Below are 72,089 nucleotides of genomic sequence, written 5' to 3' on the forward strand. Positions count from 1 at the left end.
AAGCAGGAGGGGTGGCTTCGCCATCACTAGCTCCACACACACAGCTGCAACCCCACCGAGCAGCTCCCCAGGGCTGAGCACGGGAGACCCTGAGGTGTACATCGCGAACCAAGTTGTCACCAGCACAAGTGAACACCCTTGCTTGGAGTCAAACATGACCTGACCTTCTTGGCCAGATCTCAGAACCTGGGTCCTGGAGGGCTCAGGGCTCCAGGCCTGCTGCCTCCCAGGCCCACTTGCACTCACCTGGCTCCCCCTCATGGGCACTGAGTCTTCTTCCTCCTCCCACCCACCCCCAGGGGCACCCATTCTTTGAGCCCCTGGAAGCAGCCACTTCTCACATCACTTTACTCCCCCCAGGTCTTCATTATTTGTGGGCTGAGTCTACCACCCACTCCTGGGCATGTTCTGATGGGAAATCTTCCTTCTGGGGTAGACGGCTGGCTGGGAGACACAGCTTTGCCCTCTCTGTGGGCTCCAACATTTTTCTTCCTGCAGTGGCTTTGGAGTTGTTTCCATGGTAACAGGGCTTGATGGACACTATTCACTTTACCTATTTACATAGTTAGAAATAAAACACTTCTACTCTTGCCTGGAAAATCCCATGGATGGAGGAGCCTGGTAGGCTGCAGTCCATGGGGGTCGCAAAGAGTCGGACACGACTGAGCGACTTCACTTTCACTTTCCACTTTTGTGCATTGGAGAAGGAAATGGCAACCCACTCCAGTGTTCTTGCCTGGAGAATCCCAGGAATGAGGGAGCCTGGTGGGCTGCCGTCTATGGGGTCGCACAGAGTGAGATAGGACGGAAGCAACTTAGCAGCAGCAGCAGCAGCTTAAAAAAAGGCTTTGCAAATATTTTGAAAATAAAGCTAGTTGAGATATACCTTGTTCCTGGCTTCTATATTGGTGTCGCAGGAAAGCAGCTTTGCTGCAAGTGATATATTCTGGCAAAAAACAGCGTAGTGGAGAGCGGTGTTCCCACAGACGTTCATGACATTTGGGTCAGCACCATGCTGCACACTCCTCTTCTTAACATTCTATGGCCTGTCAGTGATGTGCCAAGATACAGAGTGTAAATTCTAGGAATTCCAAGTAAACAGTCCACAAGCTTCCCCGGTTTGCTATATCTAAATGAGATGAATTCACTTTTAGTCTTAGTAGTTAAATCACATCCACCTCGTGTGGACACGGTTCGCTGCCCCATACCTTCATCAGTGCTGTCCTGTTTTCATTGTCACAGAGGTTAAGTAGGCATTTTCTTTCCAGGAGCAGAGTGACCACCGCTGAATGGCCATTGGCACAGGCCAAGTGGAGGACAGTCCAAAGAAAGCAAGAGGAGTTTTCAGGAAACTAGTGTTACTGTTTCAAAACAAATAATTGTTTCTGTGATTGAAAACATTCAATAGCATGCTATTCCTATCCCTCTAACACAAATATTTTGTTTCCTTCTGGAGAAAGAACATTATATATTAGCATTAGCTCTTTTAAACACAGTAATGAAAGAACAATTTACTTGAATAGAATGCCATGACCTTGAGATTCAGCTCAACTTGGCTTTGAATCTGACTTTCACTCTGTCACTTAGCTGTCGCTCAGCCTCTCTGTGCCTCAATTTTCTCATCAGCAAAATGGAGAAAGAGAAGTAGTTCTCTCACAGGACAGCACTGCGATGCTTAAATGAGATCCATGCAAGAGTTTAGAACCGTTCCTGGCACAGGTAACAGCTCAGTAACTGTTAGGTAATATAATCATACTATTGCTGCTGCTGCTGCTGCTGCTAAGTCGCCGCAGTCGTGTCCGACTCTGTGCGACCCCAGAGACGGCAGCCCTGTCCCTGGGATTCTCCAGGCAAGAGTACTAGAGTGGGGTGCCATTGCCTTCTCTGATTTAACAAGGACAACATCTCAGTGAAGTCAAAGGATATCATACCTCCTTTGCAGATACATTTTGAGGATTAGAGACAACACTGTGCTTCAATGATTCTAATACCTTCCTTTTCTGACATTTTAACGTCTCTGACATTGGAATGAAATTTATAATTCACGATGCCTGTACAACTATAATTGGTAGCATTTTTGTTTGCTCATTTCTCATTTTTCCCGTTGATCTAATTAGCATAAGGTCTTTTTTGCCTAAGGTTGCTTCTTTTTAGTTAAAATATCAGATCAGATCAGATCAGTCACTCAGTCGTGTCTGACTCTTTGCGATCCCATGAATCGCAGCACGCCAGGCCTCCCTGTCCAACACCAACTCCCGGAGTTCACTGAGACTCACGTCCATCGAGTCAGAGATGCCATCCAGCCATCTCATCCTCTGTCGTCCCCTTATCCTCCTGCCCCCAATCCCTCCCAGCATCAGAGTCTTTTCCAATGAGTCAACTCTTCGCATTAGGTGGCCAAAGTACTAGAGTTTCAGCTTTAGCATCATTCCTTCCAAAGAAATCCCAGAGCTGATGCCTTCAGAATGGACTGGTTGGATCTCCTTGCAGACCAAGGGACTCTCAAGAGTCTTCTCCAACGCCACAGTTCAAAAGCATCAATTCTTCGGTGCTCAGCATTCTTCACAGTCCAACTCTCACATCCATACATGACCACAGGAAAAACCATAGCCTTGATTAGACGAATCTTTGTTGGCAAAGTAATGTCTCTGCTTTTGAATATGCTATCTAGGTTGGTCATAATTTTCCTTCCAAGGACTATGCATCTTTTAATTTCATGGCTACAGTCACCATCTGCAGTGATTTGGGGGCCCAGAAAAATAAAGTCTGACACTGTTTCCACTGTTTCCCCATCTATTTCCCATGAAATGATGGGACCAGATGCCATGATCTTCATTTTCTGAATGTTGAGCTTTAAGCCAACTTTGTCACTCTCCACTTTCACTTTCATCAAGAGGCTTTTGAGTTCCTCTTCACTTTCTGCCATAAGGGTGGTGTCATCTGCATATCTGAGGTGATTGATATTTCTCCCAGCAATCTTGATTTCAGCTTGTGTTTCTTCCAGTCCAGCGTTTCTCATGATGTACTCTGCATATAAGTTAAATAAGCAGGGTGACAATATACAGCCTTGACGTACTCCTTTTCCTATTTGGAACCAGTCTGTTGTTCCATGTCCAGTTCTAACTGTTGCTTCCTGACCTGCATACAAATTTCTCAAGAGGCAGGTCAGGTGGTCTGGTATTTCCATCTCTTTCAGAATTTTCCACAGTTGATTGTGATCCACACAGTCAAAGGCTTTGGCATAGTCAATTAAGCACAAATAGATGTTTTTCATATTATTGTATATTACAGGTACACAACATAGTGATTCACAATTTTTATAGGTCATACTCCATTAAAAGTTATTATATGATATTTGCTATATCCCCATGTTGTACAATACATCCCAGTTCCTGGCAGGATTTTAGTTCCCCCACCAGGTATCAAACCCTGGGCCCACAGCAGTGAGTCTTAACCACTGGATGACCAAGGAACTCCCTAGACTCCCTTGACTTCTGAAAATTGTCAGAAAATATTAATCCTCAAAAAAAATTCTAAAAAAAAATTGAAAGTGATAAATCATTTTTTTTTCTGTGCCACATTCCTATTAGTGCCAAAAAGACAAGCCCTGTCTGCTAATCCGACTTGCCTATAGACAGCTTGATCTACAGAGAGTTTTAAATTTTTTGTGTTCTTAAAATGTTAAATCAACATCCAGATTTCTTTTCTTTTTTCTTTCATTTGGTGTCTGTGTGTGTGTGTCAAAATCCAGGAAACTACAGAATTCTTACTTTTGAAATCATTTTTAGAAAGGTCTTTGGGGTGGGAGGGAGGCTCACAAGGAAGGGGATATATGTATACTTACAACTGATTTATGATGTTATACAACAGAAAACTACACAACATGGTAAAGCAATTATTCTCCAATTTAAAAAAAAATTAAGGTTAAGAAATAGCAGAAATAGAAAAAACAGAAGGTTTTGTCAGCAGATAAAAAATGTATAAATAGGAATCTGAGTTTTTTTCTGGTACTTTTCTCACTGTGTATATTTGAAATGTTTGATCCATACTCTATCTGAAAGTTTTTGGTGAGATAAAAATCGAGTTACTTTTCTCTTTTACCAGCTTATTTCTCCACCATCTACACACAGTTTATCATTTCTAACAGAAAAGGTCATCATTTTCAAGTTCTAAAGTTTTACATACATGTGGGTGTTTGGCATTCTGTTCCATTCATTTATATATCTTTTCAGTTGTTAGTAAATGAACACTTTGTGGGCACTTATAGCACATTTTGATATCTGGAAGGGCAAATCTTCTACTATACAAAACTTTTAATTTCACCACAACAATTAAAGACAGCATATGTAACCCAAAATCTTTAAAACCATCAAATGTTGATTTGGTTTAAATATAGAAAGAACATACATCCTAAGAAAATGTCTTCCTATTCAAGGACACAGCCAGCTTCCTACTTCAAAACTGTCTTCTAAGGTCCTTCAGAAAAGAACACATATATCTAAGTGTACACTGATATAAATAGATATTGAATTGTATCTGAAGAATTTTTAATCCAGAAATTGATTTGGCATGGGAATTATTTTGCTCCCTATGCAGTTGTCTGTAATATATAACCTTACTGTATAAAAAATATATACATTAAAAATAAGATATTGACAACATCAGAAATCTGTCCACTGCCATAATCTACAATAGGCGATCCATGAAGAAGTGTTTTCATAAATCACATGAGAAAAAATGTGAGAGCCATAAGGTTCAGATGATTTCTTGAAGGCTATATAATTTGAGAGCTTTTACTCATGAGTACATCATGCTAACCCATGCAAATAAAAAGTAGGAGGAAGAAAGGAAAAACAGATGCTAACCATGTTTCATTACATTTCTGTGATTACCAACATTCAGTTAAATGACTTCAAAACTATCAGTAAAGCTCTATAAGGGGAATTATAAGTGGGTCCAAAACCAGCTAAGGCTTTTTGCTGCCTATAAAGTCTGCGGGGTGCTGGATCCCAGGAAGGTATCCAGGAGCCTTGGAGGAATGTCTGCCAGGCCCTTCCACCTCGCTTACCTGTTCATCTTGTCCCTGTCGTTCAGGCCATTTTTTCCAAATGCTGCACTTTGGCTATGTTGCCCACAATGGCAGCTTTCTGGATCTTTCTGAGGACTTTGTCTCAGATGCGTTACCTGGGCTGGAAGTTGATTCCATGACTGCTGTCTCTCACTGGGTTGATGGAGGAGCCAAAGGGCAACACATCCTTCTTACTCCCAAAGCCAAAAATCTTCTTCATTGTAGAGCCTATGGACTCCAAATACACCTCACCTCTCCCTCGGCTCGTCACAGTCCCCTAAACCCAACACAAGCACTACAGGTAAGCCAGAGCCATCCCGCCACAACCTCCCGGCTGGGAAGCTCAACGGTTTGAGATCTTTGATCCCAGAATGATCATTGCTAAGCAACACCTCTAAACACATTGCCCACAGAGGCCTGGTGTGCCAGCCCAGTGCTCATATGCAAGAACTATAAGTTCATTTCCTGAAAGAAACAAACAATATCAATAAACCCTTACCTAAACTCAGAAGGAAAGAGAGGAAACTGAAATACAAAAATGAAAGTGACATTATACCTATATAACTGTCAAAATAACTATAGTATCCAAAGCAACCTACAGATTCAGTGCAATTTCTATTAAACTACCAATGGCATTTTTCACACAACTAGAACAAAAAATTTTTACAGTGTGTATGGAAACAAAAGACCCCAAATAGACAAAGCAATCTTGAGAAAGAAAAGCAAAGAGCCAACAGAATCAGGTACCCTGACTGCAGACTACTCTGCAAGTTTCAGTAATCAAAACACAGTACTAGCACAAAAACAGAAATATATTGAATGATCAACAGAACAAGACAGAAAGTCCAGAGGGAAACCTACATACCTGTGGTCAATTATTCTAGGATAAAGGAGGCAAGACTGTACAAAGGAGAAAAGACAGGCCCTTCAATAAGTAGTTCTGAGAAAACTCAACAGCTACATGTATAAGAAGGAAATCAGAACACTCCCTAACATCATACACAAAAATAAACTCAAAATGGATTAAGCACCTAAATATAAGACAGGTCCTGTAAGACTCAGAGGAGAATATAGGCAGAACACACTCTGACATAAATTACAGCAGGATCTTTTTTCATCCACCTCTTAGAGTAATGAAAATAAAAACAGAAATAAGCAAATGGGATATAATCAAACGTAAAAGTTTTTGTGCAGTGCAGGAAATCATAAACAAGACAGACAACAACCCACAGAATGGGAGACAATATTTGCAAATGATGTAATTGACAAGGGATTAATCTCCAACATATTCAAACAGCTCAAAGAACTCAATATAAAAAAACAAACAACCTGATCAAAAAATGAGTATAAGATCTAAATACACATTTCTATAAGGAACACCTATAGACAACCAAAAAGCACATGAGGGATGCTCAGAAAGGATGCCCCACATCACTATTTACTATAGAAATTCAGAAATACTATAATAAGCTATCATTTCACACCAATCAGAATCAGATCAGATCAGTCACTCACTCGTGTCCGACTCTTTGCGACCCCATGAATCGCAGCATGACAGGCCTCCCTGTCCGTCACCAACTCCCGGAGATCACCCAGACTCACATCCATTGAGTCAGTGATGCCATCCAGCCATCTCATCCTCTGTCGTCCCCTTCTCCTCTTGCCCTCAATCTCTTCCAGCATCAGAGCCTTTTCCAATGAGTCAACTCTGCATGAGGTGGCCAAAATACTGGAGTTTCAGCTTTAGCATCATTCCTTCCAAAGAAATCCCAGGGCTGAGCTCCTTCAGAATGGACTGGTTGGATCTCCTTGCAGACCAACGGACTCTCAAGAGTCTTCTCCAACGCCATAGTTCAAAAGCATCAATTCTTCGGCGCTCAGCCTTCTTCACAGTCGAATTCTCACATCCATACATGACCACAGGAAAAACCATAGCCTTAACTAGCCGGACCTTTGTTAGCAAAGTAGTGTCTCTGCTTTTGAATATGCTATCTAGCTTGGTCATAACTTTCCTTCCAAGGAGTAAGCATCTTTTAATTTCATGGCTACAGTCACCATCTGCAGTGATTTTGGAGCCCAGAAAAATAAAGTCTGACACAGTTTCCACTGTTTCCCCATCTATTTCCCATGAAGTGATGGGACTGGATGCCATGATCTTCATTTTCTGAATGTTGAGCTTTAAGCCAACTTTTTCATTCTCCTCTTTCACTTTCATCAAGAGGCTTTTTAGTTCCTCTTCACTTTCTGCCATAAGGGTGGTGTCATCTGCATATCTGAGGTTATTGATATTTCTCCTGGCAATCTTGATTCCAGTTTGTGTTTCTTCCAGTCCAGCATTTCTCATGATGTACTCTGCATATAAGTTAAACAAGCAGGGTGACAATATACAGCCTTGATGTACTCCTTTTCCTATTTGGAACCAGTCTGTTGTTCCATGTCCAGTTCTAACTGTTGCTTCCTGACCTGCATACAAATTTCTCAAGAGGCAGATCAGGTGGTCTGGTATTCCCATCTCTTTCAGAATTTTCCACAGTTGATTATGATCCACACAGTCAAAGGCTTTGGCATAGTCAATAAAGCAGAAATAGATGTTTTTCTGAAACTCTCTTGCTTTTTCCATGATCGAGCAGATGTTGGCAATTTGATCTCTGGTTCCTCTGCCTTTTCTAAAACCAGCTTGAATATCAGGAAGTTTATGGTTCACATATTGCTGAAGGCTGGCTTGAAGAATTTTGAGCATTACTTTACTAGCATGTGAGATGAGTGCAGTTGTGCAGTAGTTTGAGCATTCTTTGGCATTGCCTTTCTTTGGGATTGGAATGAAATGACCTTTTCCAGTCCTGTGGCCACTGCTGAGTTTTCCAAATTTGCTGGCATATTGAGTGCAGCACTTTCACAACATCATCTTTCAGGATTTGGAAGAGCTCAAATGGAATTCTATCACCTCCACTAGCTTTGTTTGTAGTGATGCTTTCTAAGGCCTACTTGACTTTGCATTCCAGGATGTCTGGCTCTAGGTGAGTGATCACACCATCGTGATTATCTTGGTCGTGAAGATTTTTTTTGTACAGTTCTTCTGTGTATTCTTGCCATCTGTTCTTAATATCTTCTTCTTCTGTTAGGTCCATACCATTTCTGTCCTTAATTGAGCCCATCTTTGCATGAAATGCTCCTTTGGTATCTGTGATTTTCTTGAAGAGATCCCTAGTCTTTCCCATTCTGTTGTTTTCCTCTATTTCTTTGCATTGATCACTGAAGAAGGCTTTCTTATCTCTTCTTGCTATTCTTTGGAACTCTGCATTCAGATGTTTATATCTTTCTTTTTCTCCTTTGCTTTTCACAGGTATTTGTAAGGCCTTCCCAGACAGCCATTTTTCTTTTTTGCATTTCTTTTCCATGGGGATGGTCTTGATCCCTGCCTCCTGTACAATGTCACAAACCTCATTCCATAGTTCATCAGGCACTCTATCAGATCTAGGCCCTTAAATCTATTTCTCACTTCCACTGTATAATCATAAGGAATTTGATTTAGGTCATACCTGAATGGTCTGGTGGTTTTCCCTACTTTCTTCAACTTAAGTCTGAATTTGGCAATAAGGAGTTCATGGTCTGAGCCACAGTCAGCTCCTGGTCTTGTTTTTGCTGACTGTATAGAGCTTCTCCATCTTTGGCTGCAAGGAACATAATCAATCTGATTTCGATGTTGACCATCTGGTGATGTCCATGTGTAGAGTCTTCTCTTGTGTTGTTGGAAGAGGGTGTTTGTTATGACCAGTGCATTTTCTTGTCAAAATTCTATTAGTCTTTGCCCTGCTTCATTCTGTATTCCAAGGCCAAATTTGCCTGTTACTCCAGGTGTTTCTTGACTTCCTACTTTTGCATTCCAGTCCCCTATAATGAAAAGGACATCTTTTGGGGGTGTTAGTTCTGAAAGGTCTTGTAGGTCTTCATAGGAGCTTCAACTTCAGCTTCTTCAGCGTTACTGGTTGGGGCATAGACTTGGATTACTGTGATATTGAATGGTTTGCCTTGGAAACAAACAGAGATCATTCTGTCCTTTATGAGATTGCATCCAAGTACTGCATTTCAGACTCTTTTTTGACCATGATGGCTACTCCATTTCTTCTGAGGGATTCCTGCCCGCAGTAGTAGATAAATTGATCATCTGAATTAAATTCACCCATTCCAGTCCATTTGAGTTCGCTGATTCCTAGAATGTCGACATTCACTCTTGCCATCTCTTGTTTGACCACTTCCAATTTGCCTTGATTCTTAGACCTGACATTCTAGGTTCCTATGCAATATTGCTCTTTACAGCATCGGACCTTGCTTCTATCACCAGACACATCCACAGCTGGGTCTTCTTTTTGCTTTGGCTCCATCCCTTCATTCTTTCTGGAGTTATTTCTCCACTGATCTCCAGTAGCATATTGGGCACCTACTGACCTGGGGAGTTTCTCTTTCAGTATCCTATCATTTTGCCTTTTCATACTGTTCATGGGGTTCTCAATGCAAGAATATTGAAGTGGTTTTCCATTCCCTTCTCCAATCAGAATAGCCACCATCAAAAAATATACAAACAATAAATGCTGGAGAGAGTGTAGAGAAAATGGAATCCTTCTACACCACTTATGGAATGCAACTAGGTACACCCACTGTAGAAAACTCTATAAAGGTTGCTATAAAAACTAAATATAGAGTTGCCATATGATTCAGCAATCTCAGTCCTGGGCATATATCTGGAGAAAACCATAATTCAAAAAGGTACATGCACCCCAATGTTCACTGCAGAACCATTTACAATAGCAAAGACATTAAAGCAACCTAAGTGTCCATCAACAGAAGAATGGATAAAGAAGATGTGGTATACACACACACACACACAGAGACACAACGAAAATGGAATATTACTCGGCCATAAAAAGAAATAATAATGGCATTTGCAGCAACACAGATGGATCTCAAAATTACAATACTAGTGAGGTAACTCAGAGAAAAACAAGTATCACATTACTTACACGTGGAATTTAATAAAAATAAACTTATTTACACAACAGAAAACAACTCAAAATATATGAAAATCAAATTATGGTTATGAAAGGGGAAACATGAGGGGAAGGACAAATTAGGAGATTGGGGTTAACATATATACACTATTTTCTAGTAGTCATGTATGGATATGAGAGTTATACAATAAAGAAGGCTGACTGCCAAAGAATTAATGCTTTTGAACTGTGGTGTTGGGAGTAGACTCTCAAGAGTCTTTGGACTGCAAGGAGATTAAACCAGTCAATCCTAAAGGAAATCAATCCTGAATACTCATTGGAAGGACTGATGTTGAGGCTGAAGCTCCAATACTTCAGCCACTTGATGTGAAGAGCTGACTCATCAGAAAAGACTCTTATGCTGGGAAAGATGGAAGGCAGGAGGAGAAAGGGGACAACAGAGGACGAGAGGATTGGATAGCATCACCAACTCAATGGGCATGAACTTGAGCTAACCCCACAAGATAGTGGAGGACAGAGGAGGCTGGTGGGCTGCAGTCCATTGGTCGCAGAGTCAGACACGACTGAGTGACTAACACTTTCAATTTGAATATGGAAAACTTAACAGTGCTGGTTTTTAAATTGCTTAAGTTAGCTGCAGAGAAAATACTTAGTACCAAAAGTACTTGGATACTACTGTTTAAAAGTAGTATTAATACTACTTAAAAGTAGTATTTTTAAAATACCATATAAATTTTCATCATACACACAAAAGTATTTCCCTTTTATAAAGATTTTCTCATCATGTTTAATGAGAAACAACTAAAATGTCATGAAAACAGAAAAGAGGGGAAATTTTTACTATTTATCTTTCAGATCATATATTTTTTTTCTTCAAAATCTGTACACATTCTTGTGATGTTTTCAAAAGCAGGTCCTGAGACAGATTTGACCCATCTGTAGCTCCTAGAGGAGACAATCCATAGGACTCAGATTCAAATTCAGCAGCAGCTGGAAAGAAAAAGGATTATGTCCTTTATCTAAAATACTTGAGTTAACTCAGTATTAGTTAAAAAAAAAAAAAAAACAAAAGCCTAAGACATTTCTAGGTGCTCTGAAAAATGAAACATAGCTATAAATGACAGAAAACAAAATACAAGATTACAATTATATAATCAGCCCATGGTCCCATATGCGGCTGAGTATCAGAGCTTGTGGCTTTCTCATTCTTCATTCATTTACTCAATAACTATCTGCTAAGGTGCTGTGACAAACACTGGAATTACAAGATGAAAGTGACCCAGTCACCCTGAGAAATGATAATGTCATAAAATATAAAAACAGATGAACAGACAATTTCCATAGAGTCATAAATACTAAGACACGTATACAATATGGAACAAGGAACACTAAGAAGGGACAGCCTCCTTTTTGGTGGAGGTGTTATGGAAGTAGCTACCTGAATGACAGGAAAAAGTACAAGAGTCAGAGGGGAGAAGCACATACAAAGACCAGAGGTGAGGAAACGAATCTGTGGGATCCTACACAGTCTGGCTGGTTAGATGCACAGCTAAGCGGCAGAATAAGGTGGTAAAGAGATAAGATAAGGCCAACTACTTTGGAAGGACCCAAATTAATGCAGGTGTTTGGAGCTTTTCCTGAGGGCAAGAGATAAACTAGTGACAAAGTCAATGACACAGAAATTATAAAGTCGCCCACCAAGTGACAGGTATGCAAACATAACTGCTTGAGTCTGGGTGTTCTAGCCTTAACCACTACCAGACACTTGAGACACTGATGAACTCCATGCTTTCTGAAAATGGTGTCAGGGTGCAGATGGACAGTTCCACAGGGATGGCAGTAGTAGAGAAAGGATACAGCCAGAAATAAATAGAACTACATAGACCTTTTGAGATTTTTTTTAAACTATGGAACATGATGAATAAATGAGGAAGAAGAATATTTTTCACTATGACTGGTCATGCTTTCACATTTTTCATTAGCTATGTATAAGAAAAAAAATTAACATAGCATCTGTTATCCAAACAATGGAAAGAGATGCCATTTATTGTTTACAGTGTATTTCAGAAATCAATATCTAAATTTAATTCATACATTTTGGCAACATACCTTCTCTTAGTTCTCTAGTTATACTCCTGTCCAACTCCTGCCACATCTGAAATAAGTCAAATATTATTTATCTTTAAGTTAAGCAAGAGATATTATCATAGGAATGTTATACAGATTACTAAATGTGACATTTAAATAATATTTTTATGATTTGGGAGAATGGCATTGAACTACATATAATATCATATATGGAACGAGTCACCAGTCCAGGTTCGATGCACGATACTGGATGCTTGGGGCTGGTGCACTGGGAGGATGCAGAGGGATGGTATGGGGAGGGAGGAGGGAGGAGGGTTCAGGATGGGGAACACATGTATACCTGTGGCGGATTCATTTTGATATTTGGCAAAATCAATACAATATTGTAAAGTTTAAAAATAAAATAAAATTTAAAAATAAATAAATAATACTTTTAGAGACTAGACCTAACTTGAAGATTACTTAAGTAGAAAAATAATCACATAAATAAAAGAATGCATTCCTACTTATTCCGCTTATAAATAACAGAGAACATATATATGGAAGGTTAATCTGATAAAAAGTACAATAAATATCAGTCTATCAAGTATACATAATTTCAAAGAATTAGAGAATGACCCATGATCCTAGGAATGACCCACAAGATTACTATCTTCTCCCCTTAACAGCTCCTGCCCTAAATACATACTTCTGAGACCTTTATTTTGATTTCTAGGTGAGGATCCTGTTCAAATGGAGGAAGTAGTTTGAGATGAATATTATTAAGGAGAACACACCTGCAATTTTCTTTGAACTTTTCCATTTAACAAAAACACAGAAAGGTGAGAAAGTTATACACAATAAAACAATGAACCAGCAAGTTTGTATTCTAAAGGTGTTTAGTGAGAAGGATTAACACAGAACTGTTAGTTTCTGAACTATGTCCCATAGAAGGGAAAGGTCCCACAGGGGTCACTGCAGGGTTGAGGAACTGAGAAGTCACAAGTACAGGACCTCTGGCCATTCCTTTGGCTAAAAGGCTTTATACTTGTCTCTGTTTTATATAATATGGTTCCACACAAAAGTTTTTTTTTTTTTTTAAATAAAGGTTGTTTTCTTTGAAAAAATACAAACAAACTTTTTTTAAGGTATGAGAGTCATGATTTAGGCAAAGTTTGTAATTCTACAAAAGAAGTAAGAAAGGTAATGACTTTCTTACTGAGTCCAGAGTCCTATGCCAGCTACTTCCTCAGATTAAGAAAAAACACATGTATTTTTAACTATAATGCAGAGAAAATGAATATGTAAAACTTTATTACATAGTTCAATAATGCTTGTGGCATGACATGACATAGTAGCTTTCTAACTAAATCTGTTTTAAAGGCAAGAACAAGAATAAATTAATGTCAAACTTCTATAGGTAGCAGTCAGTTGATATAGTTAATTTATGAAGCATAAATTTTTTAAAAAACACACGACAGGGAACTTGAAGGAGAAAAGTTTCAAGGTGAGGACTTATACTCCTACCCTCCTTATGAGAGGTGAGGAGATTTACCTAACCGGTGAGTTTGGGAGAAGGGCTTGCTTGGTTCCTCTACTTTGAAAAGATGTATGTGCCCACAGCACCATGAACTTGGGTGTGCAGTAGGCAACCTGTGTCTGGGACAGGGGTCAAGCATTTGCTTCCTCCTCTTAGGCCTGTGTGGGGAAGTGTCTAACTTGGGATGAAGTGTTCGGAGGCCCACTGTGACTGCACAGCTAAAGCACATCCTCCAGTTCCATAGCTCTCAAGTACTAAGACCCAATGTAGATGCAGTGCTGTGAAAGAAACCTAAATTGTTCTCCTATGATGGCAAGAAGTCAAATGAGAAAACAGGTTGAGACTGCATTTAACAAGGGCTACTTTTCCGTGCATCACAAACATCAGGAAAACACCATTAAAACTATAAACCTGTGTGCACTGACTGAAATAGATATTTTAATCACAATGATTCAACAGTGAAAACTGGTTGCAATTTAAAGACTCCCCATCATTGCTATCTTAGATACAATTCATCCAGGTGATGTCAAGATAGAGATAAAGTGAGCTTCATTTATAATGTTTAAAATGTTTGAATTAACTACAAATCTAGAAATGCTCAGCAAGATTTTTTTTTAATTTTAAATAAAAATGCTATAGGTAAAAGAAGCAATTAAAGAAACTTATAAAAATGTCATTTTTGTAAGAAATGACATTAATGTAAGAAAATGACAAAAAAATGTTAAGCTAAAACTAGAAATTAATGTTTTGGTTTAGTATTGTAAGTTTATTTAATTCATAAAAAGGATTTATCTAGGATTCCTTTAAACAAAAAGCATCCATATGTGGTTAGTGTTTAGATGCCAGTGATTCACTTATGCTTAGAGACAGAAAAACTTTGTTGGGTACAGCAGAGCTTGGAAATGATTATGAACCATTGCCAACTGAAATCAATTAGAAAGGAAGTGAAATATCTGAAAGAATACTTTTGGATACTAGGCAATAAGATTTCATTTCTAAAGTAGAATTTAAACGCAGTTTTTCAAGAAATTTAATAATGTAGTAAGTATCTCTTAAAATCAAGAACTCTGGGACAAAAAAAAAAATCATAACATTTCTGTCTCCTTTATTAGCACAGCTAATTATGACTTTTACTTAGTGTGCATTAAGTCAAATAAACAACTCAGAAGTTCACGAAATTAAAAACAAGGATCATTCATATCAGAAATCTGAAACCCAGTGGAAAAAAGATAATAGAACTAACCTTGGTCAAGTGAGTCTCCATGCTGTTATTCAAAGGGTGTGGAATTGAGGTAGAAAACCCTGCGTTTGCTCTTGGAGTAAGATTTCCATTGAGCACTAAAGGATTACTGAAATTTCCAACACAAGGGGGCTCCAGGACTGGCCTCGTGCTAAGAGTGCCAAGTAAAGATTTGTTCTGCTCTTTCTCCACCTCAAGTTTGCTGCTGATAACTGCCAGTCTCTCATGAGTCCTGAGGAAGATGAAAAACACCAACTTAATGATCTGCATTTTTAAAGTTGCCATATAGTAAATGGAATTCCCAATAAACTGTTTGAACACTGAAAACACAGAGCAGACCTCCTGTAAACAATGATAGCTGTAATCCTGTTCTAAAGAAGTACACATGTGTCTAGGGCTTCTCAAGTAACAAGTCACAGTTGGGAGAGGAGAGAAAGGGCATCAGAGAGAGAGGGAGGTGGCCTCACACAGTGACACCTGCTGCCCTCTGGGACACACCTGCCTCCAGGAAACAGTTCAGGGATGAAGAAACACCCCATCCCACAAAGCCACTTTCAAGCATTTGCTTTCACCACGCTTGTATACACATTTCACTCATGACCTCAGAGAAATTAAGCTTTTGCCTCTGAGGAATCATCTAGAGTCACAATCTAGAGGGGAGGACAAGAAAGTCAATGCGTGATTGAAAAGAGCTAAAACAGCCCCAGGAACAATTACAAGTATCCCCTACTTTTCCAAAGTTCACTTTATGTTACTTCACTTCTAGGAAAGGCCTACGTCAGCATCTTTTTTGATAATCAAAAAAAAAAATTTTTTTAAGAGACTTTTTGATTTCATATAAAAAGGTTCAGTGTACGTTTTACAGTGAGAGGCATCGCGCTCCCCAAGCAGGGAGACTGGCCCCACTGAGCTCCTTCCCTGGAAGCCACACCCCACATCTCAGTGTCAAGTCACCACAACCCTGAACCCTGTCTGGGAGCACCTGTGCTTCACTTGTGCATATTCATTTTAGGCTTTAACTAGGAGAATATGACCTCGGGTACCTGCTTCTTTGCTGTATGCTGTTTTGGCTTATGAAAGGCTTCCTAGGAGTGCTCTGCTTTCAGACAGTGGGAAAACCTGGACTAGGCACTGGAGGTGCCATCTGCCCTTTCCATCGTCCACACCCCCGCTCAGTCAGGTCATACTGACTATTATGACAGTATGACAGTATGTCATACTGACATACTATTTCTAGCCACTCTGTGAATTATCCTGCCTTTCACTCCAGTGTTAATTGCCCCCAATTTCACATGCCTTTATGCAGTGTGCTGCTGCTGCTAAGTCACTCCAGTCGTTTCCGACTCTGTGTGGTAAAACTTAAAAGGACACAATATTAATAGTTTATATTAGGGCGCCCTCTAGCACTGACCATCTAGTTAGCTTTCCATTTCTACTAATCTCATGAACTGCGCTCTATAAAAATTAGGCTTTAGAGACAAATTAACAAACTAAATTTACTTTCTGTGATTCTGTGTTTTCACTTGTCTAGTTTACCTTCCAATGACTTTCTAACTTCTACTTCTACTAGGTAGAGTTGCTTATATTTTTCCAACTCTGCTTTATGAGAATCTTGCAAAGTTTTCATCTTGGAGAGTTCAGATTCCAAGTCTTTAATTCTGAGTTCCATCTGACTTCTTATGGAAGCATTATTCTTCTATTGTAACTGCTCTAAGTTATCCTGAGAGCTGCTTTTATCTAAGGCCAATTTAAAAAGATAACATTTTAAAAATAATCATTAACCTGAAAATGATATTTGCTCCCTTTAGTTTTGAGTCAGTGATTCAGAAAGCAATTTTAAAGGTTAAAAAAAAAAAGAGCAGAAGTTTAGAACAATTATCATCAATGTGAAGTGAATTAAATGTGAATTATAAAATTAAAGTGGAATTATTGTTATAGTGGTGCTTATATAATCTGATAATTCAAAGAACAAGAGGATCAACTTAAAATGTTTTTAAAAATTAACAAGACAACTTAAAAATAATTCAAGAGGATGGTACCAGTTCTAAACCACACTATTTTCTTTTCCTCTTGGTAGTCTTGTTTTATACCAATTGGTCTTATAAATGAAAGGATTTTCTAGTGAGAATCATTCTGATAGGTCAATTTGGTGATAACTGTGATGGAAACAGAAATATTTAAAGGGAGAAACAAGTGTCCCCTTCCTTCCAGAAAACTACCAAGCCAATTGCTCAAAGGGAAGTAGAGGAAACACATAAGCTGTATAGATCCAAAACGTAATTTACAATGAGGTGAATTCAAGCACATGACAGATGAACAAATTAACCTGCAAAAATAGGTTGACTCAGTTTAATTTCTCTACGAGATCCTGTTTAGCCCTTTCTTCAATCTCCCATTTATACTGCTCTACTTGACTGTGTTCTACAATATACATTTATATATAACTTCTGAGGTTCACTACTTCTTGCTCCAAATTCTTTTTATTCTTCTCTAGTTTTTCACATTTCTTTTACATTCCTTTCATAGATAATAACTCCTCTTGAAGAACTTGATTTTTTGCATCCAGGTGCAGACATTTTGACAATGCAGTTTCCAGCTCTGCTGTAAGATCCTCAATCTGCAAGAATAAAACAATACTGTTTGGTAATGAGGCAAGTGGACTGAGCACAGCCTAACTCAAACCCAGGATCAAATAGATACGATGGTATCTGTATGGTAGAACGTAGGACCAGGGATTACTCAGAGAATCAAGAGAGAAGTTCAAACCACCAAGAGTCACAACATATATTCTTCACTGTGATCATCTTTGTCACACAACATTTGCACTTGATTTTACACTCTTTTCTATTTTTTTCTCCATAAAATGACTACAAGTCACCTCTTAGTAGAATGTCTCTACTCCTTCCCCCCATCTTAATGCCCCATGTTTTAAAGAAGTTTGAGGGATACTGTATTGAGTTATCTAGGGCTGAGTTAATAAACGCTTCCCAAAAGAAGATTGTGAAAATAAGACTCTCATTAATAAATCTTGTAAATATGGATTCTAATCCCATAAGTCTTTTTCTGAACTAAATAGTTTTTGCTAATTTGAACTGCATTCCAAAGAAAAATAATTCAAAAGGTTAAAGAAATCCCATCTCTTAATAGCTTAGTGAGATGATCCATACATTTCTCTGAACAACAACAACAAAAATGCCTCATTTTTGTAACCATTTGTTACTCTTCACAGAACAGAATATATCAAACAAAACAACAAACAAAATTTGCGGGAATTTCAGTGACACCGAGTTGCAAAGAACTTTCCTTTAGACAGAATGATTACTCAGTAAGTCGAGGTGAGTGGAGGTGGTGGTATTGAAACTGTCTACAAATTCTTTGACACTTTTCTCTGCAATTCCCTCCCCTTAAATATGTGTTGGCCTCAGTAACTGATTTCTACTGGACAGAGTCTGGGGAACCTGACTTTTGCTCTGTGGGAAAGCCCACCCTTAGCATCAGTCACTATGCTGTGAAGAAGCCAAGACCACATACTGAGCACCTTGTCAGTGCCTCCAATGACCGCTCCCAACTAATGCCCCATCCAAAAGCCAGCTCCAACTGCCAGACATGTGCATGAGCTAATTTTCAGATGACTCTGGCCCCCACCTTCATGACATCCCAGCTGATGCTGACTGGAAAAGAAACGTGCTGGCCTCACTCACTAAGCTTTGCCCCAACACAACTTTTCAAACAAAGTAAATGCTGTTTTGAGCCACTACGCTTTGACGTGCTTTATTATACAATTTGCTGGCAATAAATACCTGGCACAGATACTGATATTAAAAATGCCATTAAAAAAGAACTAAAAGATGTGAGAATGTCTTTCAACCTGGAGGTAGGTGAGATCTGAATGGACTCATAGAAAGAAATGAAAACCCAAAGGGCTTCATGACATTGTAAACTGAATCCTGATGGCCCTTAAAGAGGCTGTTGGTGACAGCTTCTAGGCAAGAGAAGAAAATGACACTGAAACACAGGGGAAAGGAGACTCTTCCTATGAACCAGTTGAAAGTAACATCAATGAGAAGGATAAGCCATCAAAAAAAAGGGGGGGGGGACTATTAAATATAAAGGAACCAGGCTCAATTATATTTGGGTTCAATATCTGTTATCTCCTTTACAGCATCTTCACATGTCCAGTGGTCACATGATGCTAAAAGAGAAAAACAGCTACTGGGCTAAGATCAAATCTAGGGTGCTGCCAGGAAAACATGGACTAAAGGTGAAGCCTGTAGACTATAAAATCCTTCATTAGGACCATGGGAAGACTTAAGGTGGTGCCTCAAATTCCTTTAAAGATCTTAAGGGCATAAGAATTTTAAAGGCATCATCCTACAAAGCTTCACAAGAAGCCCAAGGTGCAGAGCTTCTCTCAAAAAAGATTTGTGAGGGTAGCCTCTCCAATAATGTGAATCCCAATCCAATTCACAGGACACTAAAAGCTTTAAAGAGAACCTTGGCAGCAAAAAAACGATGCTTGACCTAACAGAGACCAAGACATACAAATGAGAATAGGCCTTTAGGATTTTCTTAGAAGTTCAATGAAGAGGAAGTGGCTTAAGAAACATGACTCAGCTACAGACAGAGGTCATTTCTTATGAAAAGGACAGCACACAGAGCTCAGAGGGTAGAGCAAAGGAGAAGCACTCCTATGGGCAGGACCAAGTCCTCATCACAGAGCTGGCAGCACCAAACTGGACCTCAGAGCTGCTATGGACTACGGTGCCTCCCATTTCCCATTTCTGAACAGGAGAGTCTAGTCATTCAGCAGAATGGTGGGAGTGTGGGTGGAAGATAACTTGTCCCTTTAGTTCTCAAGGCTTAGTACTGAGAGGGTTGTGCTCACAGGGTCACATTCTAGAAATCACACCCAGAAACCTCATCCCCATGTGCCATCTGTACCTGATGAAGATGGCAAGACCTCTACTTGAGCCTGGACCTGACACTGTTAACAACTGAGACTTGTGAGGGAACGGGTAGGGAAAAGGGTACTTTTCATTGGAAGGAATATAAAAAATTGTGGCCAGTGAGTAACTGTGCTAGTTTTTAAATGTACCCATTAGTTTTAAAAAACTTTATTCTGTAAGAGAGGTAGAATATAGGCCAAGTATAAGTGACTTGCTCCTATTGAACAGAAGATGATGAAAGTGATGCTGTGTGAACTGCAAAGCGAGGTTAGACAAGGCAGCAGAGCTTCTGCCTGGCTCTCAACCTGGGAACCAGGCTCCATGTTGCGAGTAAGCCCAGGCTGCAAAGAGAGCCTAGGTGTTCAGGGTAGGTGTTTCACTTGTCTGCCTTCACCAAAGTCCAGCCGACCACAGACACCAACTATCAGACATGGGCATGAACACACCTTCACCCGATTCCAGCCCCCAGCCCTCAAGCTGCCCCACCTGAAGCCGAGGGGATGAGAAGCCAGCCATCCTGGCCACCTTTTCCTAAGTGTAGGTTTTGAATGAAACCAATGTTGTTTATTGAAGCCACTAAACTTAAAGCTGATTAGGAAAAAAAACAGAAAAATGGATTTTTGAAAAAGAGAAAATAAAGAAACATAACTTAAATGCAGGTAGGAACTGGTCTCCTATAAAGTGGAATATAATAAAGGGTGAGATTTTTAATGACAATGTTGATGAGAAGAAGCATATAACTAGAAGGAAGACTTAAGGACTATTCAGGAAGAAGTTTTTTCAGGGTTCCCTTCAATTACAATTTCTTACACATAGGCAGTTGTGACTCCTTAGAATTTCTGCTCAAGTTTGAAAACAATGAAGACTAGTAAGCAATGAGGCATATGATTTGAACTATAAGAAATAACTAGAAATAGTTTAATTACCAAAATCAGACTTTTGACCTCATCTCAATTTACTAAAATTCTAAAAGAGATGGGTAGCTTTGAGTAGTTACTAATCTAGAACTCAATCTTCATTGTCCTCTCCTCAGAGAGAGAAATAAAACACCACAAGATGCCACTTCATACTTGCTAGGATGGCTATACTCACAGAGACAGGTAATGACTAGTGTTGACAGGAATGTATAGAAATGGGAACGTTTCACATACTTTGGATAAAAATATAAAATGATGCAGCCATGCTGGAAAACAGTATGGCAGGTCCTCAAAAGGTTAAACAGAGTTGCTGTTTAATACAGCAATTCTATTCATAACTGTTTTCCCAAAAGAAATGAAAAAACACATTCACATCAAAACTTAGACATAAATGTTCACAGTAACATTATTGACATTAGCCAAAAAGTAGAAAAACCCCAAAGGTCCATCAGATGATGAATGGATAAATACAATGTGGTATGTCCATACAATAGGATATTATTGAGCAATAAAATCAAGGAAATACTGATACATGTTAGATGTACCTTGAAGATATTACACTAAATGAAAGAAGGCAGTCACAAAGGATCCCATATTGTGTGATTCCACTGACACGAAATGTCCAGAAAAGGGACATCTACACAGTCAGTGAGTGGAGTCATGGCTCCCTCAGGCTGAGAAGATCAGGAAGGGAAAACTGGCACCCTTCTTTGGAGAGTGATTAAAATGTTCTAACGTGGTAATGCCTGTATAACTCTTTAAACACAATAAAGTCACTGAACTGTACAATTTAAATGAATGAACTGCATGGTATGTTCATTAGATTTCAACAAACCTGTCACCAAAAACAACGGATGCTTTGGGGTCATTAATGCTGTGCTGCTTAGCTTCAGATCACCAGCCAGGGTTCAAGACAGAGAGAGTCAAGAGTGTGCCCTTTTTATCTCAAAATGATATAAGGAAAAGTTGTCTTTTTTACTGGTGTCCAACCTAAAAAATTAACAGACAAATCTGTGTTTCACTGCTCAAAGCATGGAATGATTTATATTTCCCAAAATTAAGTGATTTGGGGGTTCTAAAACTGATTAAAAATCACCTTATGTTTTAGCATATTAATTTGAATATCCATTTCAGTTTGACTGTCTTTTAAATCTCCATGGAAACTAAGCTCTCCATTTTCATATTCACTTAACTTCCTTCTTGTCATTTTTAAGACTTTCTTAAATCTGTAGAAATGTATAGAATGAGTAAGTTCTTTAAGAGAAGATATTTAATAATTAAACAGATATATGTTCTATCAGATAAAACAAACAAATCTATAAATTATAATCCTTTCTCATTGTTCAAATTTAATATTCCTTGAAAGCATAATAACTAAATTCTAATCTTAGATAAATAGTATGAAGAAAAATTTTATCACATTTAAATATACTGTGTGATATATGTAATATATGAGTTCTTATAAATAAGTTAACATCAATTTTTAGTATGCTAGTGTGAAATATTAATTTATTATTTAATATTAATTATAAACCAGAGATCAGGGTACCTGGCCTTGCTACGCCTTAGTGTCCATGTCTGCTGAATGGGGATAGCAGCAGCCTGGACCTCACCTGGGGATGAGATGACAGACTCGGAAAGCATGTGCCTGGCGCACAGAGTCTCCTGCACACTGCTACCCACCATCATTAAATTGGCCTCCCGCAAATCGAACATCTATGGCTCTGATTCAGTCATTTCTTATAAGAAAACACTAAGCGGAAATTCCACGGTGGTCCAGAGGTTAAGACTTGGCACTTTCACTGCTGGGACACTGGTCTGATCCCTGGCTGGAGAACTAAGATCCCATAAGCTGTGCAGCATGGCCAAAAAAATAAGTAAAGAAAATTTTAAATATAATAAATAATACTATGTCTATTATAAACAAGCATGAGATGATCAGAAGGTAAACAAGTGGGAGAAAGGCAAACTGTTATAACTGTCCCAACGAATGACCAATTTTCAACAGAACCATCAGCACATTTTAAGTGGTGGGTGAGTTTCATTACTTCTATTAAAACGTCAATTATTCACCAGTACATAACCACACAGTGTTCATTCTTGTTAACGATAAGGACTCTTTAATACTTCACAGAGAAACAAAGGCATGCTAAATTACTAAACAGTTTACCTTTTGACGCTGCTTCCTTAAATCACTAGGCTGATAGATGCATGCAAAGAAATGAAGAGAAACTAGATTTATTGCGACTTTGAAGCTAAAAATTCAAGAATCAAGTCCAAGAAACCCAGAGAGTCCCAAACAGGATGAACCCAAGGAGAAACACCCCAAGACACATATTAATCAAATTAACAAAGATCAAACACAAAGAACAAATATTAAAAGCAGCAAGGGAAAAACAACAAATAACACACAAGGGAATTCCCATAAGGATAACAGCTGATCTTTCAATAGAAACTCTTCAAGCCAGGAGGGAATGGCAAGACATACTTAAAATGATGAAAGAAAATAACCTACAGTCCAGATTATTGTACCCAGCAAGGATCTCATTCAAGTATGAAGGAGAAATCAAAAGCTTTTCAGACAAGCAAAAGCTGAGAGAATTCTGCACCACCAAACCAGCTCTCCAACAAATACTAAAGGATATTCTCTAGACAGGAAACACAAAAACAGTGTATAAACTCGAACCCAAAACAATAAAGTAAATGGCAACGGGATCATACTTATCAGTAATTACCTTAAACGTAAATGGGTTGGATGCCCCAACCAAAAGACAAAGACTGGCTGAATGGATACAAAAACAAGACCCCTACATATGTTGTCTACAAGAGACCCACCTCAAAACAGGGGACACATACAGACTGAAAGTGAAGGGCTGGAAAAAGATTTTCCATGCAAATAGGGACCAAAAGAAAGCAGGAGTAGCAATACTCATATCAGATAAAATAGACTTTAAAACAAAGGCTGTGAAAAGAGACAAAGAAGGTCACTACATAATGATCAAAGGATCAATCCAAGAAGAAGATATAACAATTATAAATATATATGCACCCAACACGGGAGCACCACAGTACGTAAGACAAATGCTAACAAGTATGAAAGGAGAAATTAACAATAACACAATAATAGTGGGAGACTTTAATACCCCACTCACACCCATGGATAGATCAACTAAACAGAAAATTAACAAGGAAACACAAACTTTAAATGATACAATAGACCAGTTAGACCTAATTGATATCTATAGGGCATTTCATCCCAAAACAATGAATTTCACCTTTTTCTCAAGCTCACATGGAACCTTCTCCAGGATAGATCACATCCTGGGCCATAAAGCTAGCCTTGGTAAATTCAAAAAAATAGAAATCATTCCAAGCATCTTTTCTGACCACAATGCAGTAAGATTAGATCTCAATTACAGGAGAAAAACTATTAAAAATTCCAACATATGGAGGCTGAACAACACGCTTCTGAATCACCAACAAATCACAGAAGAAATCAAAAAAGAAATCAAAATTTGCATAGAAACGAATGAAAATGAAAACACAACAACCCAAAACCTGTGGGACACGGTAAAAGCAGTCCTAAGGGGAAAGTTCATAGCAATACAGGCACACCTCAAGAAACAAGAAAAAAGTCAAATAAATAACCTAACTCTACACCTAAAGCAACTAGAAAAGGAAGAAATGAAGAACCCCAGGGTTAGTAGAAGGAAAGAAATCTTAAAAATTAGAGCAGAAATAAATGCAAAAGAAACAAAAGAGACCATAGCAAAAATCAACAAAGCCAAAAGCTGGTTCTTTGAAAGGATAAATAAAATTGACAAACCATTAGCCAGACTCATCAAGAAACAAAGGGAGAAAAATCAAATCAACAAAATTAGAAACGAAAATGGAGAGATCACAACAGACAACACAGAAATACAAAGGATCATAAGAGACTACTATCAACAACTATATGCCAATAAAATGGACAACGTGGAAGAAATGGACAAATTCTTAGAAAAGTACAACTTTCCAAAACTCGACCAGGAAGAAATATAAAATCTTAACAGACCCATCACAAGCATGGAAATTGAAACTGTAATCAAAAATCTTCCAGCAAACAAAAGCCCCGGTCCAGATGGCTTCACAGCTGAATTCTACCAAGAATCAGTATAGGCAAATACAGTAAAGCAAATATGATGGCAAGCATATAAGCGAGATGGAGATTTAGAGAACATGTGACTGGAAACAGAACATTTTTTTTTGACCACAGAAGTTAAATAAGCTATTCAAGATTTACTAGAGAAACACTATAAATTATTACTCAGGAAGATACAATTCTATTACAACATCATGATTTATTAAAGCACAGAATTCTGTACAACAAAGGGCCTTAGCAGTTGTCTATTCTTAGCCAAACTTCTCTATAAGTTAGTTTCTCTTAATAAAAAACATGTTATACTTTAAATTAGTAATTTAACTGATGAGGAATTTACCATAATACCTATTTTAACATTGAACAAATCTAACCACCTACTGGACATTAATGTAAAATCCTGACATAGAATTTTATTTAAAACTTCTCAAAATAAATTCATTAAAGAGGTTCCCTGTGAAAATATGTAAGAATGAAAGCTAGCTTAATAGCAGGTGCAGTCTTTACATTTTATTAACCATAGAAGATACTTTTTAAGAGTTTAATAGAGACATTAACTGTGCAAAAGCTGATGAGATTCACAGTCTTAAATACAAGCACCAACACAGAAAGGATATTGTGTCAGTTCAGTTCAGTTCAGTTCAGTCGCTCAGTCATGTCCGACTCTTCACGACCCCAGGAATCACAGCACACCAGACCTCCTTGTCCATCACCAACTCCCAGAGTTCACCCAAACTCATGTCCATCGAGTCAGTGATGCCAGCCAGCCATCTCATCCTCTGTCATCCCCTTCTTCTCCTGCCCCCCATCCCTCCCAGCATCAGAGTCTTTTCCAATGAGTCAGCTTTTCGCATAAGGTGGCCAAAGTATTGGAGTTTCAGCTTTAGTATCAGTCCTTCCAAAGAACACCCAGGACTGATCTCCTTTAGAATGGACTGGTTGGATCTCCTTGCAGTCCAAGGGACTCTCAATAGTCTTCTCCAACACCACAGTTCAAATGCATCAATTCTTCGGGCTCAGCTTTCTTCATAGTCCAACTTTCACATCCATACATGACCACAGGAAAAACCATAGCCTTGACTAGACAAAACTTTGTTGGCAAACTAATGTCTCTGCTTTTGAATATGCTGTCTAGGTTGGTCATAACTTTCCTTCCAAGGAGTAAGCATCTTTTAATTTCATGGCTGCAATTACCATCTGCAGTGATTTTGGAACCCCAAAAAATAAAGTCTGACACTGTTTCCACTGTTTCCCATCTATTTCCCATGAAGCAATGGGACCAGATGCCATGATCTTGGTTTTCTGAATGTTGAGCTTGAAGCCAACTTTTTCACTCTCCTCTTTCACTTTCATCAAGAGGCTTTTTAGTTCTTCACTTTCTGCCTTAAGGGTAGTGTCATCTGCATATCTAAAATTCCACTAATTCTACACTTAAGAGGATCATTTCTTTATGTAAGGATAATCTCATTTATGAATTACACATGATTTGTAGTTTAGGATCCATCTACATTATGCTTGTAACTGCATGCTGCTGCTGCTGCTGCTGCTGCTAAGTCGCTTCAGTTGTGTCTGACTCTGTGCGACCCCATGGACTGCAGCCTACCAGGCTCCTCCATCCATGGGATTTTCCAGGCAAGAGTACTGGAGTGGGTTGCCATTGCCTTCTCCTGTAACTGCATAGTGATACACCAATTCAAACTTACTGCTATGGGGGAAAAACACCATTTAATGAGACATGAAGAAAAAGCACAACCCGACTAAAGGGACACATGCTGTGGACCACAGCACGGCTATGACCAGAGCAAATGGGGCGACAGGGGAAGGAAGATGGATGGGTAAACTACAGCCTTGGGGGTGGGGGTTCTGGATTGACGATGACTAAGCAGACAACAGGATGAGACAGGAAATCAAAACCAATGATGAAAGCAGACACACCGTCAGAGAACTCCAACAGCAAGGAAAACATACACAGAACTGTTCTTTTACAAATACTTGGAAAGAAATTAAGCATGAAACCACAGAGAAATCATCAAAGAATTTTAAATATCAACTAATCAGCCAATGATGCAAATTATAAAAACAGTGTGTCAAAAGACCACAAAATGGACTAGTTACCACTTCACATGCCTCTAAAAGATTCACGGTTAATTTAATTATAAGCTGACTAACAATGCAACTAACATGAAATGGGTGGTAACAGAAAAAAAGTGATAATACAAGTGCAGTTATAAAGCAGAGTATTGTATACATGATTTCATGGGGTAAATAGCAATGCACTCACAAAACCTAAGCTAAACACGGAAGAAAGCTGAAACATGTGCTTTAGAGCCGCACACTCTGTCACCAAAAGCCCTAGGTCGTCATCCCGTTTTTAGACTCGGAAAAGTGAGGCAGCCCGACGTCTACCCTGGGGCCCTGGGCACCGGGCTTTTAACCTGGTTTCACACGCAAAGCTGGCCTGAGCGCACAGCCAGGTCCATTAGCAATCAGACCAGTTTAGATTCTTGGTTTTGTTCCCATCGCATACCCTGCAACCAGGCATCCCCAATGGAAAATGTGCTGCACGGCTTTCACGCTCCATGAGAGCTGCCTATGGTTACTTTCATGAAGCTGTCTGCTCCCTGAGAACAGAAACTTCCCTGCAGCTGCTGTGCCCAGCACAGGCCAGGCCCAACGTTACAGAGGCAGGCTCTGGCTGAGTTCATGATGACGTGCTAAGCCGGTGGTCCAAATATCAAGACTAATTTGTCACTGTGACATTGTGGAATGATTCAAGACTAGGCAGTTTAAAAAATTTTAGATCTCCGAGCATAGCAAATGTACCTGATTTTCTTCTGGGTAAAAAGAGAAAAAACAAAAACAAACAAACAAAAAAGAAAATCAGTGTGCTGAGGGAGGGATATGGCAGGGAGGAGGCAGACACATACGAGACATGATGCCCAGCCAGTCTCCCTCTTGCGCTGGGCTGTGCCGCCTCCTTCCGGGCTTGGAGCGCCCACTGCTGGGCGGGCAGGAGGCAGGATGCCGGTTGAGGGAGCTCACTGATTTAAAACGACGGAGGTTGCCTAGGCTCCGCCTGCCCTCCATGCTCTCAGTCTCCTCGGCCCACTGCTCTGTGTTCTCCTTCTCTTCTTTGATCAACCTAAAATAGAATAAAACCTGTCACCTGCCTCTGTCAGCAGAGGAACATGTCTGGACAACAAATTTGGGCTGGCATTCTGTGTCACGATTAGCAAATTCAAGAAATAGTTGCTCAATTAACATCTCAGCAAAAAAGTTTGACTTTTCCTCTTTTGAATATTCTCAAACTTAGAATAACTTAGCATTGAGTCTTACAAACTGGCCCCTGATCATTCACGTTTGATTTCACTTCTTTACTCTAACATTCTGAAGGGGCCCTGGTGGCGACTCTCTTCCTGTGAGGAGATACCTCAAGTTGACAACCTTTACCTTCCCTGCTCTCAGGGCAGAGATGCACGTCAGTGCCTCAAGTCTTTTCCACTGGGAATCGGGAACTCTGTACAATCAAAACAGCAATTCATGAACAAGCTGGAGTTTATAAACACAAGTCTCCAGACCAGATGAAGTGCTGAGTTGATCCTGTTTTTTGTTTTTATTTTTGTTTTTTTAAGGTTGTATATGTACAAACGCATCACTCGATGAAGTTCTCCACCAGCTTTGTGTGAGTTTCTGGATTCATGTCAATGTGCTGCATTAACCTAGAATTCACGGTTTCTGCTCTTCTCCCCTAATGCGTCGTGGATGATTTTATATAGCAGTTTAAATACATGATCATGCAAATAAAATGATTTTCAAATTAAAATACAAGATTCTTACAGGAAGTAAACCCTCCAGTTTCACTTCTACTTATACATCTTGAAAGTTTTTCACTGTTGATAACAAGTTGATGGACAGAATTTACCATTTACATCAAGTCAACTTGTTGCATAAGGAAAAATCACTTTTACTTGACAACATGCTGTAAAAATAAAAATATCAATATATAACCATGCCATATTTCCTGCGGGGACAGGGAAAGACAATCTTTCTGAGCTCATCTGTGCTCAAACACGGCCCACAAAGCCATCTGTCTCAGCGTCAAATGGGCAGGCGGCACCACCTGCATTTGCTGGTTGTCCCGTTCACCCCCTGCCTTTCCCCCAGGCCCCCCGCACTCGGCCGACAGGAACGGGCCTCTCGGCCTGGGCCGACGTGACGAGAACAGTCTGAGCAGCAGCTCTGCCAAGTCCTGTGCAGGGTCACTGGCCTGCGGCCACTCTGAACATGGACTTGGGACATGGGCATAGCTGTGCGGGTGTGGCACCAGGCAGGCCTTGGGGCCCCCAGCCACCCGGCTGCACCCAGCCCCAAGGCCCCCTGCTCACCACGAGGCGGGCCTTTGGATTCTATCCGTTTTGTAAATTGTTATAACTGCCAAGACGGTGTCTAAAGAAAACATCTTAAATATACTGATGAGATGAGAAAAACTCAAACACATGTCCTTGGACCACTGTCTTACAACAAGGCAATCTTCACACTGTATTAAGTTAAAAAGGAAAATGCAGATCTGAGTGGGAATTTGCCAAACCCAAAACCCCAACTTTTCTGTTCCAGGTGGCTTTTCACCAGAACGTGGGAGGCTCCGAGGGAGGGTGCATGGGCCACAGGGGACACCACCTCAGCACCTCACCCACCTAGGGGCTCAGAGCTGGGGAGGACACCCCACAACACCCCCTCACAGAGTGCTGACACCACATCATGGACAGAATGCCCTAGCTGACTGAGCTCTATAATCAAGGGCAATCTCAAAACTGAAAATTCTTGAAGCAGACCTGAAGTCAGGTTTCTTACTATGGAACACTCAGACTTCCCTAGGAGAAGACAGCTCCTCAGAGAAACCGAGTTTCCGGTGAGCTGAGTTCAGGTGCACCCACCTGATCTCTTCATTGATGGCGTCCAGCTGCTCCTGCAGCATCACAGTCGGAGTCTTGGCATGGGCCTGCCCGCTGGGTGACAGCTGAGTGGCCCAGCTGAAAAGGGTGACCCTGTCGCCCTTGCCAGAGACATGCCTTCATCACTCTCGAACACCTGGGCCACGTTGGCCAGCACGCTGGCTTGCTGCACCCGCTCTCAGTCCTGCTCCTTCAGGGTCTGCACCTGGGCATGAGAGGACCATGTCTCGTCAAAGACATTCAGGGCAGGAACTGAACACAATTTTACATGGAAGCCTTGACTGTGGATAAATGGGCCATGCTCATGAGACACTGCCATCTCTTAAACGAGCAGCACTAAAGAAACGGGCAGGAGGAGAATCCAGTTCCTAGATGGCCTGGTGACACTCAGGTCTTAGTGTGGACGGAAGGCAATCCTATGAGGTTATTCACAAGGGTGGGCTGATGGAGTCAGAGACAAAAACTGAAAATTAAAAAAAAAAATACATTCATGCCTCCATCAGCCAGGCTGGAGGAAAATAAGAAAAAAGAATCCTTCAGCTCGGCAGCTGCTGGGTCTCCCTCAGTGGTCATCACTGGTCCTGGTTCACTGAGGAGTGCCGTCCTCGCAGGCTCCCAGCCCTCCGTTTCCAGGCTGGTCTGAACACCAACACACAGGAGCAAGAAGGGACAGCCAGGGGATGGGAGGGCCAGCCCCCCGCGGCTCTCCTCAGGGCACAGGCCCTCGGGCTGTTCTGGGGGACATCCCCTCACACCGCAAGGGTGGCTCTGTCATCACACACAGGAGAGTGCCCACGGGGCCCTGCTCCACCCTCCTGCTCTCAAACCTCACACCCTTCTCTCTGCAAACCTCCCCCTGCCACACTGTCACCCAGGTCCTGCCTGCTTTTCCAAGACATGATCTAAAAGCAACTGAGGGGCAGCCTTGAGGTGCTGGCTTACCAGCTCCCTGTCCCCGGTGGCCAGTGCTCTCGCCCCCTGTCTTCATCACGACCCCGCCCCAGGGCTGGACCACCTCCTTCACTGGCTCCAAAACCACCTGCCATCATTCCTGCTCTGCTCCAGCGAACCAGCTGCCTATGGGTTCACCCCCATCAGCCCGGTCAGCAGGTCCTCTCCCTTCTCTCGCCTTCCAATCACACAACAGGAATCAGCAGATTCCTCCTCCAGGGCTCCCTGCAGCGCCCACTGCGGGTCTCTGAAAGCTCCCTGGGAGCAGCCTCTACTGTCCCCATCCCCGCCCGGTCTCCAGCTCTCTGCCAGCAGGCGGTGTGCCCCGCCCCGCAGGGCAGCTCCCCGGGGGCTCGAGGAACCCATGTTACCAAGCCCCCTCCCCTCCTTGCCCTCCACCATGCCCCCCCAGCATGTCTCTCCCTGGGCTCCAGGCCCCGCCCTCCCTGGGGTTATTCTTCATTCCCTTGTACCCCTTCTCAGCTTTGGAATGCAGGGTGCCCCACAGCTCTACCCTTGCACCCCATCTCTCTCCACTGGCACCCGCCTGGTGACTTTACCGTGCTCGTGCCTTTAAATGCCATCTGTATGCCCACGACCCCAAGTTCACCCTGAGCTGAGTGAGTCCTCTCCCCGATGCAGGCCAGAACACTCAGCTGCTCTCCTGACACGTCCCCTGGATACCTCATGGGCTCGTCCACCTCAGCAGGGCTGAGGTCTGGCTCTTAGCTCCCCACCCCAGCAACCCTCCTCACCTCAAAAAAAAGGATCTGGCCTCGAGCTGCTCAGGCCTGAGCCTGGGGTCCTCCCTGATACGGCCCGCTCTCTCCCTTGTCCCCGCTGGCTGACACGACCCTTTTTCTATCTCTGAGTAGCTACTTCTTTTCCTGCCTCCGGGTCTCTGGTTCAAGGTCACCCTCCTGGTGTCACCTTGCTGGCCACCCTGTTCACACATGATCGTCCCCTCCTCCTCGGACAACTCGGGCACTCTGGTCTCCTTTCCCTGCTCATTACTGTCTGACAGGTTGTGCGGGTTTAAAACGGGGTCCACAAATTCTTCCATCCTCCTCCCTTCAAGAGGCAGAAGGGGCAACTCCTGCTCAGCCCCTGAGCGAGGCAGGACTTCACAGCTCACTCTCGCAAACAGAAGTGAAGGTGTGCAGCTTTGAGACTGGGGTGCAAAAGGCCCTGGGCTACACCCCACGCTCTCGCTCTCAGAGGGTGTTCCAAGGAAAGCCAGGCCATGAAGAGGTCCACACAGCAGCGACCTGGGCCTATCCCCAGCAGCCAGGTGAGTCTGGAAGCCTGCCATCCAGCCCTGTGGGGCCTTCCTGTGTCTGTGCCTTCAGGAGGCCCTGAACCAGGCCCGCCTGCTACAATGCATAGGAACTGTGGACTGTGAGCTGTTCACTGGGAAGTCACTAAGCTTGGCAGTGATCCATTACGTAGCAGTGGATAAAGAATGCACACGGTTTTTAATTCACTGCTGGAGTCCTACTTCTGACGATGTCTGGCCCAAACTAACTGCTCACTGAATACGGAAGCTCAAAACACAGGCCTGTATGAAAAAATACATGCCATGAATGAGGTGAAAATATAAGGCACTTAAACTTCCAATGAGAATTCTCCTTACTATAAGCTGATGGATATGTGTATCCATTTACTCGTAGGACGATTTCAAAACTGTGCTAATTAGTACCATGCTGGGCCTCACAGTAGGCCACAAGTTATAAAAATTGGTTATTTTAAGGAAAAAAAAAAGCATGCCTTAAAAGTAAACTCTTAGCCAGAAAAAGGAAAATGGGAAGATGTAAAGCGATCTATCAATGCTTTGTTCCAAACCCACCTCAGGACCACAGTGTGAGGGGGCAGGTGCCTCACAAGGTGCCCACCAGGGACGGGAAGGGGGTGGCGGGGGTCCTTGCCTTGGACGGCTCATCGTGCAGCGCTGCCAGCCGGCCTTTCTGAGGGCACCGCAGCACCACCCCATTGCAGGAGGAGTCTGCTGGCCAGTCCGCCACAGGGAACCTGAGGTCCAGGGTGCTACCCAAGTAGGGTCAGCTGAAACACATGGGAAAGAACAGCGCTTTTAGAAGAAAAGAGAGCTCACTCTGTCAGTCAAGCCAGAGCCTGTCAATTTGGAAGATTGGCAATTTCACAGCAAAAGGGCCCCCGAGAGGGCACTGCCCTCCTGGCTCCAACAGCAACAGGCCGCCCACTGCTCTGCAAACACTCAGGGCTCATCCCCACCAGCTGGAAAACTCCCGCATGTGGAGAAGGCACTGCTGACACGAGGGTGTGGAGCTGACTAGGACAGGATCAGCTGTCTGGGGTTGGGGAGTTCAGGGTCCCCCCGGAGCCCACCCTCAGGTCCCAGGGCGGAGACTGCACCTGCTCTGCTTTCTCCTTGGCATCCTACCTCCCCTCCGGCCCATGCCTGCTCAGACCTCCCTTTCCCGCATGAAGTCTGTGGATTACAATCACCTCTCTGCCTGGAACACTGTCTGCACCACTCTCCGTGCTTCTAAAGTGGCCTCAGACAACCCACAGCAGAAAGGCCTTGGACCCACAGCTCGGAGCTAAGCCACATTGGTGTCTCCCATTAAAGCAGAGGTAGCATGTCACCAGACTCTGGGCTGAACAAGGCCCAGCACAGATGCTCAGGCCCTGAGTACTAAGGTCTGGGCCTCCCGGTGCCAGGAACTCAGTCAGCAGGGGCCTGCTGAGAGGCAGGGCGGCCCTGCCTTGACTATGAGTGGCCTGCACTGCAGGACCACCTGGGCTCTGCTCAGTCTTCTCTCTGGGAAGAGGGTGGCGCCTTCACGTGCAGAAGTCCATAAACTCGGGAGAAAGAGCCCTCCCAGGACACCCCATATGTCTGCAGAGCGGCCAGGGCCAACCACCAGCTCAGCCTGCTCGGGGTCACACTCTGCTCTGCTCCACGGTTTTGCAAGGAAAACTGTGCTGAACAGGAGATGGAGGTCTGGAATCTCCCCGAGCCACGCCTGTATCCCTCCCGTCTCCCTTCCCTCCTGCCAGAACCAATCCTTTCTCTGCTCCACTTCTACCCAAGGGCCTGGGGCCAGAGCACACTTGGGAACTGGGTCAGGGGTACGACACAGTCCCGCCATGGACTGCGGACCCTCGTGGGTCCTCTGAGGGCCACAGAGGCCTCCTGGTTGGGTCGCCCCCCAACCATCACCTCCCAGTCCCCTCGCGGGGTGTAGCCTCCATCTCTCTCCCCCTCCTCACCCTAAGCTCTTTCCTCTGGGAGAAGGTCTCAGAGACAAGGTGACCAATTCCTCTGGGAGGTCCCACCAAATACGCCTTGTCTGCCCTGCCTGTGAGCCAGGTTTTAAGTCCCCACTCCCTCCCTCCTGAGCCAGCATAGTGCCCCCCACCCAGCCCACACTGCCCGCAAACCCCACTCTGAGGCCCCACCTGTGCTGCTAAGTCACTGCCATGACCCCTCGAGAGCTGCCTCCTGGAGACACCCCTCCCTCGCACCAGCTGCTGCGGCCCACTGTCTTCAGAGCACAGAGGCCCCTCCCGCCCTGTGGCTGCTTCCTCTTCTCATCCCTCACTCTCACTGACACACAGGGGACTGGTGACCAGGCCCCAGGCTTTCCATCTGAACTCCACAAATGAGCCAGGCCTCGGGTCTGGGCACCAGGGACCTCCTCATTACCCAAAAACCCCCAAGAGCAGGAGGCTGTGTCCACCTCCTCTTCCTCCACTGTCTAAGCAGTCCTCCTCACACTCACCTTGTTTACCCTGGGAGCAGGGGTTCCCCACCTCTGACAGCACCAGCCCCTCACCATGGAGGAGCTCTGCCAGCAAGTTTGGCCATGTCTCCTATCTGTTCTGCAGGGCACGTGCTCTCCTTGAACTCCACCCGTCATGGTTTCAGACACAGGGCCAGTTTCTGGCTCTGCCTTTGTCTCAAATGATATCCCCTTACTCTAGAAGAAGGCTGGGTTGGGGCCCTGGACTGTGAGGATCCCCTAAGTACACAAACACAGAAATATGCGTATGGGCTCCAAACTGTCTCCTAAGTCAGGCTTCAAGCAGTAGTCGATTTCCTACAGATGAATGAATGTCACCAGTTAAGCACTTAATGACCTTTGCTAAAGTTTGTCTCTCACTTGTGACCATTTTTCCGTGAAGAAGCCAAAGAAACATTTAAATACTTAATAAGAATTACCACCCCTCGAACAATGAGGAAGAAAAAATCAGGATGCTCAGTAATCTGCTCGCCTCATTCACAAGCCAGGTGATTCCTCCCACCACAGTCAACGGCAAGTCATGTCTCAGTCTCCATTCATGTAAAAAAGACTACAGGTCATTAACCTTCTGCGACTCTTCCGAAACATCAGTGTCACAGTCTGTCAGGCCCCTCAAATGAATACACCCAAATATCAACTGGTCGCCCCCACACTTCCAAATCTCTGCCTGTGGTTTTGAGTGTTGTCAATACTGTGACTACCACTCCATGGTACCAAGTTTGACCCTAAGGAACGATGCTTGTCTCTTCCCTTCACTGGCCACGAAGCTACAGGCTCCTTGAGGTGCGACCATGAGCAACACCCAGTCATACTGTCCACACACCAGACAGGCCCTTGTCACACTCGACAGCGCTGAGGGGAACTACCTGGGGGAGCAGTCTACCCGTGGTGGAAGGGAGCCCCTCGCAGTCTCGTCTGGTACAGTTTGGCTCTCAGGGTTTCCAGGTTTAGAATCAGCTGTTCCCACAAAACAGCAAATGACACAGCCTGCACCACTTACTTTCCGGATGTAAAATGACTTGCACCAAAATGTGCAGAACAGGTTATGTGAGTAGGTATCAACTCCGAACATTTTAATTCTGAGAAAATATTTTCTAAGAGTCCCATAGCAAATATAAACACTCAGAACAATATTAACCCTTATAAACCATAATGAAGAGGAAGTTCCATCTCAGGTGTAGAAAAGCTTTCTCTGGAGGAAACATGGCAAGCCATTACCAACGATGAAGTCTGTAGAGAGAAGCTGGACTTCAGGGCGGGGGTTCGGGTCAGGGGGACACAACTCACTCTATTGCCCTCACTCCTCTCATTGCTTTAAACGGTCTCCATGGAGCTCACCTGCATTCCTGGGCATTCCTCACATTCATTCCTCTACAGCCCACTTCACTTCCTCATGGGGTAAAACAAGTCAAACGGGCCAAGTTTCCGAGTCACTCGACTCAACCTGGCAGCTCTGTGCTGTCGGCCATGGCAGTCACTCACCTCGTGCAGCCCCTGAGCACGTGAGACAGGCTGGTGCAACACTAGATGTGGAAATCACACAGAAGATTTCAAGACTCACAGTGAAAGAAGGATGTCAAGTAGCCCATTGGGTTTTAGGAAATTTTTGATTGTGTAGGTGGCTCGTATTATCTTTCTGACGCACAGCACAGTCCACGTGAAGGCTCACGCTTTGTCTCAGCTTTCAGGTGATCCCAGAAAGGACTACTCAGAATTCTGAACCACACATAACAGCCACACACTCTAAATTCAACTATAATGCAAACACATTCAGTGTTCAAAACCAGAAATGCTATACGTGTTACAGCAGTGGATTAGCCATAAGGAAAATGTAACTTGACTTCTGCTAAGCATCTGCTCAAACTCATGTCCATTGAGTTGGTGATGCCATCCAACCATCTCATCCTCTGTCATCCACTCTCTTCCTGCCTTCAATCTTTCCCAGCATCAGGGTCTTTTCCAATATGAAAATTCATATTAAAAAACTGGAAATAATTACCTCAAGCATTTTTTAAATGTAATAACAAAGTTGGCAAGGCTGTGTTTTATAAAATGAGCATCAATTTCAAGGTTTAAAAAGCTGTTTTAGAATCTACTGTATAAAGAAATGGAGAGAAGAATGATCTAGTTGAGATTGGCTTTGTGTTAAAAATTGCTGAGATTAATTGATGGGTCATGGGTATTTATTATACTACTCCATCCACTTTTGTGCATGTTTGAAATTTTCCATCGTAATACATTTAAAAAGTTTATATTTTGTTAAATATTTTCTGTTAAAACAGAGTCTTCTCCAGCAACACAATTTGAAAGCATCAATTCTTCAGTGCTCAGCCTTCTTTATGGTCCAACTCTCACACCCACACATGACTACCGGAAAAGCCATAGCTTTGACTATATGGACTTTTGTCGGCAAAGTGATGTCTCTGCTTTTCAATATGCTATCTGTGTTTGTCATAGCTTTCCAAGGAGCAAGCATTTTTTAATCTCATGGCTGCAGTCACCATCTGCAGTGATTTTTGAGCCCAAGGAAACAAAATCTGTCACAGCTTCCACAATAAGGCATCGGCATTCAAATATTTTTAAAGCAAAACAAAAGTTTACTTTGAATTAGCTTAGTCATAAACAGCATCCCGATCTCAACAGCCTCTGAGCATCAGTTCTGAAAGTAAGGAAGTGCACCCCTGATTGGGAGACATTGAGCTCTCTGCCTAAGTGGGGAGGGCGCCTCACCACAGGTCTCACAATGGGAGTCAGAACCACTGCCCCCTGGGAGCCCGTCTTTGAGGCTCTGCAGTCCAGGCCCAAGAACACAGGCATAGTGGGGACAGTACTGACATGTGAGGCTGGACCTGGGATCCCCACTCCATTTCCTGAATGGTCTGTATCGCCGTGTGGCCAACCTTTCCAGGAAACCTCTCTCAGGACTCGGTGATGTGAGCCTCCACCATCACCCTTTCCTGACGCACCTTCTGTCGCAGCGCAACTACGGTTCTCCTCCTGCCTAGGAGCAGCCATCCTACACATACACCGTGTCTGGACCAGCAGTTTGGCATGTGGGACTCCAGCGCCACGTCCGAGGCAAGCAGGCTCCACACCTGGGCACCATGCCTTCAGTTTCATGGGCCCTGGGCTGGCACCCTCAGGTTTGTCTGAGGGGCAGTTGGGAGGTCCACCTGTATCCCAAGCAGCTCCCAGACTGGCTGGTCAGAGCAACAAGCAGCCTCTTTGAACGTGGGGACGCCCTGGCTCCTGCCCACCGCCTATGGGCGACCACCTCTGGCCCTGCTCCCAAGGAGGTGGGTGCCCGGATCAGCAGATGGGGCCACACATGCACACACTCGGTGGCAGAGAAGGGAGCGGCGGAGAAAGGCAGCTCTGGCCCCTGCCCAAGCCGTGTCTCCTGCCCAGACGCCGCCTCCCCGTCAGCACAGGCACCCGCTGCAGCTCCTTGTTCTCCTCCAGTTGGGCCTCCATCTGGCACAGCCTATTCTCCATGCTGCCATGACTCTCTCCCGCCTGTCCGCCAAGAACAGCATCAGCTCCGCTCTCAACGACCCTGTCCTGACGGCACGCGGGCTGTGACCGCAGGGGCGGCAAGCAGACCATGCTCTGTGTGGACCACGGGCCCCAGGTTCGTGGGGGGCATGCCCGCATGCCTGCTCACGCAGCCTGTGCAGTTTTGTGTGTGACGCGTGGCTCACGGAGGGTGCTGGTGACCGGCTCGTGAGAGGAGACGTGCTCCCCCCAGCCCCAGGCCCGCACCCGTGGCCGCTGCGCCCCCTCCTTGGACTGCTGTGGTGAGCCAGTGCAAGCAGCAGGCATCAGCAAGTGCAAGACACGCAAGGCACACGTTCTACCTTCCTAAGCTGGGAAGTAAGTTCGAACCATTTAGCCTCCTTAGTGGCAGAGCTTCCGGAAGACAAAAGGTAGGACTACAAGGCTGACTGGGGACGGACAGCAGAGATGCCAGGGGAGAGGAGAAACCAAGCCTGGAGAAGATCACAGGCAGAAGGGCGTCCCCTGGTGGCTATTAGTGACCCTGCTCTGGGAGGGTCTGTGAGCACCCGACACTGCTGGCCGCCGGCGACCAGAGGCCCCTCAGCCGCTCACTGACCTCCGGGCAATGCTCCCGTCAGCCGCCCCAGCACAAGCCCGACCTGACTCTCCATGCCCAGCCAGTGCCCACCGGCAGCACGGGGCAACATCTTTCCCGCCAGAAGGACAGGGTGGCTGGCTGGCTGGCAATGGGGTCGGTGCCCCCAGCAGCGCCACATCCCAAGGACATGGCCTCTCACCCACGGGCTTCTGGGGACGGCGAGTGGGGAGTGGGGCCTCGGGTCTGCACGTGCCCTGCTGGGACTTCTTTAACAAGTGTATGGATAACAACTTAAAACTGTGTTCATTACAGAGCTATTTTGGCCATCTCTTAAACGAGAATGGGATTTTTCTAGGTCTCTATCCTGCTAGGCTTTGAGTGGCTGACTGAACTCTGAGCAGCAGTGACTCGGAGCTGAAGCGTCCTAGGGACACACAGAACTCGGGACAAAACTGGAGGGAAATTAACGTAGGGATGACGCAGAAGTGGGGCGTGCCTGACACTCAGGGAGCGCTCCCATCTCAGACGGGCAGCACGACCCCCATGTCTGCGCTCCTGTGTGGACTGAGCAGCATGGGCAGGGGCTCGGTGGGAGAGCAGGGGAACAGGCCCTCCCTGTGCCCGCCCCCCAGGGACCCAAAGCAGCACCTTGGAGAGCGAGGCCACCCTCTGCGCCTGCTCCGCCTCCACCTCGGGCAGCGTCTCTGCCCTCCGCAGTCTCTGCTGCAGCTTCTCTACCAGCTCCAGGCGCTCCTGCAACTGGCGGTTCTTATCCTCTGTCTACAAAGGGAGAGCAGAGGATCAACACAGGCCGAGAGGTGTAGCCACTGTCGCTTTAAGTAAGCTGAGACAAAACCTAAATGCACGTGTCTAGTGGATTCATTCTGTTTCGGAAGCTCCCTCAGGGTATATTTTCTCTCAGTGTTCCTGGGCTTGGTCTCAGTGAGCAGAACACCTCCTGCCAGAGTATTTGCTTTTCCTAAACATTCCCCAAGGACATCTTAAAAAAAAAAAAAAAAAGTTCTTCTATATTAAAGAAGATCTGTAGAATCTTATTCATTCTTATTGACAAGTTAAGGGAAGAAGGGTTCACTACAGACCCTTCTTAAAACGTCACCAGAATCATCATTTAGAGGGAACCCTACCGACCGCAGATGGCTACGGGCGTGTAAGCCAAAATATGGCTTTCATCTCCTCTGAAATACAGACCTGATAAGAGCATGCCTGGTGAAATGCCAGTCAACTAGTATTTGTAAATGCACGATTATTCTTTTAACAGATCTTCTTACTCTGAAAAACTTTCAATGTAGAACATTTAGACAGATTCTTTTTTAAAAAAGAAAAAAATTAAACTATCTATAAGCTCAGGTTCCTGAGAGGTTAGCGTTTGTTTCTAAGCAGCTTTCTTACTTTTTCTGTGTGCGTATTCCTCTATGTACGTACACAAACAATATGCTATGCTTTAAAACCCGCAGAAAACAATAGCATATGGTACATAGTATTTTCTGATCTGCCTTTTACAGCCATTATTTTGTATATCGTGATGCTTTTAATTAGCATTCCCCATCATACTTTTCAATGGCTTTCTAGTATTTTATTTTTGGGGTGGGGACAATGATACACTTTGGCACGCACCAGACTGACTCACTTTGTTTTGGAGAAGCCAGATTTGGTTTTCCTGGTTAAGTCCTGATTATCTGAGACCACTCGGGAACAGGAGCGAGTAAGGCTCACCACACCACAGGAAGTACAAACCCTAATCAGACCGGAGCTCTAACCCTGCCTTTTGTCACAGTGACCCCAGTTCCCAACAGGCAGCCAGCTGCCGTGAAGTTCCCTGCTGCTCTCTACTCTTTCGGTAACAACTCTAACAAGCCAACAGATTCACCTTCAAGTAAAACAAAAGAGTCAGGAATGGAATTCCACAAAATGGTTAAACCAAGTCCCAAATAATTCAAACCTGTAAGTTGCAGTCACCCGCAATTTTTTAAAAATGTATTTCCTTCCAGTACAGCTGATTTACCATGATGTACATCCACACTTTTGAACACAGTATTTTAGGGTCATAAGAACTTTACACTGGGACTTGATTTCCAATGTGGGAGTCACATGGAAAGATCTTTACCTTCCTTCCTCAGTAATTCACTACTATAAAAGTCAGACACGGTTCATAAAAGCCATTACCTGTCGATGCCTAGAATCCTTATTTGCAATTTCATTTTCAAGTTTATTACTGATGTCGTCCTAAGTTTCAAATCAAACATAAAGTTAACATCCTCAGAATAAAAATCCTAGACACGGCAGTTTTCTCGGACGTGAGCAAAAATGCGCCTATCCCAAAGGTCACGATTGGCACCCATCTGTCTTAACGTTCTGTCCAGCCACTTGGTTTACCAAGCTTCTTTTCTACATCATAAACCCAAACAGCAAACGAAAAGTATACTAAACTACCCTGTTATTCCAAGAATTCCAGGAGGGAAGGTATCTGGCATGAAGTCAGGACCTCTGTCTGCTACACCATACAGGCGGGCTTGACCCAGAACAAGGAGGGACCTTCAACAGATCCAACGGGGAGCTCTGAGGCTCGTTTCCTCGAGTGAAAGTTGGAAAAGTCTCATGCAATTTCCTCAGAATTAAAGTAGAATATTAACGAGTGGAAACAGAAGTCAAATTGTACACAACTGGGAGCAGCCTTCTCAAGCCTAGTTCTTCAAAAGCAGAGTTACACCACATGGATGAAACGCTCAAACCAGGACCAGAACTTGCTGCTGGTGCAACTCCTGTCCGCCACTTCAAAATCCACTTCAGGTCCCTCCCTGGTCACTAAGTAACCAATGTGAGAGCAAAGTCCTAACTTTAAAAGTGAAAGGTCTTGAAAACGCGTTTTCTAGAATTCTATACGTATTAAACTCTGCCACCTAATCTCCTGTTGCCAAAGAGTAGTGTGAATAGCTTATGCAAACCTGTGCAAATATTTCTGTTTTGAGTTCTCACACAGAATTACTCACACCAAGCTACTAAACAAGTACACCTGCTGTACCACATGTTGGAGGGGTTCTCTCTGAGACGGTCTCACGGGAGAGGGGTGGGCCGGGTGGGTGCTGTCTGTCTGTGCACAGAGGAGAGGCGAGGCTCACAGGAAGAGGCCTGAGTCCCCAGCACTCTCTGTTTTCACAGTGACCGCTAGGGAGTTTCTCATAAATCAGGACACCCGCAGACATGACCGCCAGAGACATCACGATTCCACATGGTTACACAGCTCGGGCCTGAGGATCTGAGGGTGAGCAAACACCACTCGACTTGTCTGACCGCCGGTATCACTGTCACACATCCCTTCAAGGAGCGGAACCTCAGAAAACTCGAGAAGATGGCCAGGCAAGCTGCCTCAGCAGAGCCCACACAGCATGCTCCCATCTCTCCGAGAGAACAGGCTCCACAGGTGTCACCAGACTCGCCTGAGTGAATCAGAAGCAAATTTCAGCATCATCAGGAACACATTCGACAGGCAGTTGCGGGGGGCGGGGGGCGGGGATGAACCGGGAGACTCGGGTTGACATATATACAGCACTGATACTACACATAAAGTCAACGAGTGAGGACCTAGTGTACAGCACAGGGAAGTCTGCTCAGTGCTCTGTGGTGAAGCAAATGGGCAGGAAATCTAAAAGAGAGACAGACACGTAAATAGATAGATAGATAGATAGATGACTGATTCACTTTGCTGTACAGCAGAAATTGACACAGCAGTGTAAAGCAACTATACGCCAATAAATGAATGAATGGATGAATGAATTTTTAAAAAAGGAACACAGTGGGCCCCCTAGAACTTGTGGAAATGAGGAGTCCACACCCAGGGTGCGGCACAGCGTCAGGGCTGCCCTCATGTTGGTCCACTGCCAACGGACCGCCTGGACCAGGCCTCTTCTACCCCAGAGACCTCGACGCGGAGGCAGGGAGGCAGCCAGTTGTGGTCTGTCCAGTGCTCTGCTCTTACTCACGCAGCCATCCCAAGGCTGAGATCCCCGGGAGAACAAGAAACCCACATTCCACCTCAGGACAACAGACACAGCTGCAGTCACTCACTTCGCGGATGTCCTGCTCAAGTTTTCTGTTCATGTTCTTGGACTTGAGGAGGTCCTTCCTGGCCGTGTCCAGGTCCTCCTCCAGATGTTTCACGTGGGCAGAGAGGGCTGCCAGGCGCTCCTCCATCTGGCTCTGCTCCCGCAACTGCCTCTCTATGATTTCCTGGAGCTCCATCTTCTTAACCATGTCTTCCTTGTGGCTTAGAGAGCCGTCGGAGGGTCTCTAAGGGGGAAAGGAAGCCTTACACAGCCTGGTTTTGGGAGGGAGGGAACACAGTACTTCCGGGCAATCTGTGAGGTCAAAACTGCCTTCTGCGCTCTGGGAGCTCACAGGACCCTCGTGGCCACTCAGACCTACATGGTGCATCGGTGAGAGGTCCCAACAGCCCCGCACAGACTGGATGGTAAGACGAGAACCAGACAGAGAGCGAGACCAAGGACTTGCCTTTCCATTGGCGCTTGGCATGTTTTCTTGCTCATGATGTACATCAAGCACCCTGTCCGTTAGTATCTTTTCCTGGTTATTCTCCTCTGAAAGAATCATCTGCTAAAACCAAAAAAATTGAATCAGAGTAAAGAAATAAGTAAAGACAGCAAAACTCCACCTGGAAAACTCAACTCTAAACTGAAAACACAACATAAAAAGAAAATACATGGTGATGCTATCCATCCCAAATACCACCAGGTGATTAGAGTCAGAATTTGTCTTCTACTGGACAAAGGGGTACTTAAGAGATCCTGCAACTCTGAGCCACAAGTCTAGTTTACTAGTCATTAAAATAACCCTGGTGGGTGGGTCCTCAATCAGAAAGATAAATAACATCTGATGCCCACCACTACAGCCTTCATTCTTTTTTAAAATGAAAGGATTCAAATGACAAACCCTTCACGGAAATTACACAAAGACTGATCAAACTTACCTCTTTATGTGTGGCACCTAATTCTTCTTCTAACAAACTACACCTTTCAAGTGCTACTCGTAATCACGCTCTCAACTCAAATCAAAGGGGCCGAGTCACTGTGTGTTGATGTGTGTATATACGTTAGTACACTTCTTAGTGTATACTCACCCTAATACATGGATACTGTCACAGAATACCTTGAATGTCTCTCATTGATCTTAACGTCAAGAGAATCTGCTTGTTAACAGCTTTAAATTCTAAGTTTGAGAGAACAAAATGTTCTCCTAAATTAATTATTACCCAGTTTTTAACTGCAAATTGATATACAGAATATAATAAATCTTGAGACATTCATGCCAACTAATACTTTTTAACTGGGGGCTTCCCAGGTGGCTCAGTGGTAAAGAATCCGCCTGCCAATGCACGAGGGCAGGTTCGATCCCTGGGTCAGGAAGATTCCCTGGAGTAGAAGATGGCCACCCACTCCAGTATTCATGACTGGGAAGCCCCATGAAGAGAGGAGCATGGTGGGCTACAGTCCACAGGGTTGCAAAGATTCGGACACGACTGAGCATGTATGCAGGCAACGCTTTTTAACCATATAAAACTCTGAATTCTTACAGAAAAAAAAAGTATATACAAGAATTCAAGACGCTCAAAAGTCAACTAGTTACATAAATATGTGCATCATCCGCCTAACAAGGCAGCAAGTGTACAAATCCAGGACGGCCGGATGGCTGGTACCTTCTCGTCCAGGGCCTTGTGGTGTTCAAAGAGCCATTTCAGCGCCCTGAGCACCTCCACCTCACTCCTCATGCCGGCTGGGGACTGCGCCTGCCGCTTGCCTGTTGTCATCCCGACGGGTGGAATATGTCGCGAAACCAGGCACTCCAGGTGCTCCAGCAGCAGCTGCAGGGCAGGGCCAAAGGAACACCTTCAACCTCATGCTCGAACTCCGGGCCGATAACTCCTCTCAGCCTCACGCTATAGCCGGAAACATGCTAAGGCACGTCGGAATCCTGCCAGTTCAGTCGAAAGTTAGAGTGGACTTCCCCAGGGGTCCAGTAGTTAAGACTCCACACTTCTTCAAGGATCATGGGTTTTAACCCCTGGTCAGAGAACTAAGATCCCACACAAAGTGTAGCGTGGACAAAAATGTAAGTTAAGAGAACTCCCCCCTCATATGTACTAAAATTACATTAGCTCTCATCAGAAATTTGAAGCAAGGTATGAGAACCCAGAACTGATCCACCCTGGTCTGTTCAGTGGGAAGATGTGGAAAATGACTTGAAAATCAGACAATGTTTAAAGACAGCACACGGAGGCCAGCGGTGACCCCCGCGGGGCAAATGTCAACACGTGAGAATCCCCCTACTGACCCTGGTGTTGTTTCTTTCAGCTTTCAGCTGAGCGATTTCCTCTTTGGCTTTACAAAGCTGCTCCCTGTAGGTGTATCCTTCGGGAGTTGGAAATTCCTAGAAAACAGTTAAATGAGAAACTAAATGCAAACATAAATTAAAAAGAGAGCGAGACTGTGAAGACTGACCCTGTCAAGTCTCTCCAGGCTCCACACAAAGGATCTCCATGCCCCTCCAGAGAAGAGGGGTCCACTGACCCCAAGACCACACAGACCACCACAACTCAGAGCGGCCTTCAGCCTCCACCTCGACCTGGCAGGCACGTGGCAGGAGAGAACCTGGAATCCAAGCCTGCCTTCTCAAGACCCAGGGACATTTGAGAAACTTTCCAAAACGTAAACCTAACAACAAAGTGGATAAAGAGATTCTTAAACGACACACAGACCTGGAGCCACTGGGGAAAGTGAAGAAAAAAAGGAAGGTCTACAAGGCCACGAGGCTTTGGAGTGTTCCTCTGGGAAAAAGGCGGATGGCACCTCAAAGCCATCTGTTAGCCTGACTCCACAGAAGCCACCCAGTCATTCAATCAACCGGTTAAAATGTTAAATTTATGTTATATGTACTTTACCACAATTTGCGTGCATGCGGGGCCATCCACGTGGTGAACTTGCTCAAACTGAACCCCACGGAGTCTTTCGTTCTTCTATTTTTCTTTGCAGAAATTAAAAAAATCCTGGGCTACGTATCCCCTACTACATACTGAGTGTTCAGCACCCAGAACAGTGCCCAGCACTTGTAAGAGGCATGCAGTAGACATGTGTAGCTATGAGGGTGTATGTCATACACGTAAGCAGTAGGTACCTGTCATTAAAATACTGGACACACTGGTCTGTGCTTTGTAACATGGGAGACATTAACGGGCTTAGCCGTTCTGCTTCAAGGACTGACTCTCTAGCTCGATCCTCATGCCCCAGAGATTCCTCCAGCCCGTATATCCTTTCTTTGCAAGAAGGGAGACATTAAGGGCCTTACCCTTTCTGCTTCAAGGACTGACTCTATAGCTCAGTCCATGTGCCCCAGTGACTTCTCCAGCCAGTGTTTCCCTTCTTGTGGGGCCCCCGCCCATCCTCCATGCAGCAACTGCACAACCTCTTACAAGGTAAACCTGCTGGGGTCGATCCTGCCCACTAAGGCCAGAATGCCCTGGCCGGCAGGGCCCACAACCATGCTAACAAAATGAAACACAACCCCAATGCTTCGCCGGGTGAGGGCCAATCTGACGGGCCCAGCCCCCGGCTGCTCTCACCTCAGGCTGCTCTGCTTCCAGGACGTGGGCCGAGGCCAAGTCCTTCCTAGTCTTCGCCTTTGCCTTGGGGTTGCAGCGCTGGAATAACGCCCAAAGGCGGGCCCTTCTGCGACCCATCCTCGCGGATAGGGGCAGCCCCCGACTCGGGGGCAACCGCTGTTTCACGGTAGGATACCTCGGCTACCGAGCTATCACCACCAATCTCACACTACGACCACCACTCTCACACACACTGCTCTCACACACCACTCTCACACACACCGTTCTCACACTATGACCACTGCTCTCACACTATGACCACCAAATGGCATGAAGGCTCCGCCTCCAGCACATCTCCCAGGAGCCCAGAACTGGAACCCACTCGGTCACAAGGGGCTCCGTGGCAACAGGGGGGCTGGGCTCAGGTCCACTGTCAAGGGTGCAGAGAGGGGGGAGGGGCTGCCAAAAAGTCAACAATTGAGTGCGGAGTGCAGGAGAAGGCAGGCTGTGCCCACAGCTCAGGCCCCCTGTCAAACACGACCCTGCAAGGTACTGGGTCACAGTCGAACCAACCAGTATAAACTCCTTCAGAAACCACCACCCCTGGGAATGAGCACGTCTTCTAAGTGGGCTTCTGCCCCCTCTACCCCCCAAACAAGCCTCCAGTGAGGCTACTGAAAGGGCAGCCCTGAACTCAAGGGCGTCCCCAGAACCCACTCAGCTGAGGAGGACTCACCACGCTAGCTGCCCCTCACTCTCACCCTGAGCTCGGTCCTCCCTGTCAGACTCCCTCACTCGAGCTCAGCAAGGGCTTGACCAACCTCACTCCAGGCACTTAAAATGAACCCACAGTGGGTACAGGGGTTCATTCAACCTGCTGTGAACTCGCCCTCTTTACTTCGACCCTCGGCTGCCAGACGACTCTGCCCCGTGGGGACTGCATGGTGGAGGTTCAGGGGTGTCCCTGCCTCGAGCCGCGACAGCCAGCACCTCCCAGACCCCGCCTGAGTCTCCCACCCCTCTCCTGGCTCCACTCCCACCCTCGCGGTTCTCCACTCGCCAGGGCACAGGCCACTTGCTCCTGGCTCAGCCCGGCCCTCTGCTGTCATTTGAGGACCTCGGTCCCCAGGGTGCTTTGGGTCCTATATCCACCCATCTCAGCAATTACACACTCTGGGAGAGACAGGGTACAGTTTGGGGTCCTGCCCGCAGTTCACCCTGAACACGTTCTCTTTTTTTAGCTTTATCTACTGGAGTTCTCTGAGATGTGTTCTTAAAACATCAACTGTTGCTTTCAAAAAGACTGTAAGGTCACTGTGCTCAACTTTACGAATAAAATCTTCATTTTCCACCTTAAAGTGAAACTGGAGGGAAGACTAAAAGCAGTCATTTTTTCAAACTGAAAAAGAAAACCCACGTGTGACCATGTCACAGAATACAGGTCACGTAACCCCTCCCTCCTCAGCCTTGGCCTCCACCACCAGCAGCCCGGCAATGCAAGGCCTGCCCTGGGCCGCCAGGGGCAAGGGCAGAGGGGAGACCGGCTCCTCTGTCTCCAGGCCGCGTGGGCCGCCTGCTCCACCTCCTTCCCAAGTTCACGTGGCACTGAAACAGCCCAGGCAAGCTGGGGACTCTGACCAGAAACACAGCCATGGGTACCAAGCAAGGACCCCTGGTTCTTGTTTTCCCTGGTATCAAATTAACTTGATCAAGACAATTACTGTGACTGTTACATGTGGCTTCAGATGACAGAAGACCCCCCCCCCCAGGGTGTCTCCACTTCCAGTGACAGACGCAAGCATCTTGTAGGTCAGCCTACCAAGAGCTAGAAAAGCTAAATAAGGTTTAAAAGAGGTCCTTAGGCAGCCACAATCCAAGATTTCAAACACAAGCGAAGCTCAGTGAGGGAGCTGGAGACTGAGAGGGCCGCTCGTTCCCTCGGGGCATCTGAGCAAAGCTGACTCTGTGAAGAAAAGGAAGGGAAAAAGTCAAGCAGAGGGGGCTGGCTAACACAGCTCTGGAGGGTTCCTTGGGCTGTGGAGACAAAAAGTCAAGCGCAGGCCTGACGAGTCAGTCCGGATGTCAGAAAACGTACCCAACACTCTGCCCAAACCGGCTGAGCGCTGACTATCAGTCACCTCCTGGTGCTCAGGAGAGACGGTGGGCTTCAGGACCTGCCGAGAACGCGGGGCCCTGGGAGGCACCCCAGGCTTCCAGACACTGGAGACGCTGGAAAGCTCCTCCCTGGGGTCGGGGGGAAGGTGGGTGAAGGCTGCTGAGACTGAGCTTAAAAGGACCCCCAAGCCTCAAGTCCCTCAGGCCCTGAGTGAACAGACAGCTCTGTCCCCACTGGAGGTCTGCGTCAGAGGAAACTCTGGAGAACGCAGCATCACTCAGAACCTCTAGGGTTTTCCAAACATAATGTCCAACATGCAACCAAACAAGCAAAAGAGGGTGTAACAACAAACAGGACCAAGAGAAAAAGAACTGAACCAGATCCAGAGGTATGAGATATATATCAGCGTATCAGAGGTATGCTAGAGGTATCAGATGCAAATGTCACCTGTTCAAAAATATACTTGACAAAAGGAAAAATTTCTGAGAATCAAAACCAATCTAGAACTTTACAATAACAGTGACTGAATTTAAGAACTCAGTCTCTGGGCTTAACATCAGATTGGACGTAGCTGAAGAGACGATCAGTGAACTGAAGGACGGATCGGTTACAATATATATATAAGAGGGAAAAGGGATAGAATGTATTGAAGGAATCTGTTGTTAAACTATGTTGTTAAAAACTATAAATGGGGACCCTCGTGGTGGAGAAAAGACAGAAAGGGGAATAAGAAATGCCTCCAGGGGTTGAAACTAAAGAGCCTCTTAGTGAAAGTGAAAGTGAAAGGGGAGAGTGAAAAAGCTGGCATAAAACTCAACATTCAAAAAATGAAGATCATAGCATCCAGCCCCATCACTTCATGGCAAATAAATGGGGAAACAGTGGAAACAGTGACACACTTTATTTTCTTGGGCTCCGAAATTACTGCAGATGGTGAAATTAAAAGATGCTTGCTCCTCGGAAGGAAACCTATGACAAATCTAGACAGCATATTAAAAAGCAGAGACATTACTCTGCCAAACAAAGGTTCATCTAGTCAAAGCTATGGTTTTTCCAGTAGTCATGTATGGATGTGAGAGTTGGCCCATGAAGAAGGCTGAATGCCAAAGAATCAATGCTTCTGAACTGGGGAGTTGGAGAAGACTCTTGAGAGCCCCATGGACTACTAGGAGATCCAATCAGTCAGTCAATCCTAATGCAAATCAGTCCTGAATATTCATTGGAAAGACTGATGCTGAAGCTCCAATACTTTGGCCACCTGATGCAAAGAGCTGACTCATTGGAAAAGAACCTGATGATGGGGAAGACTGAAGGCAGGAGGAGAAGGGGACGACAGAGGATGAGCTGGTTGGATGGCATCACCGACTCGATGGACATGAGCTTGAGCAAGCTCCAGGAGTTGGTGATGGACAGGGAAGCCTGGCGTGCTGCAGCCCATGGGGTTGCAACGGGTCAGACACGGAGCGACTGAACTGACTGACAGGGACAGTGGTAAGAGTTGGTTCAAGAATCAGACCATTGAGTCAAAAATGAAAACCACACATTGGTTTCAGCAGCTCTGCGGGTGCCTAAGGCAAGAAGCAAATGTTCAAGCACTCAGAGGAAAAAGGGTGTGGCTTTTAACGGCACAACAACACTGAGAGCTGACTTTCCAAGAACAAGGAAGTCAGAAGATAATGGACTGGCATCTGTAAAATGCTGAAAAACAAATAACCACCAACCTGGAATTCTACATCCAACAAAAACTCTCTTCGAAAGTGAAAGCAAAATAGAGACTTTGAGGGCAAATGGAAATGAGACAACTCATCACCCACACACATGAACTAAAAAAAAATATTAAGGCAGTGCTTTGGGAAAAAGAAAAGTAGTCTCTGATGGAAATATAAAAAACAAGTAAAGACCAACAATGAGGTAACTGTGAGGGTAAATACTAACTCTACAAAACAATGATGTTAATGCCAAAAATATATCTAACCGTTTAAAGTGTGACAGTGACAAGGAGGAAACAGTCGTGTCAGGGAGGCAGTAAGAGTACTAAGTTAGACTTGAATGTAAAACACACGCTGTGTCTGCAAATGTACACCCAACAACCTGACAGAGGAGCACAGAACTAGAGAAACACTTCATACTTCTAAAAGAAGGCAAGAGCAAAGAACACAGACTAGGTGGGACAAACAGAAATCACACAGCAACATGGTGTCTACACACTGAAATATCAACATTATAAACAGAGCCAATACTCAAACTGATTCCAGTGAAAACTATACACTATTCAGAGGTACATGTTAAGATGGAAGGTCTTTTAGACAGGTGAAAGTAAAAGATACCCAAGCTAACACGGACAGAAAACTGACGTGGCAACATCACTGTCAAATAGTGTCTAAAGAAAGAAGCATTACTAGCAATAAAAAAGAACATCTCATACTGATACAAGTTCAGTCTAGCAAGAAGATGAGGATTCTAAACTTGAATGTACCTAATAACATAACCTCAAAATATCAATACATAAAAACTGACAGAAATAGAAAAGGAGTAACAGCCGAGTTCATAATCCCAGTGGGAGACGTTAAAGACACATCTCTCCTGGAACTGGGCTCCCTGGTACATAGTCACCAGCAACCATGAAGTACCTGAAATGTGGCTGGCTCTACAATGAGATGCACTGCAAGCCTGAAACACATGCTGGATTTTAAAGACTTAGCATGAAAAAAAGAACGTGAACTATTGCATTAGGTTTTATCATGTTGATTACACACTGAAATGATAATATTTGGGGTGTGTTAAAATAAAATATATTACAGGTAATTTCACCTACTTCTGCTTTTACTCAACGTGGCTACTGGAAGCTGAATTACATGAGTGACATACCTGATGTAACTGATACACACGGAACACTGCATTCCCACTGATAGATATTATTTTCAAGAGCCCAAGGAACACATAACAAAAAGTATATTGGGCCATTAGGAAAGCTCAAATTATTTCAAAGGACTGATATAATGCAGGGTATACTTACAGAATGCGATGGGCTGACGGTTTATGTGCCCTCAAATTTCACCCCACACGTGATGATGATCCTAGGAGGCAGAGACTCTGGGAGGGGTCAGGCCACGAGGGAATGGGCTCCTGTGCTGCGAGGACAGGGAGAAGCAGCAGGCAGTCTAGGAACCAGGAAACAGGCCTCACCAGACGTGGCACTTGCCAGTGATCTTGGGACTCCCCAGCCTCCAAGACTACAAGAAACAACTTTCTTTTGTTTATCAGCTAGTCTATGGTATTTATAACAGTAGGCCAAAAAGACTAATACAGGGCTCTTCATGGAATTAAGTTAGAAATCAAAAAGGGGTCACTAGAAAAACCTCCCCAAACATTGGGAAGTTAAATAACATACTGCTTGAAGAATTTCATGAATAATAATTTTAAAAAACACAATGAAAATTAGAAAATACTTTTCCATAAAAGATAATGAAAATCTGGCTTATTCAAACTTGTGGGATGCAGCGAACTATGTTTAGAGGGTAACTTAAAGCCTTAAACACGTATACTGGAAAAGAAGGAAGGCTAAAAATCAATTAAGCCTCTCTCCCAAGAAACCAGAAAAAAACCATAGCGAAAGAAACACAAGGCAGATGGGAAAAAAAAAGGAGCAGAAAACAACAAAACAGAAAGCAAATATGAAGTTTTTTTTAGAAAAACAAAGACAAAAGTTCGCTCTTTGAAAGGACTGATAAAACTGATAAACCCCTAGAGAGATGCTTTACTTAAATAAACCCAAGAAGACACAAAATCAGAAAATTTTATTTGCATGAAAAAAATTACATCTGAAATTAAAAGCCTCCCCACAATGAAACCAACTGGTTTTGCCAATCAGTTTTTCCAAAAATCTAGGGAAGAAAACAGTAGTCTCACAGGAATTCTCGGGGTAAACAAGGAACACTCTGCAAACTTGTTTTATAAGACTAGCATAACCTTGATACTAAAACCAACAAGGAAGAAGTACAAGAAAGTAAAATTACAGACTCTGAGTATAGATGAAATAATCCTAAATAAAACACTAACAAGTAAAGTCCAACTGAAGGAGAATACATTGAGATCAGGTTGGGGTTGTTTTAGAATCACAAAATTTTTAAAAGTTAAATCACCACATAAAAGAAAAATCACCTGTTTCAAAATCTGCAGAAGATAAACTTAAGAATTTTTAATGTAATAATTTTAGTTCATGACTAAGAAAAAACTGCTTAGTAAACTAACAGAGAAGAATTTACATATTTTGATAAAAATATCTACAAAAAAGCTAATATCCTGTGTGATGGTGAAATAGTGAAAGCTTTTCCTCTGATAATTGGACAGAGACAAGGATACTTATTCTCACTACTTCTGTTCACCACTGTACTGGAGATCCTAGTCCGTACAATAAGTCAAGAAAAAGGAAAGGGTTATCACAGTTGCAAAGGGGAAAAAAAAGAACTTATTTGCAGACATAATTGTGTATACAAAAAAAAATACAATTAGAAGGATTTGAAGTAAGTGGATTTACCAAGGGAATATAGACAAGTCAATTCTATCTCTATTAGGAATTTATAATGGCACTGAAAATATCAAGTTATCTAATTAAACATGTGCAAAACATACAGCAAACTATAAACTTCTAAGATAAATAAGATCTAAAAAAATGGAGAGCTATCTGTATTGTGTTCATGGATTATAAGAACAACATAAAAGGCACACACACACACACAGAGTTAATCGTGTGAGGCGATGCGTATGTGGGGCAATCATTCCACGACGTCTATGGGCATCAAGTCATCACAATGTAGACTTGAAATACACACAAACTGTATCTGTCAATGACTCCTTAGTGAAGCTGGGGGTCTAAAATCGGCGCCTGGCACCTGGTAGCTGGCAGGTGTGGGAACCGGGGTTCACATGCAGGCTGTACACACTCTTAATCACAGGTGAGACTTGAGGCAACCCAGCAACTCTCCATTTTTTTTTTCTGTTTTGCTCTGTTCCCCTTGCCATTTGTGTTTAACAGATACCCAGTATCGAGTGAGCAGCGTCAATGCAGCAATAATGTTTTCCCATCTAAGGCGGGAGCATGTAACACTAGCAGACTTCCCAATCGCCCTGAGATAACTGGAGTGCCCCATCACAACAGAAAGCAAAGAAACACGACAGTCCCCGAGAGAGAGTTGCCCCACGGCAGGGGGAACTAGGTCCACCAGACGTCCCAAGGGGACGCTCAGGGGCTTGGAGCCCAGGCTGGGCCCCTCAGCTTGAGACCACACTTGCCTTTCCACCATTCTGCCGGTCCTGGCAGAAGAAAGCCAGGCCATGGAAGGGGGAAGGTGTGGCTGGCCCGTGGGACTCAGGGCAGGACTGACTTCCGTCTGTGCTGGGCTCCATGTCCAGTCACCACCCTTGGTGTGTACAAAGCTCTTGGGATCATTGTAGGTTTTTGGCAAAAAGCAATGGAGCTGAAGTCACTTAGGATGGCTTTTAAGGAAAAAAATCCTCACTGAGGATTCCCTCAGCACCAGCCTCGGCCCCTAGTGAGATGCAGACTCCTGGTCATCCATGGCTGTGCCCGCAGCCCACCAGCTCCAGGAAAGGACTCCGCCTTCTCTTCTCTGTGTGCCATGAACCTGCACAGTGGGCCTTCAGAACCTCAGGAGACTCACCCCACCCCCACTGTAGCCAGAACCCTCCCCAGGCATTAAAACAGCTGTGGAGTCACTTTGGCCCAAGCCCTGGTTACGGATCCCTAGAGCCCACTACAGCCTCTACAGCATGATTAATCAGGCCCTTTACACACAGATTGCTGCCTGTCAGATCTGAGCTTTGGATTCATGGTCAGCTCTGTCCCTCCCGTGGCAGCCAGGTGGGCCGCAATGCAGACAAAGGAGCTCAGGAGCTGAGTGTCAAGGGAAGCATTGAAAGGACAGCGATGGATGCAACCTGTTGCAAACTGAAGGAGGGTCCCTGCATGTCTCAGAAACAGCCTCTGGTGTGCAGGTGTGGAGGAGGGCCCCCACGGTGCAAAGGAAAGAGAGGTACTCGGGGGCAAAGGCTCTTGGCCTCTCCGGTAGCAGCTCCAGGTGGTAGCTCGTGAACAGTGGACAGCCAATGTGGTCACATGAGCGTGACACTTATTCCCTCACAAAGAAAGAGAAAGGGGGCAGGGTGTGGGAGTAGCCGGAGGGTGTGGTGGGGAGGATGAAGAGAGGTGTCCCTCCTCTCTTCAGTGCAAATTGCTTTTGTGAGTCTCAGAGCTGCCAGAAGGCAGTTACCAAGTCAGGTCCCCACAGTATCCAGTGTGGGCTGGGTGCCTTAGCCCCCGTCACATGGACAAGCCACACCACATGGCTTCCCTGAGTTCTAACAGAAGATCGGGGGGTTTTGTCTAGGTACACACTTCCTTGCTGTAGCTGTGTTACCCACTTCTGTGAGCCCCCGTTTTGTCCTCTAGATAAAGGACATCAATTGCTACCTTAGCAGGTTGCCAGCTTAATCCCATGAAGACTAATTAGGGTAATCCTACAATTAATATCTGGCCTTAAGAGATATCAATGAATAGCTGGCCTTAAGAGATATCAATGAATAGCTGGCCTTAAGAGATACTGGGCTTCCCTGATAGCTCAGCTGGTAATGAATCCTCCTGCCATGAGGAGACCCTGGTTTGATTCCTGGGTTGGGCATGCTGATCCACTACAGAAGGGACAGGCTACCCACTTCAGTATTCTTGGACTTCTCTTGGGGCTCAGCTGGTAAAGAATATTCCTGCATTGCAGGAAACCTGGGTTCAATCCCTGGACTGGGAAGATCCCCTGGAGAAGGGAAAGGCTACCCACTCCAGTATTCTGGCCTGCAGAATTCCATGGACTGTATAGCCCATGGGGTTGCCAAGAGTTAGACATGACTGAGGGACTTTCACTTCACTTTCAAGAGATATGACCTGAATCCAGATTAAACTGAGTCTCCCAGTATCATCTGGCATTTCTTCCCTGAAGCCAGCCAAAACTCACAGAGGAGCATTTCCAGGGTCTCCACGTAGCCAGCTGGACAGAAAATCCAGTGTGGTTCAAACAAGCTGACAGACAAGCAGGAGAGGACTCACGGGCAGACGGCCTCCCTCTGGCCTCAGGGCAGCTCCCGGACCACAGCAAGAACCGGCGCTCTCAACCCCTGGGCTCAGCAGTGCCCTCCTTCTCAGGCCGGCGGCTCTACCCTGACGGGCGCAGGAAGGCCACCAACTGCCCCAGGCTGACCTCAATCCCCTCCCACAGCTGTAGCCTGACCTCACCTGGCCTCACCCCTTCCGGCAGAACCAGCCCTCCTCTTCCCTTGATTCCAGTGTGAGGCCCGGCCCTGGGCCCTGATTGGTCACCACCCCAGTCCTGAGCCACTCACGGTGGCCAGGGAGGATGGAACACACCGATTGGTCAGGTCCAGGTCATGTGACCATACTCTCCAGGATACGTGCAAGCTGCTCACCCTGTGTCAGGGGTAGAGATAGTGTGATGCCCCCAGAGCAGGGCTGAGAGTCCAGTCCATGTGTCCGTGTGCTCAGTGTCCTGGGACGTGCCTGCACATCCTCTCTACACACCGCTTTGTCCTCTGCAGACAAAATATTCATGACACACCTCTTCCTTTCCCAAGCGCTGTTTCACACACCCACATTCAAGGGAGCAAGACTTCCTGTTTGAAGGTAGGTTTGGAGATCCTCTCTTAACCTCTGGACTTGTTTCTTGTATTGCTACCACTGCTACTGCTAAGTCACTTCAGTCGTGTCTGACTCTGTGCGACCCCATAGACGGCAGCCCACCAGGCTCCCCCGTCCCTGGGATTCTCCAGGCAAGAACACTGGAGTGGGGTGCTATTGCCTTCTCCAGTTTCTTATATTGTTCGAATAATTTATTCAGTCTAAAAACCCCCACAAGCACCACCATATGCTTGCTGCTTTGCCTATTCAGGATTCTTAGCTGTTCTGACAGAGAAGGCAATGGCAACCCACTCCAGTACTCTTGCCTGGAAAGTCCCATGGGCAGAGGAGCCTTGTAGGCTGCAGTCCATGGGGTTGCAGAGAGTCGGAGAGGACTGAGCGACTTCCCTTTCACTTTTCTCTTTCATGCATTGGAGAAGGAAATGGCAACCCACTCCAGTGTTCTTGCCTGGAGAATCCCAGGGACAGGGGAGCCTGGTGGGTCTATGGGGTCGCACAGAGTCCGACATGACTGAAGCGACTTAGCAGCAGCAGCTGTTCTGAGGGCATGGCCCAGGGGCCTCCCAAAGGGAATGAATTTTGTCCAAGGAAGCACCTGAGAGGCTGAATCACTGAATCACTTTGCTGTACACCTTAAACAAACAAATTATTGCAAATCAACAATACCTCAATTTAAAGAAAAGATATTCCCTCATCAAAAATTGTTCGAAATTTTGTCAAGTTTTTCCTTCAATTGTTGGCTTTTAGTATGTGTCTAATTGGTTTGGTGGTGTTTTGTGAGGTAGGGATCCGACTAACCTTCCCACATGGATAGCAAATTGTCCCAATGGGACGATTCCTCTGTCCTTTCTCCTGGAAATGTCCTTTCTGCATTTACACATTAAGAAGCTTTTTTAAAAATGCCAAGTATCAAGAACTTCAGATCTTTGGAAATTTGTACAGCACTCCAAAGGCATGTTTCCATTTCTGTGTCTTCTCTTCGCATTTCACCATTTCCAGTTTGTAGTATACATAAGTACACTCAGAGGGTTCTCTATAGTGAACCGTGTATGTTTCTGTGAGGACAGAGGATGTGAGCAGGGAGGAGGGACTGAGTGACCATGGTGACCATGTGACCATGCTTAGCAACCCCAATATTAAGTCTGGCTGAGACTTCCTAAGGCAAGGTCTGTGTTTCTTCCTCTTGGTGTCTGGATACACAAAACGATGTTGGTGGATTGGGACTTGGGTCCCTGGGTCCATCAGTGTAGATATACCCATAGCCTGCTTTTCCATTATATTTTCCTCCTGTGGGCTCTGCTGAGCTGGTGTGGAGATATTTCTGCTAAAGGCTTGAGAGGTAGTCAATCATCCCCAGCCTCGTCTGTATTTGTCATTTTTTTAAATATAGCTAATTTTCAGTGTTGTTAGTCCTTGTGTCATTCTGACTTTTAGGCACCTGTGGTTTAATAGACCTCCAACTCCCGAGAGCTCTCTGCCTGGTGGAGACACGGAGAACTCAGGGAGTACACCACATCACACCGGAGCCTGGACCAGAGAGAAGGTTCTTGTCAGGAAGGCTCCATCCCTGCTGTGGGGGGTTCGGGGTTCATATCTGATTGTGCATCCCCTGGGCCCTCAGTGCAGGCCCCACTCTGAGACCTGGAAAGGAGGTGGCTTCCCTCCCTGACACAGAACTAGTAATTTTTTTTGTCCTTGTCCTTGTCCAGTCCCGTTTGGCTCCCAGGCCCTACACCCACAGGATCAGGAGAGCCCAGTTCTAGAGGAGTTTCATACAAGGAGAGGCTCCCCGAGACACTCCAACCCCCGGGCCTAAATAAGCATTTCCTTGGAGTTTCACAGCCTTGGGAGGAGATACTGGGTTTGTGTCCATTTTACAGTTGAATCTGTTGAGGCTCATATCATTGTGTAATTTGCCCTGGGTCACTCTGCAAGTCAGTGGGTAAGTTGGGATTTGAACCCAGACTCTATGTCTTGGAGCCCGTGATTGTACAGCTATTTCTGTTCCTCGGTGAAATTTATTTCAGGTTTTTTTTTTTTTTTTTTTTGATGAGTTTGTATATGGGACTGTTCTGTTCTCTCTGTGATGGTTCATATCCTGCTATATTGCTGAGTTTATTAGTTTTAATACTTGTTACTTGGTGGAGTTTTTAGGATTTCATATAAATCCTGTCATAATTGAATAGTGGCAGTGTAACTTCATCTGATCCAATGGGGATGCCTTTTATTTCCTTTTCTTGCCTAGTTATTCTGGGTAGGACACTTCCACTACTATGTTGAACAAGATTGGTGAGAGTGGGCATCCTTGTACTATTCCTGATCTTTTAGGAAAATCTGTCACCTCTTTACCACTGAGTTGGATGTTAGCTGTGGGCTCGTCTTATATACCCGTTTAGGATGTTCCATGTTTAACTACTGTGTTGAGAGATTGTACCAAAATTGATGTTACACTTTGTCGAAAGCTTTTTCTGCAGTTATTGAGATCAACTGAGTTCATTCTTAATTTTGCACATATTGTGTATCACAGTGGTTGATGTGCAGATAATAAATCATGCTTGCAGGCATAGAATAAATTCCATTTGATTATAGTGTATGATTATATTTAATGTATCTTCAATTTGGTTTGCTAATATTCTTTTGAGGATTTTTACATCCATGTACACCAGGGTCAGGGTTCTCTGGTGGTTCATATGGTAAAGAATCTGCCTGCAATGCGGGAGACCTGGGTTTGACCCCTGAGTCAGGAAGATCCCCTCGAGAAAGGAATGCCTACCCACTCCAATATTCTTGCCTGGAAATTTCTGTGGACAGAGGACTGGGTGGGCTACCGTCCATGGGTCACAAATAACTGGACATGACTAGTGACTCACACTTACAAGAGTGCTTCTTGACATTCTTAGTATCTACATTTAAGATTTTATCTCAGTCAAAAATTACAGTCAAAGGCAAAAATATCAAAAGTTCAAGAGTCCTTAGACATAAATGACAATAAGGCATAACAGATGAAAGCAAGAAGGACTCCATATAATTTATTTTTCATAAGAATTTTAGATCTTCAGAGGAATTCTCATTAAACTGAATTAAAATGCAAGCTTTAGTTTAAAATGGAATCCTTTTTTGGTATTATGTTTCTATGTTGAGACTGAAATTTTATTCTTTATGTATGATATATTAAGCAATACTGTGTAGCTATTAAAATCATATTTTCAAAACCTTTAATGACTTTTATAAGCACTTATAGTGGAAAAATAGCTAGGAATAGAAGATGATCCCATATAGCTTTAGATGACAGTACAGATATGTTGAATGATAGTTTTCAGATTGTATTTATTTATTTTTAATTGAAGGATATCTGCTTTACAATGTTTGGTTGGTTTTCCTCATACAACAATGTGAATAGACCATAAGTATATTATCCAGTCTTTGGTGAGCCTGCCTCCCACTTCCCACCATCCCACCCTCTAGGTCGTCACAGAGCACCATGCTGGGCTCCCTATGTTATACAGCAATTTCCCACTAGCTAGCTATTTTACATATGGTAGTGGCGATGTTTCAATGCTACTCCCTCAATTCGTCCCACCCTCTCCTTCTCAAGCTGAGTTCACAAGTCCTTCCTCTACATCTGTGTATCTACTTCTGCCATTCAAATATTCACCAGTACCATTTTACAAGATTCCATGTGTATGGATTAATATATTTGTTTTTCTCTTTCTGACTTACTTCACTCTGTATCACAGTTTCTAGGTTCATCCACCTCAGTTAAACTGACTCGTATTGTTCCTTTTCATGGCTGAGTAATATTACATTGTGTATATGTTCCATGACTTCTTTATCCATTGTTCTCTTGATAGGCATTAGGTTGCTTCCATGCCCTGGCTATTTTAAATAGTGCTGCAGTGAACATTGGGGTACATATGTCTTTTTAGAGGTATGTTTTCTCAGGGCATATGGCCAGTAGGGGATTGTTGCATTATATGGTAGTTTTATTCATACTTTTTAAAGAAACTTACATTCCTTCTCCGTAGTGGCTGTATCCATTTACATGTCTACCAACAGGGTTCCCTTCTATGTCCTGTCCAGCATTTATTATTTGTAGAATTGTTGATGATGGCCATTCTGACTGGTGTAAGGTGATACCTCATGTAGTTTTGATTAACATTTCCTTAATAATGAGCGATGTGGAGCATCTTTGCATGTGTCTGGTGGCCTTCTTAATGTCTTCTTTGGAGAAATTTGTTCATGTCTTCTGCTTACTTTTCAGTCGGTTGCTTTTTATCTGATATTAGGCTCGATGATCTACTTGTGTACTTTGTAGATAATCCTTTGTCAATTGCTTCATTTACAATTATTTTCTCCTATTCTGAGGGTTGTCTTTTCATCTTTTTTTACAGTTTTCTTTGCTGCTTAAATACTTTGAAGTTTCTCTAGATGCCATTTTTTTACTTTTTGTTTTTATTTCAGTCATTCTCGGAGGTGGATCAAAGAGGATCTTGCTGTGAAAAATGTCAAAGAGTGTTCTGCCTATGTTTTCCTCTAAGAATTTTATAGTTTCTGGCTTTACTGTTGGTCTTTAATCCATTGCAAATTATTTTTGTGTATAATGTGAAGAAGTGTTCTAATTTCATTCTTTTACATGTAGTTGTCCAGTTTCCCAGCACCACTTACTGAAGAGGCTCTCTTTTTTGTCCTTTCTCTATTGTACATTCTTGCCTCCCTTGTCAAAGAAAAGGTGCCTATAGGAGTGTGGGTTTATCTCTCAGCTTTGTGTCTTGTTCCATTCTCTATGTTTCTGTTTTTGTGTCTGTACCATAGTGTCTTGGTAGTATAGTCTGAAGCCAGAGAGGTTGATTCCTCCAGTTCCACATTTCTTTCCAAGATTGCTTTGGCTCTTCTGGGTCTTCCCCCCCACCCCACCCCATATAAATTGTAAAATTATTAGTCCTAGTTCTTTAAAAATGTCATTGTTTGTTTGATAGGGGTGAATTGAATCTGCAGATTGCTTTGGGTAGTATAGTCATTTTCACAACATTGATTTCTCTCAATTCAAGAACACGGCATATCTTTCTGTTTGTTTCATCTTTGCTATCTTCCATTATACAGCCTGTCTTTCTGCATACACGTGTTTTGTCAGTTTAGGTAGGTTTATTCCTAGCTATTGGAGAAGAAAATGGCAACGCACTCCAGTACTCTTGCCTGGAAAATCCCATGGACAGAGGAGCCTGGCAGGCTACAGTCCATAGGATCCCAAAGAATCAGACACGACTGAGTGACTTCACTTTCATGTTTCACTTTCATGCATTGGAGAAGGAAATGGCAACCCACTCCAGTGTTCTTGCCTGGAGAATCCCAGGGACGGGGGAGCCTGGTGGGCTCCCATCTATGGGGTCGCACAGAGTTGGACACAACTGATGCAACTTAGCAGCAGCAGCATTCCTAGCTATGGTATTCTTCTTGTTGCAGTGGGGAATGACACAGTTTCCTTAGTTTCTCTTTCTGATTTTTCTTGTGCTATAACTATGCAAAGAATTTCTGTGTATTAATTTTGTATCCTGGGCTTTATTAAATTCACTGATTAGCTCTAGTAATTTTCTGGTTCCATCTTTAGGGTCTTCTGTGAATAGAAACAGGTCATCTGCAATCAATGAGAGATGGACTTCTTCTTTTCTAGTATGCATTCTTTTTCATTTTCTTCTCTGATTGCTGTGTCTATGACTTACAAAACTATATTGAATAATAGGAATGAGAGTGGGCACCATGGTCTTGATCCTGATCTTAGAGGAAATGCTTAAATTTTGACACCATTGAGGATAATGTTTGCTGAGAGATTTTCCTATATGACCTTTATTATGCTGAGGTAGGTTTTTCTATGCCCATTTATGGGGCGTTTTTAAAATCATAAACTGGTGTTTAATTTTGTCAAAACCTTTCTCTGCATCGATCGAGATTATCATATGGTTTTTATGTTTCAATTGTTAATATAGTGTATCACATTAATTGATTTGCACATAGTGAAGAATCTTTGCATCCCTGGGATAAACCCCACTTGAACTTGGTGTATGATCCTTTTCATGTGTTTTTGTTTTGTTTTTGCTAGCGTTTTCCTCAGGATTTTTGCATTGATGTTCCTCAGTGATATTAGCCTGTAATTTTCTTTTCTGTGTGGCATTTCTGCTTCATTTTGGTTCATGGTGATGGTGGCTTCACAGAATGAGTTGGGAATGCTCCTCCATCCACATTTTTCTGGAACAGTTTGACCAGCATAGGTATTGTCACATCTCTACCATTTGAGAGCATTCACCTGTGAAGTCCTGGGCATTTGTTTGTTGGAGACTTTTGATCACAGTTAATAGTGCTTGTGATTGATCTGTTCATAGTTACAGCTTGTGACTGGTGTTGGTGCTTGACTTATTCACATTTTCTATTCCTGGTTCAGTCTTAGAAGATTTTACTTTTCTAAGAATCCGTCCATTTGTTCCAGGTTACCATTTTATTGTCATGCAGTTATTTCTAATTGTCTCTTATGATCCTTTCTCTGTCTGTTGTAACGTCTCCTTTTTCATTTCGAGTTGATGTGAGTCTTCTCCCTGTTTTTCTTGATGAGTCTGGTTAATGATATGTCAATTTTGTTTATGTTCTCCAAAACATATCTTTTTGTTTTATTGATCTTTGCTAGTGTTTCCTTCATTTCCATTTATTTCTGCTCTAATCTTTATGATTTCTTTACTTCTGCTAACTTTGGAGGTTTTGTGGCCATTTTCTTCTTTTTCTAGGTTTTTTAGGTGTTAGATTAGGTTGTTTATTTGATATTCTTTTCAGTTCTTGAGGTAGGCTTCATGTACTGCTAGAAACTTCCCTCTTAACATTGCATTTATTGCATCACATAGGTTTTTGGTTGTCATTTATTCATTGCCATTTGTTTTTAGGTATTTTTAAATTTCCTCTTTGATTTCTTCAGTAACCTGTTTGAGTTCTCCATGTGTTTGTGTTTTCTACAAATTTTCCTATAAATGATCCCTAATCATGTATCAGTGTGATCAGAAAAGATGCTTGCTGTGATTTCAGTTTCTTAAATTTGGCAAGGCTTGATTTGTGACCCAAGATGTGATCCATTCCAGAGACTATTTCATGTGCACTTGAGGAAAAAAAAAAATGTATTCTGCTGTTTGGTGATAGAATATTCTAAAGATATCAATAAGGCCCCTCTAGTCTAATGTGTGATTTAAGGCGTATGTTTCTATATTAATTTTCTTTTTTTTTTTTTTTTGTATTTGGGATCTCCAAATTAGGCCTTTATTGTGTGAGAAATCAGGTATTTAATACAGCATTTCTATAAAAACAGAGGAAAAACAAAGTTTAAAGATTGCAGCAAAGAAAATTAATATAGATATATATGGAATCTATATTAATTTTCTTTGTGGATGATCTGTTCATTGGTATAAGTGGGGTGTTAAAGTCCCCTAGTATTATTTTCTTACTATTGATTTCCCATTTCATAGTTGTTTGTATTTGTCTTACGTATTTAGGTGCTCCTGTGTTGGATGCATGTGTATTATTATTGCAATATCTTCTTCCTGGATTGACCTCTTACCATTATGTAGTGTCCTTCCTTGTCTCTTGTAGTCTTTATTTAAAAGTCTATTTTATCTGATATGAAAATTGCTACTCCAGCTTTCTTTTGATTTCCATTTGCATGGAATACCTTTTTCCAGGCCCTCAGTTTTAGTCTGTGTGTGTCCCTAGGTCTGAGGTGGATGTATTATCAACAACATTTATATGGGGCTTCTTTTTGTTTCCATTCAGCCAGTCTGTGTTTCAGTTGGACCATTTAATCTATTTCTACTTAAGGTAATTATTGATATGCATGATACTATTATTATTTACTTTATTATTCTTTTTTTTTTTTTAATGTCTATTCACTCACTTCTATTTCCTGCCTAGAGAACATCCTTTAATTTTTGTTGTAAAGCTACTTTGGTGGTGCTGAATTTCTTAACTTTTGCTTATTTGTGATGAAAGTGCAAGAGGAGAGTGAAAAAGTTGGCTTAAAGCTCAACATTCAGAAAACGAAGATCATGGCATTTGGTCCCATCACTTCGTGGGAAATAGATGGGGAAACAGTAGAAACAGTGTCAGACTTTATTTTGGGGGGCTCCAAAATCACTGCAGATGGTGATAGCAACCATGAAATTAAAAGATGCTTACTCCTTGGAAGGAAAGTTATGACCAACCTAGAGAGCATATTCAAAAGCAGAGACATTACTTTGCCAACAAAGGTCCACCTAGTCGAGGCTATGGTTTTTCCAGTAGTCATGTATGGATGTGAGAGTTGGACTGTGAAGAAAGCTGAGTGCTGAAGAATTGATGCTTTTGAACTGTGGTGTTGGAGAAGACTCTTGAGAGTCCCCTGGACTGCAAGGAGATCCAACCAGTCCATTCTGAAGGAGATCAGTCCTGGCTGTTCTTTGGAAGGAATGAGGCTAAAGCTGAAACTCCAGTACTTTGGCCACCTCATGCGGAGAGTTGACTCATTGGAAAAGACTCTGATGCTGGGAGGGATTGGGGGCAGGAGGAAAAGGGGATGACAGAGGATGAGATGGCTGGAAGGCATCACCAACTCAATGGACTGAGTTTGAGTGAACTCCGGGAGTTGGTGATGGACAAGGAGGCCTGGCGTGCTGCGATTCATGGGGTCGCAAAGAGTCGGACACGACTGAGCGACTGAACTGAAAAATATTGAGTTCTTTGAATCTGAGTGAGATTGTAGCTGGTTGGAGTAATCCTGCTGGTAAGTTTTTCCCTTTCATAACTTTAAGTATATCATGCTACACCCTTCTGGCCTGTAGCATTTCTTCGGAAAGATCAGCTATTAAACTTATGGGGATTCCCTTGTTATTTGTTGCTTTTCCCTTTCTGCTTTTAATATTTTCTCTTTTTGTTAAGTTTTTCTTAGTTTTCTCCTTTGGTTTACCCTGTGTTGAACTCTCTGTGCTTCTTGGACCTGGGCGTGTTTCCTTCAACAATATAGGGAAATTTTCAGCCATTGTTTCTTCAAGTGAGATTTTATCTTTCTCTCTCTCTTCTCCTTGAATTCCTATAATGTGAATGTTAGTATGCTTGATATTATCCACCAAATGCCTTAAACTATCCTCAACTTTTTGACTTATTTTTTTCTTTTTGGTGCTCAGATTGGGTGATTTCCACTACTCTGTATTTCTTTGTCTTTTTTTAAATATAAATGTATTTATTTTAATTGGAGGCTAATTACTTTACAGTACGGTAGTGGTTCTGCCCTACATTGACATGAATCCGCCACGGGTGCACATGTGCTCCCCGTCCTGAGGCCCCGCCCCCTCCCTCTGGGTCAGCCCAGTGCACCGGCACTGCTCTGTGTGTCAGCTTACTGATCTGTCCTCTGAATCATCCAATCTCTTGACTCATCTGCTGTATTTTTCATGTCAGTTATTGTATTCTTCCATTATAATCAGTTCTTTTTTATACTTATTGCCTCTTTGTGGAGTTCTCACTCTGTTCTTTCATGCTTCCCCTGATAGAAGTAAATATCTTTTATTCGTTTATTTAATGGGTCCACTGGGGCTTGCTGTGTCATTGGCTTTCTCTAGTTGCATAGAGTGGGGGCTGCACTCAGTTTTGGTGCGTGGGCTTCCCATCATTCTGTCTTCTCTTGTGGAGCACAGGCTCTAGGGTACATGAGTTCAACAGCTGTGACATGCAGCTTTACTTGCCCCACAGCCTGGGATCTTAGTTCCCAGACCACGGGTTGAACCCTTGTTGCCTACATTGTCTGAAAAATCTTAACAAATGAACCAGCAGGGAAGACCCAGTAAATATCTTTATGACCCTTACTTTGCAGTCATTTGATGTAGATTATTTATCTCCATCTTGTTTAGTTCTTTTTCTGAGTTTATGTCTTAGCTGTTCATTTAGCATAGATTCTTTGTCTCTTTATTTTGCCTTTTTGTTTCTATGCATTAATATTAGGTAGATGAACTATGTCTGAATAAGTGGATTTTTGTAGAGTGTCTCCTATGCGGCCCAAAGGAACAGTTCCCCCAGGTCACCAGAGACAGGAAATCCAGGGTGTCTCCTGTGTAGGCTGAGTTTGGTGTTCTGTTAGATGTGCATGCGTTGCTTTGGGCATGCTGGTGGGTCTGGCTGGCCCCCAGTGCAGCTGAATGTAAGCCCCACCTCAACAGTTGCAGGTGTACTTCTGGCTGGAGCTGACCTGGAGTGGGAATCACTTTGGAGGGATGCAAGTCACAGCTGAGTCCACCCACCGTGAATGGTAGGAAAGGAGGCGATTGTGTGGGAATCCAGGCCCTTGAGGGCAAAGCCATTTTGGAGGAGCGTTGTGGGCATGGCTGGGCTGGATATGTCTGTTCCACAGGGAACACAGAGACATAGCAGGGCAAGCAGTGCTAGCAAGGTAAGTGAGGAATGTCAGAAAAGTCTCCTTCTAGCACTGGGACAGCTGGGTACAGGGAGGATTTTTTTAAATGTCAAGTGATTTCATCCCTGGATAAAGTTTCAAGAAATCCTTGCCCCTTTGGCACGTGTCCTAAAATTAGTATATAATTCTCTTTCCCATGTGACCTGTGGCTACATTGAGCGTCATTACTGACAACATTCAGTGTCAGTAAGTTTGGCGCTAACCTATTAAGCGTGGGGTCTTGGCTTGCCACAGCCCCCAGCTCTCTCCCAGACGTAGCTCTGCTGGTTTCAATTCAAGATATTATGGGGGCTCGTCTTCCTCATTCAGGTCACCAGGGCTCAGGTGCTCAGCATGTCCTCCCAGGGAAGATATCAAGTTGGTAATGTCCCCTCCTAATTCTGGGTCACCCATCAGGAGTATGGGTTCTGGCTAGACTAGACTCTCTCCCTTCCAATGCATCTCCATGTGTTTTTTTCTTTACATCCTTAGTTGTGGAAGAGCTACTCTGCTAATTTTCAGGTTGGCATCTGGGTTTTCCGTGTGAGGAAGCTCTCAGAATAGAATAGAGTAAGTTTCTCAAAGATATCGTTCAATTCCTTGTGTAAGTTAGTGGTTCTCAAAGTGTCATTACTGGACCAGCCGTGTTAATATCACCTGGGAAGTGGTTAAAAATGGAGATTCTCAAGGTCTACTCTGACCTACTGTATGAGACGCTCTGAATCATTCCTCCAAGCCATACACATGCTCAATACTAAATTAACCTGAAACACATCTCCCCCAAGGTTCTGGGCCCACCGTGCCCCTTAGCTTTAACCAGGTACTACTGTTTTGCAATTCTGAGGAATTTTAGGAATTTGGGGGGCATGTTTCACCACTCTCACTTGGAAGATACTAAGGAATATCTAATAAGTTGGACACGATACTTCTCTCTCGTCACCCATTGTGAGAGTTCTTAGTACATAAAGTAAAAATAAAGAACAATTTGATTGGTAAAGAAAATCCTACAGCAGGTTGGAAAGGTGCAGATGCTGCATTAAGATCAAGGTCTTGTACAAGGTTCATGGGAGTACAGGATGTACAGATATTTTGTTAACTTCATGGAAAAGAAACAAGGGTGGAGCAGAGTAGCCACTGGGCTTCAGTGACCCCCTACTGCTTAGCTGTGCACCTTCCTGCAGGTGTGATCACCACTGAACCCTGGGAAGAGCGCTTCACACCTTGAACTGTGAGGCTCCCCAGCAGGCTGGCCTGTGACCTCCTGGGCACCATCACCTTCTGCTGCTTCCTGAACTGGCCATGTTTTCTCCCTCTGCCTTCATCTCCTCTGCCTTTATCGCCTCGTCTTTTGTGGGGGTGCCAGTACCTTGTGGTCTGTGCTGGGCCAAGGAAGACGCACCTTTGCACTTCTGAACCCTACTGGCCACCTGATGACACGTCATCCTCCCGTGATCGTTAACTCTGGCCCTGATGGGAGAGAGCTGTGTTCACCCACCACTGATGTACTCTCTTTTAGCTAAAGAAGGAATCCATTCTAATCATGCTTTTTAGGTGGCTGGATTTACCAAACAGAAATACACGAATCCCAGTTAAATTTGAATTTTAGGGAAACAATGAAAACTTTTTTTTTTCTTTTGTTTAGTAGAAGTCCATCTCCTGCAATACTTGGGATGTACTTATACTAAAAATTATTCACTGAAAACCAAATTTAACTAGATGTCTTGTGTTTTACCTGACAGGCTTACTCCCAAGGTAAAGGGGTTCCCATTTTAGCTTCCCATCCTAGGAGTGGCACTTTGTCTTAGAAAGGAATGTATTTAGTCATCAAAATAAGGTCAGACTTACCTGCACGCCAGCCATGACTTGTGACATATTGATCACATGTTGAAATGATAATACTTTTTGTTTACTGGATTAAAATATAATTTGAAAATTAATTTCATCTGCTTCTTTATGTTTTTAAATGTGGTTACTAGAAAATTTAAGGTATTATATGGAGCTTGAGTTTGTAGTCCATAGTACACTTCACTGGACAGCTTTGGCCTAGAGCAAAAGCAATGCTGGGGGACCTAACGACCATCGGGCTGGGAGTGGGGCACCCCTCTCCCCAGAAAGAGTTAGACTCTCCCCTTTGGAGTCGTTTGTAGCTGAACTGGTCAGGGGCATATAGATTCCTTGAGTGTAGTTTGTCTTTACAAAGATTTTATTGTTTGAATTTTTCAGTTCTGACCAAATCTTGGTGGTTTTTGATTGACGAGAGACCAAACAGGCCTGGAGTGCATTTCCTGTTAAGTATATTTATAGCAGGGTGCTTCCCAGGTGACTCTGGTGGTATAGAACCCATCTGCCAATTTAGGACGCACAGAAGACTAGGGATAAAAGTTTGATCCCTAGGTCAGGAAGATCGCCTGGAGGAGGGCAAGACAACCCACTCCAGTATTGTTGCATGGAGAATCCCATGGACAGAGAATCCTGGTGGGCTACAGTCCATAGGGATGCACTGAGTCGGACATGCCTGAAATGACTGAGCACACATGTGTATTTGCAGTTGAATTATGACAGCAGATTGTGACACATGGGAAGAAGCAAGATGGGTGTGGAAAGGGGGTGATTTGGGAAAGGGTCTGGTTTCTGGAAGCTGTACCGTGTTGTCCTTTTTACTCCTCTTTTTCTTCTTTTGGTTTTATGATTGCATACTGGTGGTGGCAAGACAACACTGACTGCATTTGCTAGAAGCAGATGTCCCCATTAATTTAGATTTTAGAGACTGAAAATTAAGGAGGATGCATTATGCAATATGAAAGAAGGAAATGAAAATTTCTTTGGCAACATTCAAACTCTGAATATCTCCTGAGTTGGGTTCGTGGAGGTGGAAGTCTTTTTATATAAGTCTTATATAAGATATAAGACAATATCTTAGGATCATAGTTTAGTTGTAGGACTACAATTCTCCTTGATCATTCACTGCTTTCCTCTCCCTACCCCCTAACCTTCTGAAATTCTTGGAAAGTCAAGAAACAGTAGTGAGAGCAAAGCAAATAAAAATTCAAGAGCTTTCAGAGGCCAAGGGCTTGGTCTCTGGTCAAATAACCTGACCTTTACTCAGTTCCATTTACAATCTCTCTTCTGGGAAGGCTTGGACGGTAAAAGAATCTGCCTGCAATGCAGGAGACGTGGGTTCGATCCCTGGGTTGGGAAGATCCCCTACTCCAGTATTCTTGCCTGGAAAATCCCCATGGATAGAGGAGCATGGAAGGCCACAGTTCATGAGGTCGCAAAGAGTCAGACATGACTGAGCAACTAAGCATAGCACATGCCAAGCACAGCAACTCGGAGAACCTGCTCTTGCTGCAGGATCCACCTTCTGTCCACTTCCACTTTTCCCTCCAGGTCTCACTACCTGCTGATCATGTTGCCACAGTGTCCCTCATAGGTGTCTTGTCACCAGTTTGAGGATATGACCTCCAAGATGTCAGGCCAGTGGGAAGTTGATGCCACATACCTTAGCAGCTGGCAGTCTGGCACATCTGGTGATAATTTCATTAAGCTCAGCCCTCCCCCACCCTAGGTCTTCTTGTTGGCATTGTTGTTAATTTGAGGATTTCTATAGGACACGTGTGACACATGGCTCTTCAGTAAGAGGAGCTGATAGCCTTGGCTGGCAGAATGAGGCATGGGGCTGTGTGCTAGGTTCCATTTTCTGAGAAGGAGAACACCTCAATTTCATGAGGCCTTGAGCTCTCAGACCCAAAGGAGAGAAACCAAGGGTGTAGAAGGTTGACAGGCACTGACTGGAAATCTGTGTGAGAAGGTGTTACTGCTGGCTGTGTCCTGTGTCTCATGCTGAGCGCAGAAAAACTGATGCTTTTGAACTGTGGTGTTGGAGAAGACTCTTGAGTGTCCCTTGGACTACAAGATCCAACCAGTCCATCCTAAAGGAAATCAGTCCTGGGTGTTCGTTGGAAGGACTGATGTTGAAGCTGAAACTCCAACATTTTGGCCACCTGATGTGAAGAGCTGACTCATTTGAAAAGACCCTGATGTTGGGAAAGATTGAAGGCTGGAGGAAAAGGGGACCACAGAGGGTGAGATGGTTAGATGGCATCACTGACTCAATGGACATGCTTTGGGTAAACTGCAGGAGTTGGTGATGGACAGGGAGGCCTGGTGTGCTGTGATTCATGGGGTCACAGAGTCAGATTCGACTGAGCGACTGAACTGACTGACTGACTGACCACCACCATCATCGTGCACGGTCACTGGCCCTTGTTCAAGTCCAACAGGTCCAACTCCCCTTATCCCCTGGCAGCCTTATTCTACTTTGTGTTTGCAGTGGACTTATCTGGACATCTCACAGTGGAATCATAGATTATTTGTCCATTACTGTTTAGCTTGTTTCACTTGGCATATGACTTCAAACTTTACTCAATTTGCAACACATGTCAGAATTTCCTTAGTTGTTAAAAATAAATAGCACACAGGCTCACCATCATGTACAGTCAGGGAATTACAAATGAAAATCGTGATATATCACACCACACCTCTTAGGACTGCTAAACGCCAAATATAAGATAATACTAATTGCTGGAGGGTGAGGAACAACAGCAATTCCTCATTGCTGGTGGAATGCATGTACAGCCCCCATGAGAGACAGTCTGGTAGTTTTCCCCAAAGCTCAACAGGTTTCACCTTGGGATCCAACAATCATGCTTTCAGTATTTACGCAGTTGCTCTGAAATTCTACATCCAAATGCAAACGAGGATGCAGTTTTGCACAGCAGTTCTATTCACAATGGCTACAAACTTGAAGAAATCAGGATATCTTTCAGTAGATGAATGTGCAAGCAAATTGGTGTACACAGATATCAAGGGGACCAGAACACACCACCCCAAATTATGTCTGACATGAGTTAGTTTAGTTTAATTTAAAATAATAATAATAAAAACCTGAGTAGAGGTTGCCCCCTATTTTGTTTTAAATGTGTTCATTTCTTTATGGCCATGCTGTGTCTTCGTTGCTTTGAGAGGCCTTTCTCTAGCTGTGGAGAGCTGGTTCTGCTCTTGTTGCAGAGCGTGGGCTCTAGGTGTGCAGGCTTCAGTAGTTGTGGCGCCTGCATGTAGTAGTTGTGGCTCCCCAGCTCTAGAGCGCTGGCTCAGTAGTTGTGGTGCATGAGCTCAGCTGCTCTGAGGCATGTGGGATACTCCTGGATCAGGGATAGAACCTGTGTCCAGCGCATTAGCAGGCAGATTTTTAGCAGCTAGCTCGCCAGGGAAGACTGAGGTTACCCTTTTGTGAGGTACATTTACATTTATGAGAGAAATCTCCATTTGTAAGGGTGTCCCCCTTTGAACCTAGGAGAGGAATAATTACATCTCAAGGAAGGAACACTTATCAGTGAGGAAGTCAGGACTTAAATCTGCAAACAATCTTCTGTTTATTTACTGTGCTTTGCATGATAACCTGCCATAA

The 72,089-nt window shown here is 43.9% G+C and overlaps 1 protein-coding gene across 1 annotated transcript; it reads right to left on the reverse strand.

The window, feature by feature from the left end:
- Positions 1-10,836: 10,836 nt before the first annotated feature.
- On the reverse strand, positions 10,837-50,695 carry LOC784898 (liprin-alpha-1-like). Its single transcript, XM_059892861.1, is given in 16 exon segments — positions 10,837-11,064; positions 12,184-12,229; positions 14,925-15,153; positions 16,458-17,538; positions 21,620-21,774; positions 21,881-22,010; positions 27,850-28,064; positions 29,857-29,983; positions 29,986-30,079; positions 32,751-32,881; positions 39,075-39,486; positions 42,790-43,011; positions 43,234-43,335; positions 44,435-44,599; positions 45,070-45,165; positions 46,355-50,695. Coding segments are annotated over 11 exon segments (1,698 nt in total). The 5' UTR covers positions 46,472-50,695; the 3' UTR covers positions 10,837-11,064; positions 12,184-12,229; positions 14,925-15,153; positions 16,458-17,538; positions 21,620-21,774; positions 21,881-21,993.
- Between the last annotated feature and the right edge of the window lie 21,394 nt (positions 50,696-72,089).

The sequence above is a fragment of the Bos taurus genome, chromosome 13, assembly GCF_002263795.3.
Source record: "Bos taurus isolate L1 Dominette 01449 registration number 42190680 breed Hereford chromosome 13, ARS-UCD2.0, whole genome shotgun sequence".
In the NCBI taxonomy this organism is placed as follows: Eukaryota; Metazoa; Chordata; class Mammalia; order Artiodactyla; family Bovidae; genus Bos; species Bos taurus.